Source organism: Haliotis rubra, unplaced genomic scaffold, assembly GCF_003918875.1.
Source record: "Haliotis rubra isolate DU_JTF1 unplaced genomic scaffold, ASM391887v1 Scf1224, whole genome shotgun sequence".
Lineage (NCBI taxonomy): Eukaryota > Metazoa > Mollusca > Gastropoda > Lepetellida > Haliotidae > Haliotis > Haliotis rubra.
In genome coordinates this window covers 32,993-105,081 of record NW_025765142.1, presented here as the reverse complement: position 1 = coordinate 105,081, position 72,089 = coordinate 32,993, and the positions used below count along the sequence as shown (strand labels likewise).

General features: G+C 39.8%; 2 protein-coding genes and 1 long non-coding RNA gene across 3 annotated transcripts; all 3 read left to right on the top strand.

Annotated features, from left to right (window-relative positions):
* The first annotated feature begins 12,028 nt into the window (after positions 1 to 12,028).
* Positions 12,029 to 38,432, top strand: LOC124265983. The gene is made up of 8 exons (XM_046700804.1): positions 12,029 to 12,126; positions 16,366 to 16,449; positions 34,370 to 34,467; positions 34,858 to 35,194; positions 35,435 to 35,541; positions 35,836 to 36,172; positions 36,537 to 36,980; positions 37,969 to 38,432. Coding segments are annotated over exons 1-8 (1,485 nt in total). The 5' UTR covers positions 12,029 to 12,050; the 3' UTR covers positions 37,971 to 38,432.
* LOC124265985 lies at positions 22,361 to 26,003 on the top strand. Its single transcript, XR_006895604.1, has 2 exons — positions 22,361 to 22,474; positions 25,332 to 26,003. It is a non-coding gene; the product is annotated as an uncharacterized LOC124265985 (long non-coding RNA).
* Positions 38,433 to 48,775: 10,343 nt separating the features above from the next.
* Positions 48,776 to 53,678, top strand: LOC124265984. The gene is made up of 6 exons (XM_046700805.1): positions 48,776 to 48,793; positions 49,415 to 49,498; positions 50,345 to 50,442; positions 50,890 to 51,226; positions 51,629 to 52,072; positions 53,097 to 53,678. Coding segments are annotated over exons 2-6 (954 nt in total). The 5' UTR covers positions 48,776 to 48,793; positions 49,415 to 49,425; the 3' UTR covers positions 53,099 to 53,678.
* Positions 53,679 to 72,089: the final 18,411 nt, after the last annotated feature.

Sequence of the window (72,089 nt, the reverse complement as noted above, 5' to 3'; positions counted from 1 at the left end):
TATCAATAAAATGTGAATTCAGACCCACAATATTACATTCCACAAAGGGTCAGTTGTTATTATTTACAATTAAGCAGCTTCTGGGATTGATGTACAGCCTTTATTTCATGTCTGGGAAGCTGAAATACTACACACTGAGGCATTAAGGGACACTGTCAGAAATTTCTAATGTATGAAGATGACCGAGTGATGGAATTTGGTAGTGAGACATTGTGGTGTCTTAACTGGACTGGGACACTTAAATGTACTATATGTACCTAGATGTCCAAGAAGTGCAACTTCTACAAGGCGGTGAAGCATATCGAAGCAAAGGGTATGCTTGATTAGACACTGCCAACAACAGACTTTGGCCGGCTTGTCGAAATACCACACATGGATGTGAAGGCTTCTTTTCTGCTGTATTTGTGAAGATACACCTCCCCATTCACCAACAGGCATCTCTACAAGCTGAAAAATAGTGTTGAGATTACATTAAATGTCAAATCATAAAAATCTATAACAGCAATGAGACAGTTGTTAATAAAACAGAAATTCATTTTGAAAGTCCTATGGGTGAAAAAAGGGGTATATTTTTAAAAAGGAAAAGAAAATTAGGTCGTTGCATATTCAAAAGGGGACAGGCAGAAAGAATTGATCATATGCTACACTGTTTGCATTTATAACAAGGGTTTGTGACATGTTCTGCTGTCAGCAGTGAACATATTTCATGATTTTCTTATCATTTGACTTCAAATTGACCCTCAGGAGATTAACTTAGACACTCACATTGTTGTGGCAGTGGTGATTTTAACCTTAATTTGTTGTCAAATTCATCAGTTCCAAATTTCAAATTTAGAAGCAGGGAACCCAATACTTGATGGTAAGACTCACCGTGAGGTCTTTTCCCACTGTTCGACCACAAAACGAAGCAACGTTCATATCTGGACACTAAAACAATCTATTCCACTCAAAACAGCCCTATCTTTACTCCCCAGTACCTTTAAATTTGCCTCTACATTAATGCTAACATGTTTCCATGGTGTAATAGACACAGGAAATCATGTAAAGTATGAATTACTGAAAAGTGCTCTCGAACCCTACAGGTTACACACACCTCCAAATGTTTTCCCATAGACTTCTATAGTAGCCTTATATTTTTTTAAATAATCCAGGCTATCAACAGCCATTCCATGTGCACATGGGTACACTCTGGCCTTTAAACTACCATAAAACACACACCATCTGGCCACCTTGTCCGGCTTGTTTTTATGAGCACAGGAAGCGGAACACATCAACCCCAGTTCCGCACCAAATGTCACCTACTGAAAATATATCTGTACACACAATAATCACTTACAATCCAGGCGAGGGCGCCCATACATTTAGTGGTGTTCTGAATCTGTTATAGCACAAGGGAGACAACCCATGCATGTCGCGACTGTGAGGAAGGTCCTTACAACCCAGACGCACGCACGTACTCACATATACACGCACACGCACACTCGCGCACACACACATATATATGTCAGGGTAGCGACTACGATCAGTAGAGATGCGATCGGAGTCTCTACTGGTAGAATCTCCGCTCCTACTGATAGAATAACCTATACAATCGCAATCTGTACCAGTAGAAGCTCAAATCTGATCCTTCTGGTAGAGATTGCAATCTAAGTGAATATTTAGAAAAACAAAATTTACTTTCATATATATTGTAAAATGACATCTTCCATTGAAAAGTGCAAACTGTTTGTCCAACTTAATGTTTACAAACAAAATAAGAATAAAACATTGTTACTATTTTTTTCATTTATGATTGTTATTGTAAATAAAGGTAACTCTAAAATGAAAAGAAAATTCAAAATTCAATGTTTATTTTAGAAAATCTCACACTTTATTGTGAGTGCTAATGTCAGCTATGTGCGTCAATAAATGACATTAGCAACATTTAGGTCCATCATAAATGTGACATTATTTGTTATCAACAATCACTGATGTGTGCACTTTTCAATGGAAGATATCGAATATAAACATAAAACAATATGTCACAACAGTGAGTTTTGTCGGATCCATGCATGTCTCCTTCTTAACATGTCTCAGATCTTACCTCTCTGACCAGTAACTGACTGGTGTAACTGTTCACGGTGTCCTCCCAGGCATCCAGTCATTTTCCCACCTGGTCAATTCCTCACCTACCATTTCCCCACCCGGACAATACCCCACCCAAATATATATCTGGCCAGTCATTTCCCCACCTGGTCAATTCCCCACCCGGACAATCACCTACCATTTCCACCACCTGGACAATTCCCACATACCCCACCAAATATATATATCTGGCCAGTCATTTCCCCACCTGGTCAATTCCTCATCCTACCATTTCCCCACCTGGTCAATACCCCACCCAAATATATATCTGGCCGGTAATTTTCTCACCTTCCTGTTTTTTGGTTGTTATTTCACTCAAATATAAGAATGAATGAACAAGAAAAGTGAATGAACAAGAAGTAATGTAAAATACATTGCATTCTTTAATACTATGGTCCCGTCGGGGTTTAAGGAAAGGCTTCCAAAGTACTGACAATATTTTCGTGTTGAACACTATCAATCTCTAAATATTTAGCACTTCATTATTAAGGGTGGAGTTTTCGATTGATTAAAAACATATATTTCAATGTCAAGTCTTGTGTCTCACTAAATGAAGGCTTTACTGATTTCTTTGAGTGTATGTATGGCGTTTGACAGGGCTGTCAGTTGTCATCCTAATCGAGGAAGGAGGAAAGATCGGCCTAGCACAGAGCGAAAGGTTATGCCCCTTTTGTATTGTACCCATTATTGAGTCTGAACATCACTTCTGCTTAGAATGTAAATTTTATAATAATCTTCGTCAGACCCTGCTCAATAAATATTATTACACTTCTCCATCTCTCCATAAATTTGTACAATTGTTGACATCTTATAATGCTTCTCTTCTCAATAATCTAGCTAAATATGTACTTCTAGCTTTTACGAAATGTTCACAATTTCTCAAATGAATTGATGCAGTGTGGTATTTTACCTTATTTTATCTCATCTCTTATACATCATGTTCTATGTATCTGTATAATGGGCCGGTGGCCCCTTTACTGAAATAGATACAGTTTCACTGGAAACAGTCTAGTGTTACATCTGAATATAATGCATATTATTGTTCAGCAAAGAAAGTGTCTTTGTTTTTTTGCCCACAGGTCAATCGGAGTTTCTACCATTTGAATTGGACTGACTGACTGACTGAGTTTGGTTTTACGCCGCTTTTAGCAATATTCCAGCAACATCACGGCGGGGGACACCAGAAATGGGCTTCACACATTGTACCCATGTGGGGATTCGAACCCGGGTCTTCGGCGTGACGAACCACTAGGCTACCCCACCGCCCAATTTGAATGGGAAACTGTATACGATTATAGGATTCTACCAGTAGAGACTCCGATCGCAATCTCTACTGGTAGAGACTCCAATCGCAATCTCTATACTGTCATATACTTACGTACATCGATACATACATATATATCTATGTTGGCCAAACGATGAGTGAGTGAGCGAGTATGGTTTTACGCCGCTTTTAACAATTTTCCAGCAATATCACGGCAGGGGACACCAGAAATGGGTTTCACACAGTGTACCCATGTGGGAAATCGAACACGGGTCTTCAGCGTGTCGAGTGAACGGTTTAACCACTAGGCTATCACACTGCCCCTAAAACAGTGATGGTCCTATATGTATTAAGAATTCAACCTGATATATCTAAATATGACAATGACCCGCCAATCGCTGACGCTGATAGTTAAACACCTAATTCTCGCCATAAAACAATGAGGAAGTTTTCGTTGATAACCTTGCATTAACGCAGTGGTTAAAACGTGAGCATATTCGGCTCACTATCTATAAACGCCCAGTCGTATAACATGACATGTCTAGAATGGTACAAGGGGCACTGAATGTGGAAAGGGCTATGCTGATTTTCTGTAATTAGCAAAAGTATGTCCAAACATTTCCTAGTCCCGTCCAAATATCATGTCACCCTACAGGTGTCCTAGATTTATTCACTTTTAAGGTTATCGTCACGAATTTTGTGAAATATTGCAAATGTGGAGTTAAATATGAACTCACTCACTCACTGCTGACCTCCATCCATGGCTAGCAGTCCACTGTTAAGTAATGTAAGCATTGTCACCTGAAGCCGCACTTCTATCATTTTCACTCATCAGATTCTGAAGTCCATACGTCTCAGGACAGCTGCCTGAAAAAGGTTAATGACCATGGAAACCAAGAAACGTCCGCACCTTTCATGGTTGACTTAAATTGTTTCACGTCAGGCTGCAGCGACTAACGTTGTTTCGCGTCAGGCTGCCGGTACGTAACGTTGTTTCGCGTCAGGCTGCCGGTACGTAACGTTGTTTCGCGTCAGGCTGCCGGTACGTAACGTTGTTTCACGTCAGGCTGCCGGTACGTAACGTTGTTTCACGTCAGGCTGCCGGTACGTAACGTTGTTTCGCGTCAGGCTGCCGGTACGTAACGTTGTTTCGCGTCAGGCTGCCGGTACGTAACGTTGTTTCGCGTCAGGCTGCCGGTACGTAACGTTGTTTTGCGTCAGGCTGTCGGTACGTAACGTTGTTTCACGTCAGGCTGTCGGTACGTAACGTTGTTTCGCGTCAGGCTGCCGGTACGTAACGTTGTTTCGCGTCAGGCTGTCGGTACGTAACGTTGTTTCACATCAGGCTGCCGGTACGTAACGTTGTTTCACGTCAGGCTCTTGTCTTCCTGTAAGCATGTGTTTCGTCACATACATGGTCAGAAAGGAATAAGAAATGACTGTTTGCTTAGTGTATCCAAATAGTAGTACAAATACGGTCGCAGTAATGCTATCAGCATCAGTGCGATCACTGTTATAGGTTAGCTGGTGGTAGTACACACACGCACACGGACGCACACACGCACACACACACAATGTCACAAGAAGTACAAATCAGGTAACCGTAGTTTATCAGTGGATTATTTCCGAATTAAACGATGGGCCTGGAAACAATCGATGCCCAATATCAGCTTAACAAACTGACGGCATTTACAGTTAGCGTTTAACTGTGATATGCACGTACACGTATATTATACTATCTATACGTATCGATGCGATATATCAGCTCACCAAAGTGACGGCATTTACAGTTAGCGTTTAACTGTGATATGCACGTACACGTATGTTGTACTATCTATACGTACGTTGTACTATCTATACGTATGTTATACTATCTATACGTATGTTATACTATCTATACGTATGTTATACTATCTATACGTATGTTATACTATCTATACTTATCGATGCAATAATATACTGATTTCGCCTACAGTCACATTGAAAATACTGACGTGGTAAACAAGCGTTTACAAATCACGTTGTATCAATAGGCATTTCTTCAGTTGTTGGCACCTGCTTTTACCTTGTATTGTCATCTATACTGTTAAACTGTTTTAGATTTAATTACTAGTTTTAAATTCGAATCTGTGATAATCTAGTTATTTTACTGTCCTTCGTTGACAGGTTTTTACAGTTTACCATTAACTACTATGCATAAAATATATTGTTCTCGTCACGATATGGCTGAATTATTGCCGATGTGACGATAAATTTTAACTCACTCACTCACTCACTCAATAGGCATGTCATTAATCTTTTCAATCATGATTTATACGTGTGATTTGTCATATGTGCTACGACAATGTTAAAAGTGTAATCTATCTATCCGTGTAAACATTCAGATTGTCTCAACATCCCCGGTGAGACCAGGATGCTTAAGATTTGAAATCAAGGACGTATGTCATGTACGTTTCGTAAACATACCTCCACAATTACCATCTTACTTTAAAGCCCATTATAGCATCCTTAAGTGAAAGGATATTTGGGCCCATTTCTCTGGAAAATTTGTGTATTTCGTCAACTATCAGACATACGAGTTTTTCTGTAAAATCTAGGGTAATGTTTGTGTCCCCTTTCTTTGTGTTCCTTAGACTGAACCGTAATGAACAGTTTCGACACAATAGTGTCGGTGAGATGTATAATCCAGTTTTTGACTATTTTTTCACAAACAGCCGTCACCGTGAATGAGTTTGTTGAATATTGACACTGGGACTGGGTGACCTCGACTTTCCTCAAGCACCTGTCATCACTGTTTGTTAGAGATTCATTCCTGAGAATTAGTTCATGATTTTGGAAAATGTGTACTTTTGTTAACTGCTGAACATCAGCACCTGGGGAAGTCTATCTCAACATTCCATGATATTTCTACAAAGGAAAATTAAATTATCTTTAACACAGTGTAGCATAACAAATTCCTTTAATATCACTGCCTACTGACAGCTCAACACAATGTTCTCAGTGTGTGTGTTTGGCATGGATACACATATAGGTAAATCAAATGTACTGGGATCCGGCTTCGTGTGAATCCCATCAACAAACATTGATTGGATCTTTAAACTTGCAGCACATCCGTTTTGTCTCGTATAGCTGGTCCACGTGTCAAGGTAGCCTCAGCGTGTTGTTGTTGCGGCAATGGACGTTGGTCAGTGTGTTTTCAGTCATGCCACGTTTACACTAGGCCACGATTAGGTCACGGTAGCCACGATTTGGATTTTTTTTTTTAATCGTAACTCATCTTACAAAGCGTGAGAGATCGCAGATCCAAATCGTGGTAATTGCAAGAGGGATCTCCATGATCATGAGGCATCTTTATAATCATGCCGAGTTTTAGCTATCGTTTCAGCACGCAATGCTGCGTAGTAAAGACTGGGCATCGGAACAAATCGTGTAAGAGCGTGAAAAAGCTCAATGGTGAATGAGTGAGTGAGTGAGTTAAAATTTAAAGTCACATTGACAATATTTCAGCCATATTGTGTTCTAGTTCTAAATTCATAATACATACATATAATATATAAAACCCTGTCAACGAAGGACAGTAAAACCACTAGATTATCACAGATTGAGTTAAAACTAGCTAGCATATATCTTTAAAAGTAGAAAACTATTTTTGTACAATACAATGTAAAAATGGGCTATATATCGCCAGCAACTGAAGGCTGATCACCATGCTAGGGACCATGGGGACTTACATTACTTTTGCTACCTGCATGGACCCTAGCTGGATTTACACCATCCCTTCAGCCACTGGTGATTGTAGTGAAGAAAAAGCGCAATGGGGCGTGTCGGAATGATCGTAGTACTTTGTAATAACGAGTATTAGATGTTAGTTCCCATTGTCCCACGATTCTACCAATATATGTTACAGGGAATGTGTGAAGCCAGGGATTTCACGTAATCCCTGAAAGATTCAGTGATTTCGTTAAATCATTTTGACCCCCAGGGATTTCATGTACCGGTATTCCCTAAAATTTCAAGGGATTTCATGAAATTACTGATTTTCATGGTGTTCCATTACACACATTGCCTGTAAGGATATCAGTGAATGTGTGAAGTTAATGTTTGTAGCTTAAACTTTACTGTTGAGTCTCATTTCATCCCTTAGGTCTTAGGAGTTAAAAACGGACTATTTACTGATGACACTAAGTCAAGCTAAGAGAGGGAAATCACCGATAATATTCTAGTTGATGTTTTAACAAATGACATCTGTGTAGGTTATCTTCATAAACTGTTTTCTACATGTTATGAGACTGGCCATGTACCCTCCAACTGGGCCCAGGGGATCATTACCCCTACCCTAGACTAAGGCTTACTCTCTGAATATATATAATTTTGATAATAAAAAACAAGCCCATTTATATTGAAAAGGAGCCCTAGGGGGACCAGAAATTCAGAACCTGAGGAAATCTAGACTTGCTTTATTTAGGGCTTTAGCACTGCAGATAGGGCTTGGCAGTAGGGAAATCAATGTGGTTCAGGGACTGTGAGACAGACTACCCCTACCCCTAAGTCTGGACCTGACAACCCGAGAGACCCAATGTCTTATCGCGACATTACACTAGTGTATCTAATTGTTATGATTAATAATTTGTCGTTGAGTGCTGATATAACGATTCAAACGTTGTGTATCAATATTCCTTTTGTAGTTGCAAAAGTTACAGAGGTTGTTTTTAGCGATTTCGTTTATAAATGGAAACAGCACCTTTTACAAGTTGGTAGTTTAACTGGTAGGGGAGGTAATAAGTTACACACGTACTGTACTTTAAAGTTGGATTTTGCAGTGATGTTTATGTTAATTGTAATGTCTCGCTCTATGAGAAAAGCACTAGATTTGTTTAGATGTGCGGTAGCGCCGCTTAGATTCGAAACTGTAAAGATTTTATTGAAGATGAGTGTCATGTTTTATTTCATTGTCCCTTGTATGCTGATGAGCGATTGCAACTTTTATCTAAATGCACAAGTCTTTTAGACGTTTTTTAAAAAAATCTGGGTGTGTTGAAAAAGTTAGTTTTCTTCTAGCTTGTCCAGGTGGATCGTTTTTATCTGTCAAAACCTGCCTTAATATTCTTATAACAACGTACTGCAAATGTGTATATATCTTCTTTATGTAACTTGTACCCTTATTATTGCATTTTTAATATTCATATATTATACTCTGTATATTGTGGCACAAATGTCTCTCATAATTCCTTACGGAATGGCTCAACATTTTACAGTGTTATAGCATCATTCGTTTTCTTTTTTGAAAATAGACGTTTAAGTTTAAACAGACTAGGCCATTCATAGAAATAACTTGAATATACATCATCCCGCTGTTGAAGAAGAGCTTTGGGATATGGGTTTGGGAAGGAAAAGGTATTTTTCAAAGCACATATTTCATGTATGTCCTCAGCGTCTTCTTTCTACGAATAATGTGACCATGGACTGTTTCTCCACACAGCTGTGATTTTCGAGTCGAATTGTGGTGGTCAGGGTTTCCAGAAATGCAACCGTTGTCCTAACCAGTGTAAATCGATACCTTGTAAATGTTTTAATGTGCTACTGAAGTGTAATAGCTTGTATGATAACAGGCTATCTTGTCCCAACAAATGAATTTTATCAGGATATACTCTGTACTCGCATTATAAATTTGGTGTTCTCTATTTCAATAAGGGTTTACAGGGATTTCTGAAATCCCTGAGCTAATATTTCAGTAATTTCATGAAATCCCTAGAAATTTTAGGGAATACATGAAATCTCTGGGGGTCACAGGGATTTCATGAAATCACTGACTCTTTCAGGGATTACGTGAAATCCCTGGTTTCACACATTCCCTGTAACATATATATTGCGATCCCATAAAGATCTATTACGAACTATTAAGATCATATTTAGATCTCCTGCGCTGTTTCACGTTGTACACATTATATCTCGATCTAATACCATTCAATACATTCCTGTTATCCATTCCTACTTTTTAACACGCTGTTCTACGATTAACGTTCACGATCTATCACAATCTATCACGATCTATTACGTTCCCTAGTGCTGCGACACGTTCTGGTGCCTTTGGTGTGCTTTCAAATAAATTGTGCCACGCTGCCAGACGAAATTCACTGTGATCCAACTGCAAGCCGTATCACACTATTTTATCGTCAGTTTCATTGCAGAATATAGGAGTTGATAGTTGCTGACTGAGGCAGGGTCTTCAGGTCTAAGCTCACTGTTAAGAAGTTGATGATATCGTCCAAACTCTCTCCTTCTGTCTTTAGTCATCCATGGTCTCACCCACCACTTTCTACCTCTTTTCTCTTTTCCTTTCTTCCCTGTGTCTGCTGTTGCTCCCTTTCAAGTGCCTGGATATAGACATGAAGTGAATAAGCAAATACGTTATCTTCATCTACATTACATGTATCCATGTTGTCTTGATGGAGTCACTGGACAAAGTAACGAAATATAAATATTACCTCCTTTTATACCAATCGTGTCACATTCGTGTTTAACCGCCCTTCCTTGTCTACCTAACTTCTACACAGACCACGAATCCCACGAATCACCACGAATTGATAAATGTGAGGATTCGTGGAATTGTGCATTTTTTCTGGTTCAATTCGTGACGCTCTACGATTCGATTACGATACACGTAAGATAAAGTTACGAATATTCGTGGGATCCGGCTGGATGGTCTATACAACTAATGTTTGGAGCGGTTGGTCTATACAACTAATGTTTGTAGCGGTTGGTCTATACAACTAATGTTTGGAGCGGTTGGTCTATACAACTAATGTTTGGAGCGGTTGGTTGGTCTATACAACCAATGTCTGGAGCGGTTGGTCTATACAACTAATGTCTGGAGCGGTTGGTCTATATAACTAATGTTTGGATTGTTGGTCTATAACTTTGGAGCGGTTGGTCTATACAACTGTTTGAGCGGTTGGTCTATACAACTAATGTTTGGAGCGGTTGGTCTATACAACTAATGTTTGGAGCGGTTGGTCTATACAACTAATGTTTGGAGTGGTTGGTCTACAACTAATGTTTGGAGCGGTTGGTCTATACAACTAATGTTTGGAGTGGTCTATACAACTAATGTTTGGAGTGGTTGGTCTACAACTAATGTTTGGAGCGGTTGGTCTATACAACTAATGTTTGGAGCGGTTGGTCTATACAACTAATGTTTGGAGCTATACATACTAATGTTTGGTTGGTCTATACAACTAATGTTTGGAGCGGTTGGTCTATACAACTAATGTTTGGAGCGGTTGGTCTATACAACTAATGTTTGGAGCGGTTGGTCTATACAACTAATGTTTGGAGCGGTTGGTCTATACAACTAATGTTTGGAGCGGTTGGTCTACAACTAATGTTTGGAGTGGTTGGTCTACAACTAATGTTTGGAGCGGTTGGTCTATACAACTCATGTTTGGAGTGGCTGGTCTACAACTAATGTTTGGAGCGGTTGGTCTATACAACTAATGTTTGGAGCGGTTGGTCTATACAACTAATGTTTGGAGCGGTTGGTCTATACAACTAATGTTTGGAGCGGTTGGTCTATACAACTAATGTTTGGAGCGGTTGGTCTATACAACTAATGTTTGCTAGTGGACGTGTTGTCTGTATGTCACGATGTGTCACGTTTGTAAACACATTAAACATTATGGTGACATTCTCACTTCTATTATGTCTGAGACACTTTTCCTTACGTGTGCTACATATCATTTGATCCTTTATTGATCATGCCTAGTATTACGTTAGACTTTTGAATGGACGAGCAAAGGAAAAGAAAATTCCTGTAGACATAGGAGCAGACACTCCCGGACAGTTTCTAGAAGACATTCGAGCTGGTATGTGCAGAGTAGATATAAGGGTGTTGCATGTAGACATACATACGAGAACAGACATACGAAAGGGCATACGAGTTAATATATGAGTAGATTAGATATACGTTAGATAGTTTTATAAACACATGTGTAGGTGATCGAGTTGAAAATTCCAGTAGTATTGCAAGCTGACAATCAAGTATACATGCGATTAAATAAGTATGAGAACATATTATACGTCTTCTGGTTTGGTTTTTTCCTTACTTTTGTTTGATCTATATTTCACAAAATATTTTCCTTAATATGAACATCATCACGTGTAAAATAATGTTGGTATTATACGTAGGATTTACTGCGCTAAAAACAATTTAATTATTATTTCCACAAGGTTATGTCTGGTACAAAGTAAAACAATCCATTGCTGTCAGTTTTAGGAAGAGTTCAGAGCCCATCTGGCGTTACATGTTTTCCAACAAAATCGAAATTATTGACTTGAGTGTAAAAAATACAAACAGTTCTATTACATGTAAATGTGCATACGTGACGTCCATCAATGCAAAATATATAATCGGTTACACAACAGACTGACATTAACGTGCTTGAAGTGGTTTTAAATTTCAGAGGATAGTGGCAATTTCATAGAATTTGGAACCTGAAAGCAATATATCACACGAACATTCAGATTGATTGGCACTGACAACCACGCATGTTTGATACACAGAGTGTCGTGTTTCAGGAGGTTCGTGTTCCGGCAGGTTAAAGAGCTCGTTTGTCACATCATAGATCCGGGTGGTCACTGTATATATGTCACAGCAATGTGACAGATGAAACATTCAGCTGTCGCCGTCTTCACAGCGAACACGTGGAACCACGTACAGGTATGCAGCAAACATCATATTAGTAAGTACAATCGAAATTTTAAAATATACACGAAAGCGTCTGTTAATATAACTGTAACCTTGTACAATTGTACTACATGTTTTAATGTGCTGAGAAATGATATGCTTTCGTGATGAGGCATCATGAATGCGATGTATGTATACTCAGCACAAAAAGTTAAGGACCACCCCAATATTCAATATTTAAGTATTATATGGATCATGATATGAGCTGTTAAGTACTTAAACAATCAAACTTGGGGTGACCCTTGACTTATTTTGTTGACTATATAAACAAAACATATTCTACCGAGCACTGTTTGTGTTACATACCTGTTTACAGGCGCTCTCAGCGCAACTGAAAAGTCTTTTTGTGCATACAGTTATAAGGCTGAACAATCTCTGAAAAGGGGATCTTCATATCATTATTGTGACGTTAAATATTAACTCATTCACTCACTCATATCATTATTATTGATTGATGGTGTTCACTTGTCAAAGAATGAATGTGATCCAGTTACGTTTGCACTTTAGAATATCGTTATTCGGATTATTTTAATCGTGAAAGGGTCTTTATAAAGAGCACCATTTTCTAACTTAAATATTGTAAATATGGAAAAGTGCACATTTTAGTATATGAATTATAATTTATCGAGCCACATAACGTGGTCACATCACCTGTATGACGAAATTCGACAGTCGAAATGCATATAACGAGTTGCCTTTTTATAACGAAATTAGTAATCCCTTTGAGTTCGCAACCCTTGTGTCCTGTATTGACATTATTATTTAAGCACTTGCACGTCAGCTTACGTTACAACAGATGACATGAAAGGCACAACCGGTCCCCTCGGTGTGTCACATGCGCTTTAAAGAGTTGGATGATACACTTACTGTGTGCGCGCGCACGCACGCACGCACGCACGCACGCACGCACACGCGCACACACGCACACACATACACGCACACGCGCACACACACACACACACACACACTGGTCGATCTCTGAAAACGTGTACATCATACCATTGTTGTCATTAGTAATTAGTAATTGTTTTCAGTTATCAATAAATATGTGTGACGTAGTTACGTTTGTACTTGAAAATGCCCACGCTTAAGATATCACGACCATTTTTTTACGAACATTAACGGAAAATATTGTGAATATGGAACATTGCCCAATTTTGTTTGCTATCGAGTCTTATAACGTGCTCACATTATTTGATCAAAGTGGAATTGAATATAACGAACTGAAATTAATGGTGCCGTTAGTTACCATTGGCTATTGTGTTTATTCAAGTGTTTGGGACTCGTTACACTTCATGTACTAATGAGGTCAGGAATAAACGTAGTGCGCCCTCAATACAAAACTGAATATAACCTGAATACAACCTGAATACAACCTGAATATAACCTGCATGTACAAATATGATATGAAACATCGAAATAACCTTCATTTGCGTTAACGGTTTCTATATAGTATGGGGTGTCACTGCTCCTTCAGGAGGATAGCAAATATCAGATTTCACGCGAGTGACGATATTTGACATCCCAACAAACTAGATTTGACACCAAACTCATGACCTGTTACTGAAATTAATCTGTCTGTCTGTACTTCATCATCTCAGTGATCATGACACTCAACAACATGTACTTGTTGTAGAACTAGACAACATGTACTTGTTGTAGAACTAGGGAAGATGAGTGATCGTGACACTCAACAACATGTACTTGTTGTAGAACTAGGGAAGATGAGTGATCGTGACACTCAACAACATGTACTTGTTGTAGAACTAGGGAAGATGAGTGATCGTGACACTCAACAACACGTACAGAACTAGGGAAGATGATCGTGATCATGACACTCAACAACATGTACTTGTTGTAGAACTAGGGAAGATGAGTGATCGTGTTGTAGAACTAGGGAAGATGAGTGATCGTGACACTCAACAACATGTACTTGTTGTAGAACTAGGGAAGATGAGTGATCATGACACTCAACAACATCGTGTACTTGTTGTAGAACTAGGGAAGATGAGTGATCGTGACACTCAACAACACGTACTTGTTGTAGAACTAGGGAAGATGAGTGATCGTGACACTCAACAACATGTACTTGTTGTAGAACTAGGGAAGATGAGTGATCGTGACACTCAACAACATGTACTTGTTGTAGAACTAGGGAAGATGAGTGATCATGACACTCAACAACATGGACTTGTTGTAGAACTAGGGAAGATGAGTGATCATGACACTCAACAACATGGACTTGTTGTAGAACTAGGGAAGATGAGTGATCATGACACTCAACAACATGTACTTGTTGTAGAACTAGGGAAGATGAGTGATCATGACACTCAACAACATGTACTTGTTGTAGAACTAGGGAAGATGAGTGATCGTGACACTCAACAACATGTACTTGTTGTAGAACTAGGGAAGATGAGTGATCGTGACACTCAACAACATGTACTAGGGAAGATGTTGTAGAACTAGGGAAGATGAGTGATCGTGACACTCAACAACACGTACTTGTTGTAGAACTAGGGAAGATGAGTGATCGTGACACTCAACAACATGTACTTGTTGTAGAACTAGGGAAGATGAGTGATCGTGACACTCAACAACATGTACTTGTTGTAGAACTAGGGAAGATGAGTGATCATGACACTCAACAACATGGACTTGTTGTAGAACTAGGGAAGATGAGTGATCATGACACTCAACAACATGTACTTGTTGTAGAACTAGGGAAGATGAGTGATCGTGACACTCAACAACATGTACTTGTTGTTGTAGAACTAGGTTGTAGAACTAGGGAAGATGAGTGATCATGACACTCAACAACATGTACTTGTTGTAGAACTAGGGAAGATGAGTGATCGTGACACTCAACAACATGTACTTGTTGTAGAACTAGGGAAGATGAGTGATCGTGACACTCAACAACACGTACTTGTTGTAGAACTAGGGAAGATGAGTGATCGTGACACTCAACAACATGTACTTGTTGTAGAACTAGGGAAGATGAGTGATCGTGACACTCAACAACATGTACTTGTTGTAGAACTAGGGAAGATGAGTGATCGTGAGAACTAGGGAAGATGAGTGATCGTGACACTCAACAACACATGTACTTGTTGTAGAACTAGGGAAGATGAGTGATCGTGACACTCAACAACATGTACTTGTTGTAGAACTAGGGAAGATGAGTGATCGTGACACTCAACAACATGTACTTGTTGTAGAACTAGGGAAGATGAGTGATCGTGACACTCAACAACATGGACTTGTTGTAGAACTAGGGAAGATGAGTGATCGTGACACTCAACAACATGTACTTGTTGTAGAACTAGGGAAGATGAGTGATCGTGACACTCAACAACATGTACTTGTTGTAGAACTAGGGAAGATGAGTGATCGTGACACTCAACAACATGTACTTGTTGTAGAACTAGGGAAGATGAGTGATCGTGACACTCAACAACATGTACTTGTTGTAGAACTAGGGAAGATGAGTGATCGTGACACTCAACAACATGTACTTGTTGTAGAACTAGGGAAGATGAGTGATCGTGACACTCAACAACATGTACTTGTTGTAGAACTAGGGAAGATGAGTGATCGTGACACTCAACAACATGTACTTGTTGTAGAACTAGGGAAGATGTCGTGACACTCAACAACATGGACTGAACTTGTTTGTTGAACTAGGGAAGATGAGTGACACTCAACAACATGGACTTGTTGTAGAACTAGGAAGATGAGTGATCATGACACTCAACAACATGTACTTGTTGTAGAACTAGGGAAGATGAGTGATCGTGACACTCAACAACATGTTGTTGTAGAACTAGGGAAGATGAGTGATCGTGACACTCAACAACATGTTACTTGTTGTAGAACTAGGGACTAGATGAGTGATCATGACACTCAACAACATGTACTTGTTGTTGTAGAACAGGGAAGATGAGTGATCACACTCAACAACATGTACTTGTTGTAGAACTAGGGAAGATGAGTGATCATGACACTCAACAACACGTACTTGTTGTAGAACTAGGGAAGATGAGTGATCGTGACACTCAACAACATGTACTTGTTGTAGAACTAGGGAAGATGGGTGATCGTGACACTCAACAACATGTACTTGTTGTAGAACTAGGGAAGATGGGTGATCGTGACACTCAACAACATGTACTTGTTGTAGAACTAGGGAAGATGAGTGATCATGACACTCAACAACATGTACTTGTTGTAGAACTAGGGAAGATGAGGAAGATGCAGCTGTTGACAACGCTGGTGGCTGCTGTGCTGCTGTCATCTGGGGCCGACGGGTGCCCGCGTGAGTATTTAGGGTAACCCATGTTACCCACAGGGATTCTCCTGTATTTAATATAGGCCATGGACAACCAATAATGGACAAGTTTAGTATACTATTAGGATAATTAACGTTTGTTTTCGATTTAACACATAGCCGTTGAAACTACGAGCTCTTTTGATTAATCAAATCACATTTGTCACTGATAATAATCCTTAATATTGACACAATCCCCCAATGTATAATTCAAAAAGAGATTACATTACTAATATGTGAGTACTGCTTTATGTTCGTGGTAGTATTACGAACAGTTCAGTACCACTTTCTGTCAGGGGTAATACATACCTTATGGTCGTGGTAACATTACTAAGACGTCAGTACTTCCTTCTGGCAGATGGTATTGCATACCTTGTGTTCGTGGTAATATTACTAAGATGTCAGTACCACCTTCTGTCAGAGGGTAATTCATATCTTCTGGTCGTTGTAACATTACTTAGACGTCAGTGCCACCTTCTTTTAAAGATAATACATATCTTATGGTCGTGGTAACATAACTAAGATGCCAGTCAGGGGGTAATACATACCTTATGCTTGAGGTAACAGTACTAAGACTTCAGTACCACCTTCTTTTAGAGGGTAATGCATACCTTATAGTCGTGGTGTCAGTACTAAGACGTCAGTACCACCTTATTTTAGAGGGTAATGCATACCTTATAGTCGTGGTATCAATACTAAACGTCAGTACCACCTTCTTTTAGAGGGTAATGCATACCTTATAGTCGTGGTATCAGTACTAAGACGTCAGTACCACCTTATTTTAGAGGGTAATGCATACCTTATAGTCGTGGTATCAGTACTAAGACGTCAGTACCACATTTTAGAGGGTAATGCATACCTTATAGTCGTGGTATCAATACTAAAACGTCAGTACCACCTTCTTTTAGAGGGTAATGCATACCTTATAGTCGTGGTATCAGTACTAAGACGTCAGTACCACCTTATTTTAGAGGGTAATGCATACCTTATAGTCGTGGTAACAGTACTAAGACGTAAGTCCCACCTTCTGTCAAGGGGTAACATTACTAACAGGCTAGTAAGGCATCCTTCCAAGGGATAATCTATACTCTATACGGAAAAATTAAAAGGATATTTCACTGTTCAGTTTGTCAAAATGTGCCAATTAACGAATCCTGGTATAATCCATATATTTTAGGGTTATAGTATTTAGGAGACGACATGATCTATTCACAATGTGTGCCCACATGCCAATTCCGTGAACGCGTGTTTCATGACGTTCACGTGAAACAAGAGTCAGTGTGCTGCTGTACTTTTCAGTGATAAAACATCGACTGAAATTTATTCTCATATTGTAAACTTTTTAAATTCAATGAAACGTCCACGTTGTCTTTGCTGCAAGATGCCAGTACTGTCAAAAGCAACATTTAATCATAACATACAATAAATCTTCCAGAGGAAATGATCTACCTTCAGTTGTTGGTGACCGATAGCCCGGTTCTTATAGTGCATTGTCCTGTATTGTAATAAATGGTTTAATGCTTACATGCTAGTTTTAACTTTTTATCTGTGATAACCTAATTGTTTTACTGTCCTTTGTTGACAGATTTCTCAAAAACACTATTATTATGTATATATTGTTATAGTCACGATGGCTGCAATATTGCCGATGTGACTCTAAATCTCACTCCAGAGGAAATGTGTGAAATTTACACATGGACTAAACTTGTACCTTATGCACCTGGGATTCTTTTGACTTACTGCTTGTGGTTCAGCCTACGTGGAACTTGCGACTACCACAAAGTACAGCTACCAGTCCCTTCACCAACAGGGCGTGGATGTGACTCCAAGCGCCACGTCATTCAAATTCCAGGTACATCAGGGCTGATTTCATGCGTTCTTATAAATAATCAGTAATTTGTACAAACGGAAAGTCACATTATTATTTTGTGCGCAGTAATTATTAGAAGAGTGGTGAATAAAGCTTGTTAGGTGAAGTCCGAGTTGATGTGCTGAGTTGTCTTCTCCAAGGTCCGCGCGTCAAACGATGCTCACGTGGCCCTGCTACAGGATGATGGAGTAACCAATCGGAACATATACGAGATTGTGATTGGCGGATGGAGAAACACCCGATCAGTGATCAGAACAGGCATGAAGAACGCCAATAGGGTGACAGCTCGCCACCGACCTCTGAGTGCAACTCGGTTCCGTGATTTCTGGATTTCTTGGGGTAACGGTGTGATCTCTGTTGGAACTGGCACGGCTGTTGGGGCTGGGAGGTTCATGTCGTGGAGAGACCCCTCCCCTCACCCCGTCAGGTACATCGCTGTGTCTACTGGATGGAGGGCAACGGGTTTGTGGCGGTTTGGTAAGTCGCTTCGCTTTACTGTAACTAGTAAACAGCGGCGTCTGTGTGTATGACAAGAAATACATAACTGCAGTTTCTCAAACTTCAATCTGTTTCACTCTGATATAAACCAAGCATGTGAGATTTACAACGTTCAGTTACGGAACAAATGTCCAACGGGAAACATCAGTTACAATATATGTATATGGTTTATCTTGGAGTACAAAATGTAAATTTGTCCAACATTTTCAGCTCCGCCTTTGGATGTCTCACTCACGACGAACACAGTTTACAAATATCAGTCTCTTCACAGTCTGGGTGTGGATTTGGCTCCTGAAGCCACATCCTTCACGTTTAAGGTGAACCTTTTTCTTCTTGTGTGCTGTTTTTAGCAAAGAACATGGCTACATGGCGCCTTGAAAAACGTAGAATTCTGGTCAGAAAACTCCGAAATGATGCGATGGCAGACATTACAGCCACAGGCTCCCCACTGCGGGTCAGAATATCGATAAACTAAGCCCTGGTTTACTATCCAGCCCCCCTGCTATATAACGTGTAAAGGTTCATCACAGAAATACGGTGACATGATCGAAAAACGGCCAATTATGCACACATCAACGGATGTATCGTATTTTCAAGGTCTCACAAATATCAAAAGCTTTTGCCCATATCTCTGATGTGTGTAGGGGGCATATGCACAAGCTTCCCGTGGGGATGCATTTGTTAGGTTTTATCAAATCGCCAAAGACCGAGTTGCTGTATCGGGTGGTCAGGCTCGCTGACTTGGTTGACACATGTCATCCTGTCCCAGTTACGTAGATCGATGTTCACGCTGTGCTTACACAATGACATTAAGAAAGTGGCGCTGATGTTTACTGGATTGTCTGGTCGAGACTCGACTATTTACAGACCGCCGCCATATAGCTGGAATATTGCTGAGTGCGGTGTTCAACAACAAACGAACAAACTAAACAAACCAAATGTGATTCCCAGCTAAACAGGAATAAAGTCATCATCCTGCCCAGTGGGTATATCCACATGGATGAATACAGTTTGTTTGTAAAGGGCTAGTAATTATAACCTCCTTAATGTCATTTTTTAACGGTGAGATATTGTATAGATTATAGGTAGTAACGGTCAGTTGTTTTCTCCAAGGTCCGCGCGCCACACAATGTTCACGTGGCCCTGCTACAGAAAGATGGATTAACCTATTGGAACACATACGAGATTGTGATTGGTGGATGGAGAAACACCCAATCAGTGATCAGAACAGGCAGGCAGCACGACAACAGGGTGACAACTCGCCATCGACCACTGAACGCAACCGAGTTCCGTGACTTCTGGATTTCTTGGGAGGATGGCGTGATCTCTGTTGGAACTGGGACGGCTGTTGGCGTTGGGAGGTTCATGTCATGGAGAGACCCTTCCCCTCATCCCGTCAGGTACATCGCTGTGTCTACAGGATGTGGAGCAACGGGTCTGTGGAAGTTTGGTAAATGGCTTAGCGTTGCAAAAATCAGTAACCTCGTAGGCAGTCTAAGTAAACTTAGGCTCAGTATTATTCTTTACACTGCTACACTGAATCTAACAGAACTAGTAGAAGGTCGCGTCAGCTAAGCTTTGAGCGACCTATGACCGTCCAATCAAACGCGAGACGACCGAACGGATTTAACCAACGGCTGCTTGTTAGGGTACTTACAAAATGGTTTTTGGATTTTCTCTTTCCCGGTCGATGACACTGATCTCTCAACAAACGAAAATCCGCATGAGACACTGATCTTTGACCTGCAGCATATACGCTTAGGGTTTTCTGATGACATGGTTAATGTCACTATTAGCGTATCTTTACGCAAGATGACATCCTGACATCCATTCGGAATCATTCGGGTTTTCGAGGTAAGGGTTCACACGGTATGTGCGAATGTTAACTTTCGCGATTTGGTAAGCTGTGTTCTGATTGTCAATCCAAAAAGTTAGCTGAGCGACTTTCTACTGGGGTTTGTGTGACTCAGTATAGCAGTGTACATAACGAATAATACTGAGCCTAAGTTTACTTAGATACTTAGACTGACTCGTAGGTACCGTGTGAGTAAGTTGCGTTTTTTTTATTGCTTTCTTTAGTACATTCACAGCGTGACAGTCGCTGACTTTGAACCTTACACAATACATGTCGATGAAGAGCTAGAAAGTTCGAGCACTCAACAGGACTACTCGTGCACGGCTGGGTAGTTTGGCATGTGGAGAACAGATTAAACCACAAAATGCGTTCTTATATTTGATATTTTTGAATTTGTTTTCGTCTAAACTTATATTATCTGTTCTTGCCTTGTATCAACTACCGGACATGAGACAGACATGTTTGTATTTGCAAGTACAGTCAAACCATGATCACCATTGACCAGAACTTGTTTTCTGTACAATACAAGTGCAGCATCATAACTGACCGTGTTATATTCATGTTACAGAGCGCACCCTTCCACTAGTTTGTCTGGAAACGGGCGACGACTACCGCTACCATTCCCTCGATGATCTCGGTTTTCACCTCAATGGAGAAACAGCCTTTACTTTCTGGGTAGAATCTACCAGTGAGGCTTATATCGCGTTGCTCAGCAACAGAGACAACTACGATCATAGCATGTTCGAAATCGTCATTGGAGGCTGGGGAAACACCAAGTCCGTCATCAGAGACAGGAGTCAAGGACCAAGTCGTGGAGGTGCACATTTTGGAAGGAAGCACCTGCCATCCCGGAGAAGGAAACAAGGACCAAGTCGTGGAGGTGCATTTTTTGGAAGCAAGCACCTGCCATCCCGGAGAAGGAAACAAGGACCAAGTCGTGGAGGTGCATTTTTTGGAAGCAAGCACCTGCCATCCCGGAGAAGGAAACAAGGACCAAGTCGTGGAGGTGCATTTTTGGAAGCAAGCACCTGCCATCCCGGAGAAGGAAACAAGGACCAAGTCGTGGAGGTGCATTTTTGGAAGCAAGCACCTGCCATCCCGGAGAAGGAAACAAGGACCAAGTCGTGGAGGTGCACTTTTTGGAAGCAAGCACCTGCCATCCCGGAGAAGAAAACAAGGACCAAGTCGTGGAGGTGCATTTTGGAAGCAAGCACCTGCCATCCCGGAGAAGGAAACAAGGACCAAGTCGTTGCATTTTTGGAAGCAAGCACCTGCCATCCCGGAGAAGGAAACAAGGACCAAGTCGTGGAGGTGCATTTTTTGGAAGCAAGCACCTGCCATCCCGGAGAAGGAAACAAGGACCAAGTCGTGGAGGTGCATTTTTTGGAAGCAAGCACCTGCCATCCCGGAGAAGGAAACAAGGACCAAGTCGTGGAGGTGCATTTTTGGAAGGAAGCACCTGCCATCCCGGAGAAGGAGTCAAGGACCAAGTCGTGGAGGTGCACTTTTTGGAAGCAAGCACCTGCTATTCCGGAGAAGCTTCATCGGTGATACTTTCGCCGTAGGTGCTGGCAGACACAGTGGTTCATGTGCAAGTGTGCGCCACACTCCACTTTCTGGAAGCAAGCACCTGCCATTCTGGATAAGCTTCAGCGGTGGTACCATTGCCGTAGGTGCTGGCAGAGTGGTCGGAAGACGTACCTTCCTGTCGTGCACAGACCGATCATTAACACAGATCAGATATGTCAGTGTGGCCACTGGACGGTGGTCCAAGGGGAAATGGCTTTTCTGTAAGTAAACGATCTCTCGACTTATGACGTTACATAATGTTTGTTGTTTCACCTCAGACTAAAAACATATGTCTTACACATCCATCAAAACATATACCTTTGTCTCCTGCAATCTGTCTGTTAGGTCTTTGAATAACTTTATAAGTGATCTACATGAGGAAGAGAATTCTATGGATGTCAACTTCTTCATTATAGGGAACTCAAAGTTTCGGAGTACATACTTAATCCTTTATGAAGTGAATGAATGTTGTGAGGAAGAGAGCATATATGTAAGAACAATAAAAGTAATAAGACGTGGGTGCTTGGCAAAGGACATATGGAAGCCAACACTAAACAGTAATTAGACAATGGACAGCTGCAAGCCGGGACTAAAATCATCGGTAATTGACAAATGGTAATAGAGAGTGAGTGAGTGACTGAGTGTGTGAGTGAGTGTATCACAGTTATAAGTACTAAAACTAGTATCTATCACTAAAACTGTATTTCAAATTAGGACAATAAAATATGAAAAAACGGGCTTTAGATCGCCAGCAACCGAAGGTAGGTCACCACACTAGGGACCATGGGGACTTGCAGTATCTTTGCTACCTGCATAAATGGTATTAGCACAGATTTATTAGAACTCCAGAGATGCACAAATGAAAAATATCGTTACCACAGACAATAATCAAAGTAATAATGTTCACTGGCCACGGTTCACGGCTTGCTGGTGTCTCATGACGTCAATGACTTCTTGTAGTTTCCTTTGTCGCCAGTTGTCGGTGGATAGGTGGTGGCTTCCCATGTAATGTCATGATCTGAATTCTTGAGGATGTGTTCGGGAATGACGGTTTGTAATACCCTGAAGATGTTAGTCCATCATCTGTGTTTAGGGTTAGGAAGGGAACGTGTTTATTGGTTTCGGTCTCCATGGTGAACGGGAATCTGTGGCGCTGGGCGTTGAGATGTTTTAGGAGCTCTGCAGGGTCATCCTGGTGCGCAATGGTGGTAGATACGTCCTTTACTGTTCGGTACCAGCAGAGGGGTTGGAATGGTGCGCTATGGTGGTGAATACGTCCTTTACTGTTCGGTACCAGCAGAGGGGTTGGAATGGTGCGCTATGGTGGTGAATACGTCCTTTACTGTTCGGTACCAGCAGAGGGGTTGGAATGGTGCGCTATGGTGGTGAATACGTCCTTTACTGTTCGGTACCAGCAGAGGGGTTGGAATGGTGCGCTATGGTGGTGAATACGTCCTTTACTGTTCGGTACCAGCAGAGGGGTTGGAATGGTGCGCTATGGTGGTGAATACGTCCTTTACTGTTCGGTACCAGCAGAGGGGGTTGAATGGTCCTATGGTGGTGCGCCATGGTGGTGGTGGTACGTCCTGGTGCGCCAGAGGGGTTGGAATGGTGCGCGCTATGGTGGTGAATACGTCCTTTACTGTTCGGTACCAGCAGAGGGTTGGAATGGTGCGCTATGGTGGTGAATACGTCCTTTACTGTTCGGTACCAGCAGAGGGGTTGGAATGGTGGTGAATACGCTATGGTGCAGAGTGAATACGTCCTTTACTGTTCGGTACCAGCAGAGGGGTTGGAATGGTGCGCTATGGTGGTGGATACGTCCTTTACTGTTCGGTACCAGCAGAGGGGTTGGAATGGTGCGCTATGGTGGTGGATACGTCCTTTACTGTTCGGTACCAGCAGAGGGGTTGGAATGGTGCGCTATGGTGGTGGATACGTCCTTTACTGTTCGGTACCAGCAGAGGGGTTGGAATGGTGCTGTGGGGCTGATTCTTCAAAGGATATCATGAAGATTTCTTTGAGTCTGAGGGTTTGTTTGTAGGTCTTGTCACTGAACGTATACTATGAGGTGTCAAAGCAGCTTGAGACGACCTTGATGATGCTGTCTGTGCCAGCTGGTGTGTAGGTCGTCGTAGGCAGCTGCGGAAAATGTCAAGTGCTTCATTTAGAGTTATGTTCGTGAATAGGTCGATGACGACATAGCCGACCATTTTCCTGTGAGGTTAGCTTCTTTCAGCGGGTTAACATAAGAAGAGAAGGAGTCGATGTTGGACTTGCCATATTTGCCTAAATGAGCTAGGAGACACTGGGCGGTGTTTCAGAACACTGATCCTCTAAGTCTGGAGGTGACTAGTATTCTAGCTTTAGGTGGGTTCTTGTGGATCGTATTTGTGGGTTTTACATAAGGGGTTTTGGAATAGATGGGAGACAACTGGTTGAGGATGGAATCATCATATATCGGTTGGCTCCCTTGCCCCTTCACCTTTGTTGTCTTATTACATTAGTTGTTCTGTGCCTTATATCATCCATGTACCCGATCAAATGGTACGTATATACTCCTAATCTTCTTGTTGCATGACTTTCCTATTTCAATTTGTATCCTCATTTAAGTACTAAAAGGGGTCATGACTATAAAGTAGGAAATAGAGAAATAGCTCATAGATATATGCAACACAATTAACCATGGCACAAGTCCCACAATATTTCACCAACGGCAGTATTTTCCAATCGTTCAAATGGTGGACTATCAAGCGACATCTGATCGCTTTTCAGACCATTGTGACGAAATCGGTTACGATGACATCACAATTAGATGCAGCGATCTGTACAGTTTGCATTCAAGACATTGTTCATGCACCGGTACATCGCAGGCAAGCTTTGCACGATACGATGCTGGAGTCATTTGTACCCACTTAGTATCTAATTGTAGTTTAAACTTCGAAGTGTATCGAGGTATTGTAAACGTTTATCGTCAAGTGTTTATATATTTGTACAAAAGATCATCTGGTGAAATACTCTTGCTCTACATGATGAAATAGTTGAGGGTCACTCATGTGGAACTTGTTTCTGTTTTAGAATCAGTCGATCCACAAGAGGAAATCAACAGGACTTTTTACAGGATGAAACTACAAATGTGGCTTCAGCGGTTCACAGCAACTAAAGATCAATGCTCAGATATACATTCCAATGCATAGAATACATTATTTTACTCTGCAAAATTTGAAGGGTATTTCAATTTCTACCAATTCTACCTTAGAAATTTTCCAGGACAGTTGGGGCATAAACTATGGTCCGAGTATCTTCGTTATGGTTGTATTTTACATGTTTTGTGCTCAAATATACTGACTGCAATTTGAATGAGTATGTGTATAACAAATTGAGGTATACATTATACAGTCTTGTTTAAAGTCCTGCTTCAACACGTGTATAACACCATCACAGTTGACGTTCCGTGAAGTTCATGGACAATGACTGTAGTTTATATAGATTCGCGTTCAGTGTGATAGAAAACATTCACTGTAGTGCACTATTCTTTTGTAACCCAATTTTATTTTACCTGTGTGGGGTACTCCCTTGTAGCCATACTCTCACCAAAAAGAAACGCATAAGTGTTTTGTTGTTAAATATAATATCCTAGTTTTAATGTGTAAATCTCGATAAATTGCCCCCAGATTTCACAGTATAGAAGATCAAATGACTGTTAACAGGTGTATCTTATAAAACGCTCAATAAATGAAGGCGCCCGTTCCCAGTATTGTGTTGTCTTCATTATCTGAGCATCCCCCTCCCCAACTGCTCTGCACCATCATGGCATGGATTGAATAAATCTGTGAATTCGACCTTGTGGAATTCTGGCCCATTCTTCTTGCAATGCCTGGGTCAGTTGATCTAACGTCTGGAGCGCCAGTTCACGTTCACGTACGCGTTGGCCGAGGTCATCCCACAAATGCTCGATACTGTTGAGGTCGGGCGATTCGGAAAGCCATGGAAGCACTGTAATGTTCACATTCTGATGATACTGATTAGTGGCTGTGTGAGGCCCCGCACTATCGTGCTGGAAAAACTCTCCCTGGCCGTCAATGACCGGAACTATGTGAATCCTTAAGATTTCGTCTCTGTCCCGAATAGCAGTAAAATTGTTCTGAAGGCTCCCGACGTCATGACATTGTCACTGCCATATCGGTCAACCTGGGCGACACAATTCTGGACGAAACGTTCTTTTCGACATCGATACACACGTACTCTTCCATCACGACACTGGAGCAGAAAGCGTGATTCATCACTGAACCATAAACAGTTGTATAGATTCCGGAATCGAACGTTATTGAACCACTGGAGCCGTCGACGGCGATATAGGGTCTTCTGGTCCAGTTTCTCAAAAACGATTACGAATGGTTTGCGCCGTCACAGCCCATCAACATAGATTGATCAATCAGATGTTAAAGTCACAAAGTTAGACACCACCGTCATTAAAAAAATGTTTTTCTTAACACATGATAGAGCATTATTAAATGAAAGCCAAGAAAGAAGACTTTTAATAGTTAAATTTGTTAATTTACGCTTGTCCTATACCTTCATCCCAGCACTGACACAGGCAGGAAGAAATTGAATACATGGTCCGTAGGGCGGATGTATAGGGTTTTTATCATTATCGAGTCAGAGGGAAATACAAACCTGAAGCATAGTTCTGCTCCATGGACACTAGTATCTACCTCAGATGAGAGCCAAATGGCAACAAACATGAAAATATATCATAACGGTTTTTTATTCAGATTTATGACATCAGACTGTAGAACCACAAGCTCGTGAGAAACTGAAGAGGGACCAATTACACATAGGAGAGAAGCATATTCAGTACTTCAGCATTACAAAAGGTTACGGCATTAACATGTACTATTTACAAAGCTCGAACACCACTAATTTCCACAGTCAAAGTAATGATTCGGATGCAACCTAAGAGAACAGCGTTCAAATGAGACAGTTAACCTGATTGTGACAGAAATCAAACATTTGGTCGAGTATGCTGATTTGCTGATAACAAATTGAAATCGTTTTGCCCAGAATAAACTGTGGGAAACGTGTTACAAGAGCGAGACTTTACACTCCTGAACGACAAAGTAATTGCAGGGAGTAAGCAGGTAGCTGGTAGAAGTTAAGTGAAAATGAACAATGAGCTGATCAAACAAACACATATGGGACATGTATCAACTTTCACATATACATGTAGCAGATGTTTAGAACACTTCAGGACAGCTGATCATTGGCTAACTGGTGGAAGTTGAGGATAAGAACTTCAGTAAGCACTCATTTATGCAGATGGAATCATCTAGAGAGGAAACACGACGGTTATTCTAAAATTATATTAGAAACTTTATGTTGGACAGTAATCACATTGGGCATCTTGGGAGGACATATGCTATACTGACCAATAGTTCATGGCATCAAACAAATCAATTGGATATTGTAGGACCTGACAGTCTGACTGTAATCGAAAAAGAGCCCACGCCCAAGGCTTATTCTCTCAAATTGTTGCAACAACAGTGGAGAAATTGAACTAACGGTTCAAGGTGTGAAGCCCATTTCTTGTATGCTCAGCCATGACATTGCTAGTTCCCCGACCGCGTCAAACCAAAAGACGTTAGAATATGGTACTTGTTGGTCCCTGCCTGACGCTCGGCATTTATGGGTACAACAAGGACTGGTCGGCTCGGAGTCAGTATAATGTGTCTGAGTGGGGTATTAATCCTTCACTGCGGCATGGTATCTCAGTGGGCTAGCACTATAAAACCAGCTTAAGTCTGGGCTAGTACAAGCAGCCGCACATACACGTGCACACGCATGCACGTCGTCATATGAGCGAAATATTCTCAAGCACGACGTAAAACCCAACTTCACCTCACCTCACCTGACATTGCTAGAACCACGACTCTTTTCATCGCCATATTTGTAGGAAGATGCGATGGAGTGGACTGATTACAGCCATGGATGAGTCATTGTTTCATCACTATCAATCAGAGACTAAACAACAATCCAAGCTTTGAAAATATCTAACACCTCCTATATCACTTTGTAAGCTTAGCAGTTGCTTGAACCCGACTTCCTCTCAATCGAACCAACCATACGAACTATATCGTGGGAACCTCAGCCCAGGTGTGTACCAACAGGACAACGAAAATGTTCACTAGTCTGCTGTCACAATAGTTAGCAGTAGCTGCACGACTGAGGCCTGAATTGATTAAGCATCCTCAATATTCATCAGGTTTGGCAATCAGATCTCTTCCAGAACGTGAAGAAAGAAGTGTATTGCAAGCCACAGGTTGACGTCATTCCTGTAATGGTGGACTTTTGAAGAAAAGGAGAAAGCCAGATGAATGACACCAGCGTCGTTGTGTGGACTTCTGAGGGGATTATGTTGAAACACAATTTGCAACCAATTCTATCTTAGCAACCCATCACAGTTAGGCTCAGCACGGTCAGTTACCTTTGGGCAGATAATCAGTAACTGACAAGTTGTTGAAGACCTATTCTATACTCAAATCCTTCACACAATGGCCGTGATTAAATATCAATCACTGTGGTTTTTCTGTCAATGATTGCTTCATAGTAGTATTCTTAATAAACGAAAATATTATTCTTGAATGATTTACTTGAGTGTTCATGTTCAAGTATATCTGTACCAGGGGCTGCCACAACCCCTGCCACCAACCGACGACATGATCGTCGGACATGATATTTCTATAGCGACTATGTGCAGTTTTGTCCTGCACCGGGTCTTGTCCTGTTTAGTCTGTCTTCGAAGCAAAATAGAAAAGCCAGTCGGCGGGTAACGGAGACAGAGCCGAGTAACAGAGCTACTGTTACTGTGCCTATAAGACATTTCCGTTGTGAGAACCCCCATGGAATATATGGCTCGGTCAAGGAGCTAATGAACCACATGAATTCCTGCCTTGGATCAAAGACAGCACAGAGGATTCACAGCTGCAGTCTGTGCTCCTTCCAGACATACAATGTTTTGACGTTACAGAAACACAGAAGCAAACATTCTGCGACAGTGTTTAGGTGTGAAGGCTGCAACCAACCCTTCTTAAAAGAAGGCAGTCTTATCAAACATAAACCCTTCTGCCGGAAAGCAAAGGTTGCGTCTTAAGTCGGGATAAAGTTTGTCACGTTATCATGAAAGGACCATGATGTAATCTGATGTTGTTCTTTAACGAACACATAACACAGGTACCAGATGCAAACAAAGACCCGTCCACAGTGACAGATCAACGCAAGCCAACACAAGTCAGTCTGTCTCACTCTCTATATATGGCTCATCCTCCGTTTTGCCAGACTCATTTCCGACTTCGACGACTTAACAAGGAAGCCTTTTGCCTTTTTGCTTTCTTTCAACCAGTGTTCATGTTCTTTCAAAACACGAAGACAATCACCTCACTGGCTGCACTGTAACTCCTGACTGCCAGTATCTGTTACAGGGACCAACATATGCCATACTAGCCTCGGTCCCCGCTTTAAATTCTTCCTGGAATTCGGCCATCCGGACATATCACACATATCAGGTGCTGCTGGTATTTTCCTCGGTCTGAAACATTACTCGGCATGGACGCGATAAGGTTAATAGTTTGTGGGGTCGGGTGGTCAGGCGAGCTGACTTGGTTGACATATGTCATCTGTTCCCAATTACGCAGATCGTTGCTGTCGATCACTAGATTGTCTGGTCCAAACTCGATTATTTACAGACCGTCGCCATATAGCTGGAATATTGCTGAGTGCGGCGTAAAACTAAACTCGCTCACTCACTCACTTAATATTTTATAGCAATTTATGTGATATATTTGTAAACAAAATATAGGTCAGCCGCATGTTTAATAGTGTTTGAGGTTTTCACTTGCAACAAAACCAGGCGTTCAAGAGCTTGTGTATATAGTGTACCCTTTGTATATATCCTAGGCACATAAAGAAACTGTGCATACAAAAATTTAAAATCTAAATTTATCAAACCTGTGTAGACACATAAGGATTTAAACTCTGAGATTAGTGACATGTATCCATCATGCATGCACGTGCCACGTTCCGTGACGTCAGTGGATTCGTCCTTGAGACGTGCAATATGTTGTTGCACGTGCATTCCGGGAAAGAGAAACAGAGCAAATGAATGCCACACAATACTGTCACTTTGGAAAGCTCAACCCCTGCCTTTGCGATCGTTCAAAAAATTAAACGGCTATTGAAGCGCATAGCATGCCAAGGCTCACATCTGCACAACGTCATGAGGCCATTGGGATGGTCCGTGGGGGAATGTCTCAACGACAAGTGGCTGCACATTTCCACTGTCACCGGAACACCATTTCTGCACTGGTGAGACGCTACCAGAACACAAATGACGTTATCGATCGGCCACGTTCTGGACGTCCACGTGTAACAACGCCAAGACAGGGCAGATGGATAAGAGTGACCCATCTTCGCCTCAGGTTTCAGACTGCAGTGATGACTGCCCGAACCATCCCAGGACTTCGCCGTATCCACCCCAACACAGTTCGACAACGTTTACGTCATCACGGGATCAGACCACGACGTCCCGCCATACGGCCTATCCTGACACAACGACAAGCTAGCCGAATGTAGAGCCGAAATAATGTCCGCAGACCCTTGTTTTGGTGGAGCAATGTTGTTTTTACAGATGAGTCCAGGTTTAACATTTCCCATAGTGATGGACGTCAACGTGCCTATAGACGCGTGGGAGAACGTTATGCACAGGCCTGTGTCTTGGAGAGGAATCGCTTTGGTGGTGGTTGCGTGATGATTTGGGGTGGAATAACAGCACGCCAATTAACTCCTTTGGTGATTGTTCCGGGCAACTTAACTGGTGTGGGCTACAGGGATCAGATTCTTCGACCTGTGGCAATTCCTTTTCTGCAACATCATGGCCCTGGGTTAACATTCCAACAGGACAATGCCCGCCCTCATACGGCAAGGGTTGCTATGGATTTCTTGCAACACCACAACGTTGACTTACTGCCTTGGCCTGCAAATTCACCGGTTCTCTCCCCGATAGAGCATGTTTGGGACGAGATGGATCGACGTCTACGCCGTCTTCTTCATCCGCCAGATAACGTCCTTGACCTTGCAACAGAACTTGAGAGAATCAAGCGTGACATGCCACATGCCTTCCTTGCACGTTTGATAGGCTCTATGCGTCGTCGATGCACTGCTCTCCTCAATGCCGATGGTGGACATACCCTTTATTGAGCTGGTCGTTTGACCCCTGTCCCGCTTGTGGACTCGTGACGTCATTGTGAATGACTTTTCATTTGAAATTCTCCCGACTTGTTATGGTCTCATGATCCCTCCATTACAGTGTATATGTACCTTTGACATTGTTATCGTACTTATCAACTGGGATAATATTTTGACAATGCACAGTTTCTGTATGTCGCTAGTATACATTTAGTGGAGCAGAAACTGCAAACATTTTCGTACAAATCTGGCATTATGACAATTACAAAGCAAACAGCAGGTGGACATATTTATGGAAAGGATTGTGTGAACAAAGGTATGACTGTCAAAACAACATTTGTACCTCCTGCCGGTGCCGAAGTTACCCAATACCGGCTATCAGCAGGTCCCTCTATACACACATTCGGCAGTAAGTTATGAGCATCACCACATTTTCAGAAATAATGTCTTGTTTCTCAATATAGGGCTGTTTTGTTGTTTTTTATTGAACCCGGATACGTTGAACACTGTCATGTAGAGCGCCATTGGCAATACAGATATCCTGGTATATATTCTCAAGGAATATTGGATGTTTAACAGTAATAATAACCTTTCAAAATCTAGAGTAAACACTCCTAAATGTGAAGGTGGGATTTGTACACGTGCCTGCCTCGAAAGTTGTTGTTTTTTTTATATTCGAGTAGGCATACACGTAGAGCGTTACTCCATACGAGTAGGCATATACGTAGAGGGTTACTGTATACGAGAAGGCATACACACGTAGAGGGTTACTTTATTCGAGTATGCATACACGTAGAGGTTACTACAAACGAGTAGGCATACACGTAGAGGGTTACTTTATATGAGTATGCATACAAGTTGAGGGTAAATTTATTCCATGCAGGCATACACGTAGAGGGTTACTTTATTTGAGTATGCATACACGTTGATGGTTACTTTATTCGATGTAGACATACACGTAGAGGCTTACTTTATTCTAGTAGGCATTCGATTAGGCATACGACTAGGAGATAGCTTACTATATACAAGTAGCAATTATGCTAATGATATACGAGGAGACATACAAGTAGAAATTAGTTACTATCTACGAGTAGGTATAAAATGGACATTGGGTTTACTATATAATAGTTTTTTGTTCCAGTTCAAAGGGTGACAGTTAGACGAATTATAAGCTATGGCTCAGAGACCTGCTAACGACATATGTGTTCCGGCAGTCCAATCCCTGTACATAGATGTCCATCAGTCCTGTCAAAATAGTGGAAATGCTAAAGGGTTTCGTGTTCCTGTTTTAAAAGTTGGAAATGTCACACTTAACTTTCCTGATAACGCTATTTATCAAGGACTCATACTTGGACAAAAAGATGTATTTGAAGGTAACACATTTTACCGAGCTGTTATTCACGTGTTTACCTGCGCTTTCAACACAGCTGAACGATATGGAGAGTCATAATTGTGCTCCAGTTATAGGACTGATCACTCTCTACAACCGAGTTATTCATATAATTATTACTAACTGATAGGGTTAACTTGTCAAAGAATGTATGTCGCCCGGTTAAGATTGCACTTTCGAACATCGTTGTACGGATTATTTTACACATGAATCCGTCTTCATCTTTGTACATTGTAAATGAACAAATTGCATATTTTTGTGATTTTTGTAGCCACATAACCTGCTCACATGACTTGTTCAGGATATGTGCAGTCGAAATGCATATAACAAACTGCTTTTATAGCGAGTTTATATTGGTGGTCCCTGTGAGTTCGAAAATTCGTCATAACTTCAGTTTCTTTGTAATTAATGGTATTGTGCTAGCATTTGCAAGTCAGCTTACGTTACCGGGGTCTGGGAGAGAGTAGGCGACGGAGGATATCAGATAACAGAATTTACTCGTGTGGCGAAATTTGATATCAGCATTCCTTAGACACAATATGAAACGTTATTGTACCTCATTGTCTCAGTGATCATGACACTCAACAACATGTACTGGTTACTGGTTGTAGAACTAGGGAAGATGGGGAAGATGCAGTTGTTGACAACACTTGTGACTGCTGTCATTTGGGGCCGACGGGTGCCCGCGTGAGTATTTAAGATAACCCTTCTTACCCACAGAGATTCTCCTGTAATCTTGACAGGCGACCTTTAGAATTCACCACCAGAACTCAACTGAACTATATTTTCAACTCAGGCCGTAGGCAGCGGCATATGAGGTTACGTATGTGTTACAATATATAATACATATGGAAATATTTAGATGGAGTATTCTGTCCGACGTTTCTTAAAAAACATTTATAATGATATTACAGAATAGAGCGAGTTTTCTAAGAATACCTATCTTATTCTTATTGAATAATGTATACATTTTATGAAAACTTGGTCTGGTAGAAAAAAATGTTTTTAAATATGAAATTTTAACTCTTGCATTTATAAGTGAGAACAAACAAATATATAATGAAGTTCATCACCATAATACGTTTTGACGTAGTTTGTAAAAATTAGTTTATAAAAGCACTGGCAAAACAACGCCCTGTGCCGCCTGACTGTTGCTGGGTTATAGAATGTCTAATCTCCCCTCGGAACAGGACAAAGTCAAAGGGACTGTATGAGACATTGTACTTTATTGCACCCGTTTTTATGCGACATGGGTATTGTGATGCCTCAGGATATGTCAACGCTTGTAGGTTCCAGTCAACCTTCCCAGTGTGACGGAACTGCTCATGGTTATTTCATTAACTCATGACATGCAACACAGTTTATCAAGTGAAAAGCTTAACATATGAGATAGCCATGTATCACATACTGCTGCAGTTCCTTTAACTAAAATATTCAAGGATATTACGTTTATGATCGTTTTTTTTCTACACTGAATGTGGTTCAGCCTACGTGGAACTTGAGACGACCACAACCTACAACTACCAGTCCCTTCACCAACAGGGTGTGGAGTTAACGCCTGGAGCCACGTCGTTCAAGTTCAAGGTAAATCAGGAACTGACGTCATGCTTGCTTATACGTATTCTTTTGGTTTCCTGTATAAAAGGAAAGTCTAACTAGTTCATTCATTGTGATTATGAGAAGACAATATATTGGGAAAAAAATAACTTGTTCTGTGAATTCGGAGTTGTAAGCCGGAATCGTTTTCTCCGAGATCCGCCTTTGAGTGTTATTTACGGGCGATGGGGGTTGTTCTCCACATGTGTACAATATGTGAAACCCATTTCTGGTGTCCCCCGTACTGATATTGCTGGAATATAGCTAAAAGTGGCGTAAAACCATACTCACTCACTCAATGTTATTTACAGGTGAGAAAATGATGATTACAAATATTGTACATAGTAATGGTGTTGAAGGTCAGTTGTTTTCTCCAAGGTCCGTGCATCAAACGATGCTCACGTGGCCCTGCTACAGGAAGATGGAGTAACCAATCGGAACATATACGAGATTGTGATTGGTGGATGGGGTAACACCCAATCAGTGGTCAGAACAGGCATGCAACACGCCAACAGGGTGACAGCTCAACACCGACCACTGAGTGCAACTCAGTTCCGTGATTTCTGGATTTCTTGGGATAGCGGTGTGATCTCTGTTGGAACTGGGACGGCTGTTGGCGCTGGGGGGTTCATGTCGTGGACAGACCCCTCCCCTCACCCCGTCAGGTACATCGCTGTGTCTACTGGATGGGGGTCAACGGGTCTGTGGCGGTTTGGTTAGTAGCTTCGCTTTACTGTAACTAGTAAACAGCAGCGTCTGTGTGTATGACAAGCAATACATAATTGTTTGACTGCAGTTTCTCAAACTTCAATCTGTTTCACTCTGATATAAACCAAGCATGTCAGATTTACAACGTTCAGTTACAGAACAAAAGTCCAACGGAAAACTTTAGTTACAATATATGTATATGGTTTATCTTGGAGTACAAAATGCATTTTTTTTCCAACATTTTCAGCTCCACCTTTGGATGTCTCACTCACGACGGATACAGTTTACCAATATCAGTCTCTTCACAGTCTGGGTGTGGATTTGGCTCCTGAAGCCACATCCTTTACGTTCAAGGTGAGTCTTATTTGTTTGATCACTTGTTTGTCTTGTCCAGACTCGATTATTTACAGACCGCCATCAAATAGCTGGAATACTACAAGAAACGAACCAACCAAACAAACCACATTAGATTCCCAGCTTAACAGGAATAAAGTCATCATCCTTGGTATATCCACATGGGTTAACACAGTTTGTTTGTAAATGGCTAGTAATTACATCGTCAACGGAAACCAACCTCCTTAATATCATTATTTAACAGTGAGATATTGAATAGATCATAGGGAGTAAAGGTCAATTGTTTTCTCCAAGGTCCGTGCATCAAACGATGCTCACGTGGCCCTGCTACAGGATGATGGAGTAACCAATCGGAACATATACGAGATTGTGATTGGCGGATGGAGAAACACCCAATCAGTGATCAGAACAGGCATGGGGCATGACATCAGGGTGACAGCTCGCCACCAACCTCTGAGTGCAACTCGGTTCCGTGATTTCTGGATTTCTTGGGATAGCGGTGAGATCTCTGTTGGAACTGGCACGGCTGTTGGAGCTGGGAGGTTCATGTCGTGGACAGACCCCTCCCCTCACCCCGTCAGGTACATCGCTGTGTCGACTGGATGGGGGTCAACGGGTGTGTGGAGGTTTGGTAAGTAGTTTGGTGTGACCGTCATTAGTAAACTAGCAGTCTCTGGGTGACTGAGCGAGTTATGCGTGAAAGCTTACAGTACTTCACGAAGTGGTAGACGCTGATTGTAGGCGCTTACACAAGTTTACGAAGAACTAGCGAAAGTATCCAATGCTACTCCAAGAAGACAAGTGAACTACTCGTAAACTACAAGCAATTAAAACTCACTCACTCAACGTGTTTTTGAATAAGGGTTGAATTTGTGTTTGACTAAAATCATTTAAAAAGTTCTATTGCACATAACAGCCCTACACCTGTCCTGACCCTACTTTCCCTGCTGCATGGTGCTGCCAATAGATTTTGTGTTGCTATGTTCATGTTACAGAGCCCAACGTTCCATCAGCTTGTCTGGAAACGGGTGACGACTACCACTACCATTCCCTCGAGAATCTCGGTTTTCAACTCAACGGACAAACATCCTTCACCTTCTGGGTAAAGACCACTAATGACGCTCACATCGCGTTGCTTAGCAACAGAGACAACTACGATCACAGCATGATCGAAATCGTCATAGGAGGCTGGCGAAACACCATGTCCGTCATCAGAAACAGGAAGCAAGGACCACATCTTGCTTCTGTGGACCACACGCCACTTTCTGGAAGCAAGTACCAGCCATTCTGGATAAGCTTCAGTGGTAGAAGGATCGCCGTAGGTTCTGGCAGCGTGGTCGGGAGACGTACCTTCCTGTCGTGGACAGACCAATCAATAACACAGATCAGATACGTGAGCGTCGCCACTGGATGGGGGGCCACAGGAAAATGGATTTTCTGTAAGTAAACCTCATGACGTTACTGACAAATTGTTTGTTGTTTCACCTCAGGCTTTAATACAAGCCGTGCGGTCGTCTGGTATTCCACTATTAACTTCTTTGAGTAGCATTTCAAAATATCTGTGATGAACAACTTCTTTATTATAAATATAAGTGACGTTTCTCTGTAGCTACAAACACCGTTAAACATCCAAATGGTATGAGATCAAGATTTATCACCAAGATGATATTGCTACAATGAAATGACATCCAATTGCTTCATTACGGTTTTTGTAGTTACGGTGAAAGCTCACTCACATCAAGAATAAAACAGCTGTATATCCACAAAACTCTCCCCATTGTATTTATTGCATTATTGTTGCTTGCATTCAGTAGACGTGTGGCTTACACTACAAAGCAAATACCTTTGGGTACATCTATCTGTCAGTTGCAAGTCTCACGCATTGTACAGCTGGAATAGCCACAAGTGACCACATGGTTTTGATATTTCTGTCGGTGTCTCCTCTACATATATATATATATAATGAAACTAGAAACATAAAGTTTATAGAAACGTGCTACAAAATTATACATCGTGCAAGTTCTAACATATTTCATTCCTGGCAGTGTTGTTTTCAATCACCAAATAGTGTGAGATCAAGATATATATCCAATGAGGTATTGCTACAATGGAATGACAGATTGCTTGTTGACCATTGTGACGTTATCGGTTACTATGAGATCACAATCAATCCGTCTGGAACTCGTCAGCTGTACGTCTTACACACAAGTCATTGCACATTACCTGTTTGGAAACGGATGACATTTGTCATAAAATATCATTACGAGTTTGAAAGAATTTGAGTTGAGCTTCTCGATAATAGTTTAATATTTTGATGTTGTAACCTTTCGTCGTGTCGATTGCGTGATGAATAATATACTCTGGTTACTTGGTCTGCATTAATACAATATGCAAGGGTCGCTCATGGCAACATTGTGTTTGTTTCAGAGCCAGTCGATCCACAGAAGACAATATGACTTTTCACTATTGTCAGCACCTGAGCACCTGGCCCCAGCTGTAGGCAAATGCATAAACATGCACTCCAATTCATAGACACATAATACAGTCTTCACAACATGGTGGATAATGATGTTTCTGCTAATTCTGTTTTGAACAGATTTATTCTTTATCTGAAATAGAAATCCAATAATTCCTAATATTCTTCACAATTATTGTATTCCATGTAGTTACATTATCCTCGTTCGTGTTGTTATTACAGTATATAAGTTGTTTTGTACTGAAATAAACTGACTGCAATGTAGAAAAGCTTGTGTTATACCAAATAACATTGGTGTGAGGTATACTTTATACCGTAGTCAACATGGCTGCTTTTGTCGGAGTATGACCTTGACTTTTTATATCTACCACGGAGTCATGTTAGTTAAACTACATTATCTTACCTCACACATAAATGTTGTTTTTTGTTATTTTCATTGTACCCTGCTTACAAGCGAGTAACATTTGCCATTTACCCTCTGGGAATGTCGAACTGTGGGAATTCATTTGGTACTTCGTGTTAGTAATTTTTTATCTTGAATAATTAAGTCACGTATAATGTACGGAAATTACCGATGTTTTGCGAATGCAAATCGACAGAAAGGAGATAACTTTAAATTTGATTATCTTGTCGTCTTACGGCAATATTAGCTAATTGCTTAACTCTTGTATTCCTTATTATGATCCGATACCCGTGCTTCAAACAGTTCAAAATTAACATTGAGGTGTTCGGTAAGATCAATACATTGTTCACTGGTCCCTCGGGGCCCGTGGGGTGATGTAAACTCTATGTTTGTTTATGTTCCTCTCATAGAGGGTACATCAACCCATGTCCCCCTCGTGACCAGTGAACAACTTATAATATCCGCCACGCTCTGAGAAGTTCATCGACAAGTATGTTCTCATCTGCGTTTCATTTGATAGAAACAAATTCAACTTATAGATATGCGCTGGAAGAGCGAAATATTCATTTAAGATTTTAGTCCTTCCAAACATGTGGTTCCATGACTTTTGTTAACATGCTTACCGATTTTTGTACAAGGACGAACAAAGCTGACTGACCTTTTCACATACACCGATGAAGAATCAACTCAGCGTTTGTGAAGCACATTTCCATACAGAAACATTCATGAAATCTTCAAATATGAGACATGCAGATTTTGCACACACAAATTTTCATCGGTAAAAAAAATTATCCGCATGCTTTTCACATATCATCCAATTATGTACTTATGAATTTTGAGAAAAATAAATAAAACTAGATGTTTTTGTATTTATAAACACATAACTCAACATAAACTCAACATAAACTGGACGGAGACCCAGTGAGCTCAGAGATTCAGAGACTGAAGTCAGCATTGGGACAACACTTGTGGGATCATTTACAATTATATATCGCATTCTACAATCATGAGATTCTACTCTACAAACCATTCCCCACTATTTTTCTTGCAAGCAAATTTTGAAATTCAATCCTCGCAAAATGCTTAGATGCTTTATATATGCTTCAGATAACTTTTAATATTGCGAGAATTGAGTTTCAAAACATGTTTGTTAGAGAATACTGTAAAGGAATAGCGTTGTACATAATGGTTGGTGTCGGTAGTCCGTACGTTTCAGTAGTCCGTACGTTTCACTACCGAACGCTTTGATGAAAAACGGATGTGTTCGGATTAACGTGGCCTGACTGTAGTTTGTACTGGAGGTACTGCCAGGCCCACGATCGGGTTCTCGACTTTAGCCCTTTCTCGCAAGTCGTCCTGGCGCACATTTTAACCTTGCCAATTTCAAATCTGGAGGACATATCTTTAACATTCATTCCCACGATTGCCATGAATGTGCCTTCTTATTGATCTTGAGCATGTAACCTCGATGCACTAATATTCTTCCTCTACGGTGGGGCGGGATGAAATTAAGATCAATCTGTGCGTGAGCCATGATTGCGAATACATGGTTTAGTAAATGTGTCAGTCCTTGTTCACTACCAAAATGTTTACTACTTTCCAGAGTACATTCACTAAATGGTGAACATGTTTATTTAAACTAAAGTGGTGAACTCAAACACAATGTATCCTGTAAGTGGTGAGGTAAATTCACGGAAATGGTGAGACGACCCCATACTGTCAAAACAATGCTAAGTGGCGTTAATTAGTCCGTGGACACCGGCAAGTCGGCCTGGCACACCTCTGCGTGTCCATTTTGGTCTCGCAGGAAGCCCCAGTGAGAGTAAACCATCTGCATGGTATCTTCCCATTATGACTACTCCCAGTTTGACTACTCATGCACATACACATATAATGGAGCACCCCTACACTTAATCATGTACTGTACCTGTATAGCTGATTACTCCCAGTTTGGCTACTTTTGAATTAACCTATAAGGGAGCCTCTCAGGACCTAACTATAGTGATTAGAGGCCAAGTGAATCGGGGATCTTGTGATTATACATTGTTTGTTTTGATATTTGGAGATAACTCCTCCACTTGGATTGAAACTTATAGTAGAGGTTGTTTGTTTTGAAAATTGGACATAATCATTTCAACTTCCATTCAAAATATTAACTGCAGAACCCTAATGGGTAGAACGCAAAGATATTCTCAATCATTTATATATGTCATGGAATTTATTGCCCGATGGAGCTGTTAACGCTATTTCCCTGAATCAACTAAAACCATGATAAACCCAAAAGAATCTCTCAATTACTTTGATTTAAACTTAATAATTTAATAATTCTAAGATTTAAATCACAATTAAATACCGCTCGACTGAAACAAGTTGTTCACTGCCTACCGGCTCGGGTAACACTGCTACAAAGAGCCTACCGGCTCGGGTAACACTGCCACAAATAGGCGTACTTCAGACCGTATTACCTCGCCTAGCAGCTCGGGTGACACTGCTACAAAGAGGCGTACATCAGACCGTATTACCTCGCCTACCGGTTATGGTGACACTGCTACAAAGAGGCGTACATCAGACCGTATTACCTCGCCTGCCGGTTCTGGTAACACTGCCACAAATAGGCGTACTTCAGACCGTATAACCTCGCCTGCCGGCTCGGGTGACACTGCTACATACCTTCATGTATGTGTAAGCACTTGGAGATCAGGTCTATGGTGACTGTGTTGGACTCAAGAAAGTCAATGCCTAAGATGAGAGAGTGGTATAGGTTATGGGAGACATGAAAGATTTGAGGGAGATAGATGTGACCTATGAGAATTAGGCGTGCATAGCTTTTGTGATTACCTATCTTGAGCATAATATGCACGAATGCAAACTTTAGTATGGTGACCAGTTATACCGCAGTAGCTGCATATTGTGTTTCTATGAGGGCAATTGTGAGGGAACAAAAAACATTTCCTTCAGTAACTACGGTACTGATAAATAACATGATCTCACGCATAAATTAACCATCAACAACAACCATAGCGTTGCAGCGCCGTCCAAGTAGAATGGCAGAATTCTACAGGAAATGTAGTTTGAATGTCCATGGAGGATGTTAAAATTGGCAAAATCTGCCCACCAACTTTAAGCATCCTGTTGTCCATTGTATTTCAAAAGGTGTACTTGGGCCTTTGTTGTTTGATGTTGCTGGGTGCATTGAGACGAATTGGCACGGGACTGTGATGTGGTGTCTGACCTTCTCTCGTACGTTGATAAAGGGGGTGATGGTGTAGTGTTGTGTTGAACTGTGGAGGTGGTGTTGCTAGGACTCCTCCCAGTCTCTTCTTGTAGTTTTCAGGGTTGGCTCCAGGCATCGAGGATCGAACGCCTCCACCAATTAAGACAGCTTGGCTTGTGTCTGTTACGACGACCTTTAGCGTTTGATGTGCTAAAGGTGCTGTCAGGCCTTGATTTGGGGAATTAGGTACAGGAAGCGAGCCTTGAAACAAGAAAGGAGAGAGCTGTGAGTTCCTTGGGTTTATTCAAGCAAGTGTCTCTTGCATGACATTCAAAATATATCAATTTATACATAATAATGACATACAATAATAGAAATAATAATCAATGACATCCTCATACAGTTTAAGTCCAAGTCAGGTAGTAAAGGCAATGTGTGGTGTAACAGGGTATGTAAGGTAACTGCTTACAGAAACATAATACAAATAATACAACATTTCCTTGAGTAACTACGGTACTGATAATAACATGATCTCACGCATAAATTAACCATCAACAACAATTGCAGAGGACAAGTACGGAGTGCAGCAATTCACTTACAGCATGTAGTGCCTAGTTCACTGCTGTACGGATTAATGACTATTACGGTATGTCGCGCCTAATGTGTTAACTACGGTAAGGGTTTATGACAATCACGGTATGTAGTGCCTATTGCATTAAAGAATTATTTGGGAAACTACGGTAAATGTATTTCGACGGTGATGTTGCTATAGGCAACGTGCAATTTCGACATATACGGAATTAAGCCATGACCTAGAATATATGTAATGCTGTAGTGCTACACTTAAACAAGGGATGTCGGAAGGTACAATTTTGTGCTTTACAAAACAAGAAAACAGTAACTTAGTTAAATGAATATGTAATAATGTACTAGGACGGCGCTGTTGTCATTGGCTACGCGTATTTCTTAAATTACGGAGCTAAACAAATACGGAACGAAAACTGTAATTGCAAACTTCACGGATTTGAATGTATATTTTCTGATAATATGAAGAGTAGACAATACCATTTTCTACTGATTACGGTAATGTGATTCGTGTATAAACTGTTCTGTACGGTATACAACTGCACGCGGAACGGAACGTTTAATATCATTATTCAAATACTTATCATGTTGGTGAAATATCAAAATACAAATGCTGGCTGTTATACCTATTATATGAGCGCGTATCTGAGGTAAATCAACACCCATAGCATTTGATCGGCGGACTATCGTAAAATACGGAATAACTGACCTACATACAACTTCGTCCTTGCTGGATATGATTGTATAAACTCTCGCAACTGCTTTTGTAACTAGGCTACTGGAATCTAGGCTAATGAACGAGAATCTAACCTGCATATACAGATCTAACATGCAAATGAATAAAACTAGACAAACACTGGGGATATACACATGAGTGTAGAAACATTGAACAGAAGCATTCGTTTGTACATGAAAGACATAAAACTTGAGGAGCCCACGACGCAATGTGCATAAATAAATATCCCTGGATATGTCTAGAACCAGCATTTACAATGGAAGGTATTTCAAAAAGTGCTTCAATATCGTAGGAATGTTTCAAACTTAACTCTAACATTTTCTAGACAATAATTACAAGGAAATGCAAGCTGGACATCAACAAGAATAAAGTATAAATGTTTCTTACCTTGAAACAAGAAAGGAGAGAGCTGTGAGTTCCTTCGGTTTATTCAAGCATTGTGCCTGAGATGGTAGAACCCAGGATTTTATAACCCACAGCTCTACTCGTTTGTCATTTTCAAGTTTCTCTAAAGTTGAAGTTTCCATATGCGTTATCTACACTATACTGACAAGGTTTACTACAGGACGTAGGTGGTAAGAAGATGATTACCTAACAAGGTTGATTTTCTTTATGGTGTAGCCAATGTAAGCTTGCGCCAGCTGCTTAACAAAATATATGTCAGCGCTTGACTATGGTATTAACGACAGGACAAAGAGGATGGCATGATGGTAATCTCGATCTTGTTCAACAAAAGTTGATTTTCGATTACGACTTAGTTGGTGGTAAAACATTCTCCTGCTGGGATGGGACTACTTATCTGCACTTGACCAAGGGATGTACCCGAGAAGAAAGGCCGGTGCCGACACAGCTCACTAACTTCATATTTGATTAATTAGTTTAAGGTTGACGTTGACGCGTTTGCTAATTGCCTACTACTGCGCTTGACATGCGGGGCTATTTATGTATTTAACAAAGGTATGACTGTCAAAACACTATTTGTCCCTCCTGGCAGTGCCGAGGTTACCCAATACCGGCTATCACCAGGTTCCTCTACACACACATCCGGGAATAAGTTATGAGTATCAAAACATTTTCAGAAATAATTACTTGTTTCTCAATATAGGGTTGGTTGTTTTTTTCATTTATCCCGGATACGTTGAACACTGTCATGTAGAGCGCCATTGGCAATACAGATATCCTGGTATATATTCTCAACGAATATGGGATGTTTAACAGTAAGAATAACCTTTCAAAATCAAGAGTAAACACTCCCAAATGTGAAGGTGGGATTTGTACACGTGCCTGCCTCAAACGTTGTTGCTTTTTAGTTGTGTTGTTGTTGTGTTTATGCTATTATGTTTAGGACACATGAAAAAATAGTGGAATACATCCTCATAATCATGTGAGCAGGAACAAGAAGCATTACTAGAAATGAAATGATTATATTTATCACTGTTTTAGTCACTGCATCCCAGTGTAAGACGACAGTGTATTATTTGACAGAAACAACTACCAAATTCAAGATCGAACATTGTGTTGGAACTTGTGGTGTGAATACATGTATTACACTATTTATTCATGTGTCCTAAATATAATAGCATACGATATGAATCATATTTTTATGCGAAAGATTTCTCCCTGCTGGACGTGCTGAATGGTAATAACTCAGTATCAAATCCGACGAATATGGATAGTCTACAGTCAGTGCATCAATGCATTATTACATCAAACGATCTGATTCACAAAAGTCTTGTAGTTTATGTTATTTTCTTATCTGTATGACCTGGCCACGAAATAAAACAAAGATAATTTATGAAAATCCAAGATTGCTGTCATTCAGAGATAATTTGTTCTTATTTTCACTTTTTTTCAACTTGTTATAATTATAACCTATAACATTATGTATATATGTGAACCGATGCGTGTATTATGGAGCGGCATTAACATCAGCGATTTATGATTTGTTTGCCAATCCTTTTCGTTTCCGAATAAAATATGTTTAAATCATTACAATGCAACATTACCCAGAAGGCATAGCTGTCTAGTCAGACTTTGTGATTGATTCATGAAAGGTCCAGTGTTGGACGATGACGGGTCATGTCTCCGGGGTTGAGAAAATTTCTTTCTCTCTGGGAGTGGCATGCATGTCACAAGAACATATTCAAAACGCCTGTCTCACCTGTTTACAGTCAAAGACTAAAAATATCACATTTGATCATTTTAAAAGTTACATTTGTATAAGATATTCTGCCACATATTCGATTAAACACTCAAGTCGACATATCGGATGTTCGAGTAACCTCTGGAGTGCACTCACATGTGCACTCACTGTGAACGATGATATTACACGTAGACATAAGGGTTACTATATATGAGGAGGCATACGCGTAGACATAAGGGTTACTATATATGAGGAGGCATACGCGTAGACATATGGGTTACTATATATGAGGAGGCATACAAGTAGACATAAGGGTTACTATATACGAGGAGGCATACAAGTAGACATACAAGGGTTACTATATACAAGGAGGCATACAACTATATATGAGGGAGGCATACACGTAGGGTTACATAAGGGCTACACGTAGACATATATATATGAGTATAAGAGGGTTACTATATACGCATACAAGTAGACATAAGGGTTACTATATACGAGGAGGCATACATAAGGGTTAGTAGACATAATACAAGGGTTACTATGTATAGGGAGGATGAAGGCATACAAGTAGACATAAGGGTTACTATATACGAGGAGGCATACAAGTAGACATAAGGGTTACTATATACGAGGAGGCATACATATATGAGGGAGTGAACATAAGGGTTACTATATACGAGGAGGCATACACGTAGACATAAGGGTTACTATATACGAGGAGGCATACAAGTAGACATAAGGGTTACTATATACGAGAAGGCATACAAGTAGACATAAGGGTTACTATATACGAGGAGGCATACAAGTAGACAGGTTTAGGGTTACTATATACGAGGAGGCATACACGTAGACATATGGGTTACTATATACGAGGAGGCATACAAGTAGATATAAGGGTTACTATATACGAGGAGGCATACACGTAGACATATGGGTTACTATATACGAGGAGGCATACAAGTAGACATAAGGGTTACTATATGTAAAAAGCAGAACAGAGCCGTTCTCTGGGTCCGTGTATTGTATTTATACTGAAGACGGTAGACCTAAACAATAAAACAAAAACATTCAACATACATGGTAACATCATGGATGGCCTGTCATAGATGAAACTTGTACATAGTAATCCCATATTATTTTAGATTAGCACAGTGCATAAAAGTACAATATAAACATTCACATGGAAGAATGCATCTTTTACACAAAAAGTCAACTCTACCAATAGCACTTGCATAACTTCCAGCAAAGATGCACGACCCAGTGGGTATGTCACCTCTTATTTAATAGTTTAACACAAGTTAATCTAACTAATAAAATACAATAACTAACATGAAAAATAAATGAAACTTTACACCGTTTTCCAGTTGAGGTATATAAACTCACCCCCAACTACCTTGGATACATCTGTCCACAACCGGACGGGGCTTCCTTGCCTAGTAGGATGCGACTACAATACAATGAGTAAACTGACAGTTTCATGCAAACACATCGTGGCGATAATAATGATGAATTGCATACTTTCTACAAACATTATCACACTTGAGGCTAATCTAAGTGCTCCCGCTAACACGCGGTTCTGAGTGAATAATTACGGTTCACGGAAACTGTAGAATGGCAGTGAGCAAGGGAGATAACTGCTTACGGGGAGTAACAGTACAGCCTAAAATTGTTACTAATTAGTGGATCACTTAATACAAACAACATTTTATACACTATTCGTTCTCACACAACCATTGAGCAAAAACATGCTTTCAAGTTACAATTCTACTCTATAAACATTGATGACAGTACTTTTAAAAATGAAACATTTTCCCCATAACGAGTTATACATGGATGGCTACGAGATAATCACAATTACTCAAACAATCAACTTTCTGATCAATTAAACTTTGCCAGTGGCGGTATCACAGACAAATACACTGTTATAGTGAGTGAGTTTAGATTTACGCCGCACTCAGCACTATTCCAGCTATATGGCGGACACTGTTATAGCATAACAACACAATTGATAAGCGAAGGGAGTGAACTTACTCGTACATAAGTCGGCTCATTAGAGCTGGACAAAAACAATGCGCTCTGTGGTCAAACAACGTGCTGCTCGGCTGGCTGGCTAAAACAAAGGGCCTGCCCTGGGCGCGAGATGAAGCGATAAGAGGAGCGTTTCGGGTAACCTCAAAGTAATTACTTACGGCCTGTTATTATTCTTTTGTGAATGTGTAGAAATTAAAAGGGATCTTAAGCAAAGACCTCAAGTAAAGATGTGAAAATATAGGAAAGGTGACATAAGAAATAACCCCTTAGTCAGGAATGTTTACAAAGTTTTCCGAGCCCTGACGGAGTTTGTCGAAGATAATGTGAGTAAAGACGTATGACTGATGGCACTTTACATATATACGAGGAGGCATACAAGTAGACAGGTTTAGGGTTACTATATACGAGGATGCATACAAGTAGACATACGGGTTACTATATACGAGGATGCATACAAGTAGACAGGTTTAGGGTTACTATATACGAGGAGGCATACACGTAGACATAAGGGTTACTATATACGAGGAGGCATACAAGTAGACAGGTTTAGGGTTACTATATACGAGGAGGCATACACGTAGACATAAGGGTTACTATATACGAGGAGGCATACAAGTAGACAGGTTTAGGGTTACTATATACGAGGAGGCTTACAAGTAGACAGGTTTAGGGTTACTAAATACGTGTAGGCATGCGATTAGACATTAGGGTTACTAAATACGAGTTTTCGTGGAAGTAGACATAATGGCTGCTATATAGAATTAGGCATACCAGGTGTGCTTACTAGTAGGTGAGCTTACGAGTAGGCATTCAAGAAGGCGATAAGGCTACTATATGCGAGAAGGCATGCAAATAGACATAAGGGCTACTACATATGATATTAAAGCATACATTAGAGTATATATATATACGAGTAGGCATACACGTAGCAATTAGGCTAATCATTTAGGAGGAGACATGAAGTAGAAATTATTTACTTAGATTATTAGGCATAGAATGGACATAACATTTGCTATATAATAGTTTCCCTCCCGGTTCGAAAGGTTGACAGTTAGATGAATTGCAAGATGTGGCTCCTAGATCCACTTATGTTATGTATTTGGGTGTCAAAATACAAACAGTTCAATCCCTTGTACATAGATGTCGTCCAGCAGTCCAGTGCAAATAATGGATCGTGTACCACGTTTCATGTGGTTTCAAATTTCAGTAAACAATGTCAATTCCTGGAACTTGGTTGGAAGTGTCAACACTGATAACAATATATCACGTGAAAATTCAGACTGACGTTAACAACCACTCTTACGGGGATATAGAAAGTGTTTTCCTTGAAATGCTAAATGGTTTCATGTTCCTGCGGGTTATAGCGTTCATTCGTCTCATCTCAGATCCGGGATGTCACTGTATATAAGACGCAGCGATGTAACAAGCAAGTCAGCTGTCTCTGGCTTCACTGCGATCTAAAGGAACGACTGACAGGTATGTTCACAGAATCTTGTGTTAAAGTGAAAGTATTATGTTTTAATGAAACTCCGAAAGGTGTGTTAGTCTAGTTTTAACCTTTGGAACTCTGGCATGTTTTAAAAGTTGGAAATGTCACACTTAACTTTCCTGATAACGCTAATTATTAAGGACTCATACTTAGACAAAAGATGTATTTGAAGGTAACGAATTTTGCCGAGCTGTTATTCACGTGTTTACATGCGCTTTCAACACAGCTGAACGATATGGACAGTCATAATTGTGCTCCAGTTATAGGACTGATCACTCTCTACAAACGTATTATTCATATAATTATTATTAACTAATAGGGTTAACTTGTCAAAGAATGTATGTGGCCCGGTTAAGATTGCACTTTCGAACATCGTTGTACGGATTATTTTAAACGTGAATCCGTCTTCATCTTTGTACATTGTAAATGAGCAAATTGCATATTTTTCTGATTTTTGTAGCCACATAACTGCTCACATGACTTGTTCAGGATATGTGCAGTCGAAATGCATATAACAAACTGCTTTTATAGCGAGTTTATATTGGTGGTTCCTGTGAGTTCGTCATAACTTCAGTTTCTTTGTAATTAATGGTATTGTGCTAGCATTTGCAAGTCAGCTTACGTTACTGGGGCCTGGGAGAGAGCGTAGACGACGGAGGATATCAGATAACAGAACTTACTCGTGTGGCGAAATTTGATATCAGCGTTCCTTAGACACAGTATGAAACGTTATTGTACCTCATTGTCTCAGTGATCATGACACTCAACAACATGTACTGGTTACTGGTTGTAGAACTAGGGAAGATGGGGAAGATGCAGTTGTTGACAACACTTGTGGCTGCTGTACTGCTGTCATTTGGGGCCGACGGGTGCCCGCGTGAGTATTTAAGATAACCCTTCTTTACCCACAGTGATTCTCGTGTAATTTTGAGAGGCGGCCTTTAGAATTCACCACCAGAACTGAACTGAACTATATTTTCAACTCAGGCCGCAGACAGCGGCATATGAGGTTACATGTGTGTTACAATGTATAATACATATGGAAATATTTAGATGGAGTATTCTTCCCGACGATTTTTAAAACCATTTATAAATGATATTACAGAATAGAGCGAGTTTTCTAAGAATACCTATCTTGTTCTTATTGAATAGTGTATACATTTTATGAAAATTTGGTCTGGTAGAAAGCTATGGCTTTAAATATGAAATTTTAACTCTTGCATTTATAAAGTGAGAACAAACAACTACATAATGAAATTCATCGCCAATGTTGTTACCATTACAACGTTTACATACTTTGCAAATACGTCATAATACCTTTTGACGTAATTTGTAAAAATTAGTTTTTAAAAGCACTGGCAAAACAACGCCCTGTGACGCCTGACTGTTGCTGGATTATAGATTGTCTAATCTCCCCTCGGAACAGGAGAAAGTCAAAGGGACTGTATGAGACATTGTACTTTATTGCACCCGTTGTTATGCTACATGAGTATTGTGATGCATCAGGATATGTCAGCGCTTTTAGGTTCCAGTCAACCTTCCCAGTGTGACGGAACTGCTCATGGTTATTTCATTAACTCATGACATGCAACACAGTTTATCAAGTGAAAAGCTTAACATATGAGATAGATATGTATCACATACAGCTGCTATTCCTTTAACTACAATATAAAAGGATTTTACGTTTCTTATCGATATTTTTCCTGCACTGCTTGTGGTTCAGCCTACGTGGAACTTGAGACGACCACAACGTACAACTACCAGTCCCTTCTCCAACAGGGTGTGGTGTTAACGCCTGGAGCCACGTCGTTCAAGTTCAAGGTAAATCAGGAACTGACGTCATGCGGGCTTATAAGTATTATTTTGGATTCCTGTATAAAAGGAAAGTCTAACTATTTCATTCATTGTGATCATAAGACGATAATATATTGGAAAACATAAACTTGTTCTGTAAATTCGGAGTTGTAACCTTGAATCGTTTTCTCCGAGATCAGCGCGTCAGTGTTATTTAAGGGCGATGGGGTAGCCTAGTGGTTAAAGATTCCGCCTCTCGAACAGACGACGCAGATGACGCGGGTTTGATTCCCCACATGAGTAGAATGTGTGAAGCCCATTTCTGGTTCCCCCGCACCGATATTGCTGGAATATTGCTAAAGGCGGCGTAAACCCATACTCACTCACTCACTCAATGTTATTTACAGGTGAGAAAAAGATGATTACAAATATTGTACATAGTAATGGTGTTAAAGGTCAGTTGTCTTCTCCAAGGTCCGCGCGTCAAGCGATGCTCACGTGGCCCTGCTACAGGATGATGGAGTAACCGATCGGTATATATACGAGATTGTGATTGGCGGATGGAGAAACACCCAATCAGTGATCAGAACAGGCATGCAGCATGACAACAGGGTGACAGCTCGCCACCGACCTCTGAGTGCAACTCGGTTCCGTGATTTCTGGATTTCTTGGGATAGCGGTGTGATCTCTGTTGGAACTGGCACGGCTGTTGGAGCTGGGAGGTTCATGTCGTGGAGAGACCCCTCCCCTCACCCCGTCAGGTACATCGCTGTGTCGACTGGATGGGGGTCAACGGGTGTGTGGAGGTTTGGTAAGTAGTTTGGCGTGACCGTTATTAGTAAACTAGTAGCCTCTAGGTGGCTGAGCGAGTTATGCGTAAAAGCTTACAGTACTTCACCAATTGGTAGACGCTGATTGTAGACGCTCACACAATTTTACGAAGAGCTAGCAATTGTATCTAATGCAACTCCACGAATACAAGTGAACTACTCGTAAACTACAAGCAATTTATGTGTGAAGCCCATATCTGGTGTCCCCCGCCGTGATTTTGCTGGAATATTGCTAAAAACAACGTAAACGTAAACTCACTCAGTACATCCTAAATCATTTAAAAAGTTCCATTGCACAACACAGCACTACAACTGTCCTGACCCTATTTTCCCTGCTGCATGTTGCTGCCAATAGATTTTGTGTTGCTATGTTCATGTTACAGAGCCCAACGTTCCATCAGCTTGTCTGGAAACGGGTAACGACTACCACTACCATTCCCTCGAGGATCTCGGTTTTCACCTCAACGGACAAACATCCTTCACCTTCTGGGTAAAGACCACTAATGACGCTCACATCGCGTTGCTTAGCAACAGGGACAACTACGATCACAGCATGTTCGAAATCGTCATAGGAGGCTGGCGAAACACCCAGTCCGTCATCAGAAACAGGAAGCAAGGACCAAATCTTGCTTCTGTGCACCACATGCCGCTTTCTGGAAGCAAGCATCAGCCATTCTGGATAAGCCTCAGTGGTAGTAGGATCTCCGTAGGTTCTGGCAGAGTGGTCGGGAGACGTACCTTCCTGTCGTGGATAGACCAATCAGTAACACAGATCAGATATGTGAGCGTGGCAACTGGATGGGGCTCCACAGGAAAATGGATTTTCTGTAAGTAAACCTCATGACGTTACTGACAAATTGTTTGTTGTTTCACCTCAGGTTTTAATACAAGCCGTGCAGTCGTCTGGTATTCCACTATTAACTTCTTTGAGTAGCATTTCAAAATGTCTGTGATGAACAACGAGGAGAGTTCTATGGATATACAACTTCTTTAGTATAAATATGAGTGACGTTTCTGTGTAGCTACTAACACCGTTAAGCATCCAAATGGTGTGAGATCAAGATATATCACCAAGGTGATATTGCTACTATGAAATGACATCCAATTGCTTGATTACGGTTTTGTAGCTACACTGAAATGTCACTCACATCAAGAATAAAACAGCTGTATATCCACAGATCTCTGCCCATTGTATTTATTCCATTATTGTTGCTTGCATTCAGTAGACATGTGGCTTACACTACAAAGCAAATACTTCTGGTTACCGCTATCTGTCAGTTGCATCTCTCACGCATTGTACAGCTGGAATAGTCACAAGTGACCACATGGTTTTGATATTTCTGTCGGTGTCTCCTTTACGTATTTATACAGATAAAGAAACTAGAAATATAAAGTTTATAGAAATGTGCTACAAAATTATACATGGTGCAAGTTCTAACATATTTCATTCCTGGCAGTATTGTTTTCAATCATCCAAATAGTGTGAGATCAAGATATTTCCAAGGAAGTATTGCTACAATGGAATGACAGATTGCTTGTTGACCATTGTGATGTTATCGGTTACTATGATATCACAATCAATCAGTCTGAAACTCGTCAGCAGTACGTTTTACACACAAGTCATTGCACGTGACCTATTTTGAAACGATTGATGTTTTTCATTACGAGTTTAAGATTTTAAACCCCAAGGTTTACGTTCTCAATAATAGTTTAAGATTTTAAGGTGTACATAGATGTTGTAAGCTTTCGTCGTGTCGATTATTTGATGAAAATATACTCTGGTGACTTTTGCTTGGTTTGCATTAATGAAATATGCAAGGGTCGCTCATGGCAAAATGTTGTCCGTTTCAGAGTCAGTCGATCCACAAAGAAGACAACAGGACTTTTCACTATTGTGAGCATGGGGCAGCGGATACCTGGCCCCACCTGTAGACATATGCATATGCATAAACATACATTCTAATTCATAGGCAAAATAATACAGCCTTCCAAATATGAAGGATAATACTTTTTTCTGCTTATTCTGTTTTAAACAGATTTATTCTTGTATTTACTAAGAAAGTGTAATTCCAAATACAACTTATGTTAACTTATGTTAGATTTCTTTTTATCTGATATAGTGGATTAATATTTGTTCTGCTAATTCTGTTTTTAACAGATTTATTCTTTATCTGATATAGTGGATTAATACCTTTTCTGCTAATTCTGTTTTAAACAGATCTATTCTTATCTGATATAGTGGATTGATACTTTTTCTGCTTTTAATTCTGTTTAAACAGATTTATTCTTTATCTGATATAGAAATCCAGTAAGTCCTAACATTCATCACAATTATTGTATTCAATTTATTTACAGTATTCTTGTCCGTGCTGTTATGTACAAAATACAACGTGCATAAATTGTTTCGTACTGAAATAAAATTACTGAAATGTGGATGGGTTTGTGTTATACCAAATAACGTTGGTGTAATGTATACTTTATACCGCACTCAACATGGCTGCATTGTTCGGGGTATGACCTTGACATTTGTATATCTACCACCGATTCATGGTAGTTAAATTAGAATATCTTACCTCAAACAGAAAGGTTGTTTTCTGATTAACTAAGCGCTCTTCTATTATTTTCAATGTGCCCCGCTTACAAGCCAGTAACATTTTCTGTTACCCTTTGGGAATGTCGAATTGTGGGGATTAATTTGGTACTTCGTGTTAGTAATTCTTTATCTCGAATAATTGAGTGACGTATGATATACGGAAATAACCGATGTTTTGGAAATGCAAATCGATGGAAAGGAGATAACTCTAAATTTGTTTGACGTCGGTATTGGCTAATTGCCTAACTCTGGTACTCCTTGTTATGATTCGATACCCGTGCTTCAAACAGTTCAAAATTAAAATTGAGGTGTTCGGTAAAGATAAATACGTTGTTCATTCGTCCCTCAGGGCGCGTGGGTTGATGTACCCTCTATGTTTGTTTGTGTTCCCGTCATAGAGGGTACATCAACCCACGTGCCCCGAGGCAAACACTTTTCATACTATTCAACTGCCAGGAATATCTCTTCTTAATGCTCTTAACTCATTAAGGCCGAGAGACGCATATATGGGGCAAATTAATCAGCTCCTCACAGCGAGTGACGTGTTTATGGGGCAGGTAATAAGCAGTTTCTCACAGCGAGAGCCACATACAGTCGTCAACAGAAAGCACCTCTTATTCAGCGAGAGACGCACATGTGTGTTGTACTTTTTAAAAATCGCACTGTACCTATTATTTCAACCAATTTAGCAGTACTGAGCAAATGTTAGCTTTTCTTACGGGAGATCCCACCTTTAGTATCAATCAGAAGAAGTATTTAAAGTGATTTGATAACAATTGCTAATCATTATCATAGGCTTGTACAGCGTTTAGCAAATGGACGCATGTCGGCGAGAAAGGGGATTATGATGTTTTACAGAGGTAAGCGTCTGGTACTCTTCCTTGGGAATGGATACTAAAATACTTCGTATGCACCTTGATTGAATTAGATGTAATGGTTTAGAGGTTACTAAAATTATATTTCCTTCAACTACCTAATAAATAGGAAACAATATACGAAATTTCAAGGACATACAAAGAATTCAAACACAATAGAATAGTTTGAATTTACTTTTTAGGCATCATTACGTTGTCATGTTTCATATACTGAAACATAATGTATAAACACAAGTAATTATACATCCAAGCTCGAATAGATTAAACATAATTGAACTTACTAATTTGAAGTTTACTGAATTGTAACTAGTTGTTTCCCATAATCTAAAGTTCGTAATGTTACCTAAGCGAATATAAAGTGATAAGTCGCGCCTTTGCATCGAATACATATATACATGTCAGTGTTATTACAACAATGAAATGTTTTACTACGTTTGTTACAAAAGACAGTAAGTTGGTAATTCAAAACATTGTCACACATGGACAGAAGTAATATCGTAAGTTATTACAAGACAAGACAAAGATTTTTCAAGCATTAGGTCAAAGATCCATGCCAATACAATATATATATATATATTGAATATTTGCCTGTGCACATGGCGATGTACGCATATAAAGAGAGCAATCACATTGTTATTATCATTATAGCCCAAGAGTGAGGATATGTATGGACGATTTACAAAAATTCAACTTTGTTTCTTTCATTTAAAGATATGATAAATACACTTTGCAACTTTGCAATTGTGGTGGCATTTCTTCAAAACTGTTTTCACCTTTTAACAGATTTGATAAACTATAGAATTTAACAGACTTATAATTTTCCAATAAAGGTGTTTGTACTGATAAATGCTGTTTAACGTATTTCACACATATATAATACATGATTTTTCAATAAATCAAGAGAGGACATGGTACTCATCTTCTATTTCGTTTGTACAAAGGGACATAATCCAGAGTCCCTCTTCGCTCCTCTTCTCCTCTGTCTTTGTGCTTACTGTACAAAACTTCGTACTCTAGCAATATCGACATTACTGTTCTTATTAGTCCAGGTTTCTGAAGAGACAAGATAAAAACATATCATGCTCTGTAATGTCCTCTCACAAAGGTGAAAATCATCAAGTTTACTCACCAAGTTGCCATTCACATTCCAGGATATAAACTTGACACGTCCGTGGTACACTTATATGTAAGCCATACAAAGGTATTTCAAGCATTTTTGTTCAAGCTGTTGAAAGTTTCATGTTGATTTGAATTGTCAGTTTTCTATGCAATTTACATGAGCATTCTGTAAAACGTTTGTATTTGATCTGTGTAATTATAAAATCCGGTGCAATTATCACGTGTATCAATCAACTCAGTCTCTATTGATCCATCGTCAATAAAAGCTGGATAGTATATCAGTTACGGTATCGATACACATGCGTATAATCATTCAAGCAGATTACAGTAATGAGATAATTGAACGCCTCTTTCGACCTTGAAATAACAGCCTCCGGTAGAATGCATATGTAGTTACGTCCTTGTTGAAAGGTTTGTCCCGTGACAAGTGTCCCGTGACAGATGCGCTGTTATATCATTGGACATCTTGCTTTATGGAGTCACGCCCCTCTGTGATGTTTATACATGCATGCACATCTGTAATCTTATGAACCTCGTTTGCATTCAGTAAAGATATAGGCACGCCAACCTTCATAAATATTGGGGTGGGGGTGTCAACTGCAAGTTTATACACTATAATAATTCAGTATAGTGTCACCTCGTGAATTCTGTAATGCGTGTACTCTAGTTTGGATAGCCATTCGTATCAAGGTGAAGATTATATTTACATGTACAGCAAACCATTATGTTTTATGTACTAGTTGTGTGCATAAAATGTATATGAAAATAAATACTACCTCTACTCAGTGGTTGGATTTCAATCGCTTTGTTTTACTTATCGAAAAACACTAAAATGAGGACAAATAAACTCGCCAAAGTGACTATCTACTCCTATTTGTCTTATGTGTATATTTCATACATCGTTACCAGTGTGTATGTTTACAATACACAAACTGTTACATGATAGCTTGAGTTGATAAAGCCGAAACCCAGCATATCGACTGGTCAAGGATATAGCCAATAACTAATCTCTATCCAAGCTGCTGAGTGACCAAACGTGCTCTTCAGAAATTTCGCCCACGCCCCATCACCTGTCCTTTCCTCTGTGACAGGTATCTCATGATACGTTTGGTCGCAGACAACATATGACCAGCCACTGCATTGAACAGTTGAGATACCGAACGTTCTATTCGGGAAATGTGATGACGCCCTATCACGTGACTCCTTGTTTTATGTCTATGCAAGGAATATGTAGTATACATTTTGTATATGTATGTTTGTATGTTCACGTATGTTTTCTGCATTAAATCTGTATGAAATAAAGTGCAATGCTATGAATGTGCTTTGTGCTAGTCACAGACTAGCGTTATAGTACTTTCATTAAAATAATTCGTAAACACTAGAAATGTATCGGCAAAACCGCTATTTTCGTCGAAGATTATAAAGTATGAAAGTAAATTCTTCTTTACAGTATGTCATTGTCATAGATGTTTTGTAAATTTAAACCTCACACAATGATATAAGAGAGAGAATTTGTTAACGTGTGTCTCATCTGTTACATACAAAGAATACATGTGTATGCATATTGACAGACAGACAGACAGATAAGTATTTGTTAACATCTGTATGAAAAATAAATATACTCTCAGCTGTTTGGAAACCATGTCTAAAACCTGCTTGCTCTGGGGTGAAAAAACTCTTCTTGCTCAGCCCATGCATACAATCTGCTGTTAATGACTTTACCAAATATCTTTCCTGAGACTTCCAAAAGTGTATTCCTTTTTATGTAGAGGAATAACAACACCTAGAGTCTAGGCTGACGGGTATGAAGATGGTATGGCATTGAATAAAAAATGCAACATTTGGAAGCAACTGATTGGAGCATTTTTTAAGAACTCTATGCTAATACCACTAAACCCCGGCGGCGCTTTACCAGACTGCATACCATCTACGGCATCGACAACTTCCTGCATGGATATTTCCCTATCAGTGTATTCCTGATCTACAGTAGGGGTAATGAAATCAACATCGATAGAGTCTACAAACGTTTGAACTAGTTCATAAAACTCTGCCTCAACATTTGACGTGCAAACACCTCTAAACAACGTTTTAAAGTAGTCAACCCACACAGAAGCATTAATCTTGTTCAGTTTAAAAGAACGTTTCTGATTAATGATTGCCCAGAATTATTTATTATCCCTCGTACTCAAGGCTTTATTAGGTGTTTCAACATACTCTTGAAACTGGCAAGACATTTTTGATGAACAAAGCTGCTTATAAGACTTCCACGCATCGATATACCGTTGTCTATCACTGAAACTGTTACTTGTATGAAATGCACGAAGAAAACGACGAGCCTCACAACGAGCTCCAATGCATTCTCCATCAAACCAGTTAGCTCCCCTGGCACCTGAAGAAACAACTTTTTTACAATGCATAGGCGGATCGAGAGGGGGGTGGGTGGGGTACAGGGGTGCGCACCCTCACTTTTGTCCTAGAAGTTTATTAAATTACTATTGAAACTCTCGTAAAAACGAAGTGTGCAACCCAACACCCCTTTCTCAAGAGTGGGCGACTCCACCACCCCCCCACCCCTTTCTAAAAAAGCTGTATCCGCCCCTGCAATGCTCAGCACACGACTGTATCAAAGTAAGAAACAAATTCAAAGCTTGGGATATTTCACCATTATCCACCAACGAGGAGAATACATTGATATCTTCAAGACTAACTTTGTCCCAATTTCCATCAGACAGGGCTGGAATGCTCAGTGTTAACAGAGAGAGTAAACTGTAGGAGGATGTGAAGATTCCACTTCATCATCAGTATCAAAACTGTTAAACAGTTCAAAGGCATTTTCTTTACAGAGATCATAGTCTACAATACTTTGTCCATTATTTGTAAAGCACGTAATTTTGCCAATACCCTTATCGTTAAACAAACGACCATTACAAATTACGTCCTGTAGTATTACAAAAAGTCAACAGCTGATGTGCACGTTTGTTGGTTACACAGTCCTGGGATACACGTGGCTCAATCCCTTCATCAGATTGGTAGCTTATGTCCTCGTCAATTGGTAGATAGGAGGGGTCATCGTTAATTATAATAATATGAAACGTGCAATGAGCAGTGGATGTGTATCTTTAACCACATTATTTATGTACAACAACTGTTCAATAGAGTTACACATTTTGATATCTCTATACTGATATATGTTAAAATTCCACCTGAATTCCGAATAGCACGATCAGATTTAGTGCTAACTTGGCTATATTGGACATAGCCAGAAAGGGTGATAGTATCTTCCTTACTAACCCATGTTTCAACCAATGAAATGATATAAAAGTCTTCAGAAATTAATATACGTTAGTTGGAACTTTCGTCTTAGGCCTTCGATTTTCCAATATGACTCATTGAAACATGTTTTTTGAGTAACATGGGCCTTGGTCACGCCCCTATTTCTTACTGGATTGTCGTGTTGTATATCATCCACGTTTCCAGTGTTTTCACATGTTGAATATCATTACCTGAACTATTGAGATTGTATAGCTGGTCATCAACTTCAATATGGCAAATTTATTTTCTGATCTGGCCTTGTCCATAAATGGTTTCAGTTTTTTACGGGTAAGCCGAACTTTCTCACTGTACTTGTGATGTGCGAATAGGATGATCCTTTAAACACTTTGATGCAGCACGTGCGCTATTCAGAGCGAAACTACACACAGTTTGTGTATGTGTATGAACACATTCAACATTTGTGTTTATTTAATGCAAACATAAAAAACACCATATGTTTAACAAACGGGGATATATTTACTGTTTGTGTCTATTCATTCTGTGGTACCCTAATTTGCTTTTAGTTTATTACATCGTTGACAACTATTGTCATGACTTGTTTCTTAACACAAAGGAACTCCATTGTTTTCAGGAATTACAATGTTTTTGTATTATGTGTATCAACATTTTACCTAATGCCAAATAACTTGACATCATACGTGTATTTTCTATACACAACGCTTAGTTTAATTCGTTACTGTATATCTTTGTATGAGCACACCCATCATAACACTTGTCTTTCGGTTTTGAAAATGATTGATATTATGCAATATAGACAAGCGGTGGGCTCATTTGTTTCTCATATTCATAGCAAATCTGCCTGTAAATTTAGAAAACAGTGTTATCATTACTCGATATTATGTCTTTATACAAAACAATTTTCTCTGATTATCATTTTCTTCTTTTCACCTGTGGTGATGTTCACCCCAAATCCGGACCATTGCGAAACTCTGATCTTAAGATAATACATTTTAAACATACGGAGTCTTAGAGATAAGCTAGATATACTTCAGGCTGAACTGGAATCATACGATGTCATTTTGTTTTACAGAATCGTGGCTACACCATGGTATAGACAGCAATGATACATATAAAAGAAAAATCTATGATTATACTTCAACCGACATCAGAAACCCTTACTGATGAACTTAGTTCTCTTGATTGGAATACAATACTTCCTTCTCGTGACATGAATCAAGTGGCAGATCAAGTAACCAATACCATGATTAATCTATATAACAAACACGTGCCTAACAAAATTGTTAATTATCAGGCCAAAAGATGTTACCATGTCTGAACAACGAAACTCGGAGTTTGATCTGAAAGACATAATCTATACACAAGATTGCTAAACGGCGCGAGCTTACCTTCCGATTGGGCAAAGTCAGGCTATACCGAAATGGAGCTACATCAATACCCGTCGAACAGCAAAACAACTATATATGCAGACAAAATTGATAAATTAATTAATGATGAAGCATGGAATCAAAGTCTGGTGGTGTCTGATTAAAAATTATTACACAAAGGCAAAATTCAATTCTTAGCTCCTTTCCTCCAGTATTAAATAATGATCAACTTTATCATAATGGCACTGGAATTGCAAATAGAATGAATCAATATTTCACAAACCAAGCAAAAGTTAGGCATCATATCAGACAGGAATATTGAAGAGGTTATTTTGTATACTGATAATTCTTGATGTGACGTTTATCTGAACCAAAACGAAGTTTTATGATATTCTTTCTTCTGTAGATACAACAAAAGCAATAGGTCCAGACGGAATTAGCAATAAGTTTCTGAAAATGAACGCCTCGATTGTTGGCTGCCCCTCTATCAGGGATGTTCTTTAACCAAATGCTTTCTCGAAAATACTTTTCCTCAAGTTTGGAAAGGAAGCCTCTGTGTCTCAATTCATAAAAAAGGTAGAGTAAATGACTGTTCCAATTATAGACCCTTTGCACTCACAAGTTGTCTGCCTAAAGTTTTAAAGTTCGTTTTCAAACATCGTCTTCAATTATTTCAGAGATTAACGATATAGTTTCTAATCTCCAATCAGGAGTTAAACCAGGCGATTCTACTGTTAATCAACTAACGTATTTATATGATTTCATTGCCGGTGAAGTAGATAAAGAAAAGAAATAAGAGCAGTATTTTGTGATGTAAGCAAAACATTTCGACAGGGGTTTAGCGCCTTATTATCATTTATAAATTAAAAAGATATGAGTATAAAGATATGGTAATTTGTTAAAATGGTTTGAGAGTTATCTTGAAAATATAGAACAACTTGTCATAATTAGTGGATTTAGACCTGATACAAAAGCTTGTATTTGCTGGAGTACCCAAGGGTTCAGTATTGGGGCCGCTCTTGTTTATTGGTGTTTATATAAATGATATAGTTGAATGTATAAATAGTAATATACGCCTTCTTGCGGATGATGCTTCTTTATAATGCGATCGTTGATGATCCTGGGCGTAGCTGCTATTGTAATGAACGATGATTTACAGCGAATTGTCGAATGGGCAAAATGGCAAGGTATCTTTTTAATCCCAATAAGACAGAGTCAATATGTTTTACTCCGTAACTGCAGCCAAACTCCAATGCCGAACCTATCCATGAATGGTAATGTAATTAATTCCGTACAAAGTCATAAATATTTAGGTCTTATACTTCAGCATGATTGCTTGCTCATGGAACGAACACGATTAACGACTGTGCTGAAAAAGTTGCACCAATGGTGAGATTGTCAAAGAGAGTCTCAAATATCGTTTAAACCGAAAAACATTAGAAACCATGTACAAAATGCACTTCATATTACCAGTTTTTGATTACTGCAGTCACATGTGGGATAATTGTACTAAACAGCAAGCAGATATACTTCAAAAGCTCAATCTTGATGCTCTAAGAACCGTGTGTGGTCCTGGAAATTCGCCATTGATATCAGCCATCATAAAATATACAAAGAAACTAATTGTCACCCGTTGTGTGTATCGTAGACGGTACCTTCATAAAATGACCATGTTTTACAAAATGGTTAATAACACTACGCGAAGTTACCTTAGTAACCGTGTTTCCGCCTAGAGTGTCAGATATCGTTAGTTATGATCTGCGCAGTGATTCAAATCTTCGAAGACTATAAACTGTAAAATCTGTAAATTATGCGAGGTCCTTTCCTCCCAGATACTGTTAAATTATGGAATTCATTACCGGCTGAACATAGAGAATCACCGTGCTTATCGGAGATTCAAAAATGTACTTTTAAAATAATACTAATATCTACAGTCATTTTTGACTTAAATTTCGGTAGCAGATTTTGTCAAATCATACATTCTCGTCTCCGACTTGAATGTAGTGACCTAAATGCGCACAAATATGAAAAGATTTATCTGTCAACATCATCTTGCTCTTGTGGCCACAACTATGAAGACTCTGCTCATTTTTTCTTCTTCGCATGTACCTTTTACAACGATATACGTGTACGTCAAATCATGTATTTTTACATACTAGAAAAGATTTAATTCAAATCAATTTTGATTGGAAACCAAAGCTGTTCCTCGATAGGAAACAAAGAACTTTTAATTTCAGTGCACTCGTTTATAAATTTATTAGGCAGATTTGATCCAAATAATTTCTTCATATGACATATACTGTTTAACAATGATTGGCGTTATTTCTCGTTTTGCAACATTTATATAATCATTCACATTGTACATTCATTATGACGTATTTTAGCTCTTCCTACTCCCCGGAGTGGTATTCTCATAAGCTTATGCTTGTTTACCAATCGAGGTTCCTTCCTTTGGAAATAAATATGTTTAAATCACTTTGATGCTTGCAGGATAGTCATTTTCTCTGTCTGAAATCTTCAACGTTACAAGGATAAGCCGGGATCCATGGGATTCAGACGGAACACGTTTTACACGTTCCATGTCAACAAAGTCAGTAATATGCATGGTATTTTCAAGATCATCGATTACCTTTCTTGTCGTTTACAGTAGGACTCCTTGGCTGATTCGTCGTTGTTAAAGAATATAAGGTTGTTCTGTCGTGAAGTATTTTCCAACATGTCCAAATTCGTGAGTAGACTATCAACTGTATTTACGTAGTTCCAACATTCTCTGTGGTAAGGATCCGTTCATGGTATGTTCAATGGCGTTGATTCGGTTCGTAAGTTTTAGTGAAGTTTTCGTTTAACTCGGTCCGCATCTCTCTTATTTATTTTATTACCTCTGAAACGCAGAAATCTCCCTCTAATGTGGTTTGTTTCTTCGGTGGGCCAGGATTATGCCTCAACGTCATTAGAAAGTGGTGAGAACAACTTAACAAAGGAACGAACAGCTTTTCAAGAAAGCACTCGCACATCTTAGCCCTTACAGCGCGGGCGCATGTTTGACTTGAGTTGTGCCTTCTTTATCTGGAACAGGATAACAGCTGATTGGAAGCAACCATTTTCGGCATCCAATAGTCTCAAAATCGCAGCCCATATTGTTGACAATAATAATACCTTGAGGTGAGGTAAAGTAGTGGAATTGGGTTTAACGTCGTCATCGAGAATATTTCGCTCATATGACGACGATGCATGCGTAATATGTGCGGCTTGTACTATCCCAAACTTAAGCTGGTTTCTCAGTGCTAGCCCACTGAGATATCCATGCCGCAGTGTAGCATGAAGACTAATTCCAGACTGCATTATACTGACTCCGAGCCGACCAGTCCTTGTTGTACCCATTAATGCCGAGCGCCAGGCAGAGACCCCAACAAGTACCACCATATTTTAACGTCTTTTGGTGCGGGGACGCGGTCGGGGATCGAACCTGCGACCTTCCGCTCTTCCGCGACACCACGGAGGCGAGTCCACAATACCTTGAGTTAATTGCTTGACCTTCAGGTTTTGAAAAGTTATTTATCAACTTCATGAATTTTCGACATTTCGTCAGAGCCCTGGGCCACGTCCTGACTCAACAACAGCTACGCTAAACTGCTGGATTTCACCAAGCAGAAAACCTGTACAAACGATGTTTTCGCTGGTATGTATTTTGTATATCTGCTGATCAATAAAGCGTGATGGGGAATAGAGAGTTGTACCCAACGTAAAGTTATCATAATCGCTTCAGGTTAAAATTAATGAACGAAGGCATTCTTCTTACGTATTTCACTATCATCGCATTGTTTTTACGAAATCGCCAGTTTCTGTAATGTGTTATTACATTGCATATATATACTCATGGAACACGACTAAGGGAACACAAAGAACAAGTGTTCCTTTATTCTCGTCTAGGTTTCTTCACATTGGTATGTATTGCACTTGCGTGAAATCTTAGGAAATAAATACAGGAACACTTGTTCTATCATGTGTTCCCTTTTCGTTTCTATGAGTATATATCTTGACACATATTTATATATTTCACACATTAAATTAGCTGCTCAGCTTGTATGTCACTGTTGTACACGTGGTGCATGTGATAAGAGTGGTGATCAAAATAGCTTCGTAAATACAGATAAAGGCGGTATTGTACCTTGGATCTGTAAGCTTAACTCTATCTGACTGGCATATTACGAGATACTTTGGTCTCTGATTATGTTCGATGCTGATTATCACTTATGACCCTTTGGCAGGTTTAAGATAGTGGAACGTGGTCTGTTTGTTTGCAATCTATTTCTAAACTTACAATAACATCTTACGGTTCCTATATTTGGGGCACAAGAGTGTCCATGGAGCAAGCCAGGTAAAGATTTATCGCGAAACTTCCTTCACCTCGTTGAGTGAAAGGCGGAAATACTTTAAATTGCTAACACTTTATAAAATGTATCATCGTTTATTAGCGGACTATCTGTGTAATCTGTTACCCCAGTTAGTCGGGGAAAATAGTAGTTATCCCTTACGTGATGGCACTAATTTGAGAAGCATTTACTGCCGAACAACAAGATGTGCAAAATCATTCATTCCAGCATAATCAAACCCTGGAATTCACTGCCTCTCGAGGTTAGAAATTGTATGGGACTATCAGATTTTATAAACCCTTATCCAAGAGCAAATAAATGTAATGTTTACTTTGATGTATATTATGGTAGTAGAAACAGTCAAATAAGTCACAGTCGACTGAAACTAGGATGCAGTGATCTTAACTGGGACAATTTCAAAGATATATATCAGAAAACCCGGTCTGCTCTTGTGGGCACCAAATTGAGAATCCTTATCATTATTTCTTTACTTGTACTAAATATACTGAAATCAGAAAGTAAAATGCTTTCTAAAAGGCTAAACTCTTGTATGCCTGTATGTTCGTTTCATTTCTCATTGCAGCGGTATTTATATAAGTGCTAGAATGCTTGTTTACTTTCAACCTAGGCTTCAGAAATAAATATGTTTAAAACCACTTCCATTTCGCTAGAACCATACGTTTCTATGTAACTGCAATGCTGCTCTCGCCGTAGTATTATGAAGAAGAGTTCCGCTCTGGCACTTTAGCCTTAGAAATAGAGCATGGCAGATTGATTGCTAGGAAAATAAGTCCTCGGAATAAAGTCCGTGGTAAAAAGTACCGGAAAAACAGGGTCTGAAACTTTAGTGTTGACATCAAAGTTATTATGTAAAAAGAAAACATAAGGCGTTTGTGTATAATGACTATAACCAAGAACAATGATATTTTAACTGAGCATATCTAATACAGGATTTAACTTGAGTACTGTTTGGCCAAATAAAATGCCATATTTCTTTAGCTGAATGAATCAAACAATAATTGAAGGTGTTCACAAATGGGGATTGTTTTAAAACCAACAAAGAGAGATCAATCCCTCGAGTTTCTCCATGGTGTGGCCAACAATATTACACTTAATAAAAATCTGGCAAATGTCAGCAAATTCTTGCAAAATGTATCAGTGCAGATACAAATTTACATTGTTGTATATCTTGAATAAAAGCATTAAAACCCCACCGAGGTCTAAGATTTTTCTTTAACATTTGTTATAACAAAATAAAAGTGAGGACTTTTAGGGGAGGACTTTTTTCAAGGCAAAAATTAGTACTTCTTTTAAGCTCTCTTTTTTCCAATGACTTTTGACTGAACACCGGGCAGATTTGCATTTCGTCCGAAAACGCCTTCTTCGTGTGCCTGCATTTGGTAAAATGTGGTTGAGAGATGAAATTACACTTTCTCGTTAATTACAGTTTTATTCGATTTTGCCATCTGATATATGGCAAGAAATAGGACTAGATTCATCCAGGTTCTTACGCAGGTTTCAGCACTTGAGCAAACTGCAAGTTCATCATGCCTGGAATCGCGTGTTAGCCAAGCCTCTAGCTGCATTTAACTGCTTCCGAAATGTGCAGGAAGCCGGCCAGTTCGTGCGGCAGTAATCAGCTATAGCTTCTACATCGCTCTCGCTTAACTTTCGTACTTTCAGCCGGCGGTTTTATTGCGGCAGTAATCAGCTGTAGCTGCCACATTACTCTCTCGTTTGAGATTTGGTTTAAAACATATTTTATTCGCTGAGCGTGAATTTGAGATTTCAAGTGAACAAGCATTACTGCCTATGCTAACGCCGCCCCATGCAACATAAATGAAAAATAGAAATGGAGGGATGGGATATGGATCAATCATCGACCATTGCATAAATGCTCATATATAGCACCGTCACGCGGCATCAAAGCAAAACTATTCCGGCAAATTATAGAGTTGTTGGATTATTATTAATCAAACGAGCTTATTGTAGAAACATAGAAATTTTGGGAATGCTTATATCTTCAACTTGCCCATCTGCGTAGCAGCGCTTCATTTTAGGCGCAGCCAATGAAAATATAGAAACAATGGCGCACTTTGGGTGTAGTCTCAGGAACGTTTAGTCGGTAGAATGTGATAAGATAGAGTCGCGTAGGATTACCAGCAATCATCGGCACAGATCTGTATCTTTACAGATTTGCCGCCCCACGCGCAATATAGTCAATTCCCTTAACTTTGACCATTGCATATTAATAAATTAAAGATGTTTACACGTATCAATAAGGACTTGGCTCCCAAAATTATTTGTCCTATCTATATCCTTTGTTGATCTCTCGGCGGGGTAGGTTTAGTTCTGTCTAGAACCAATTCTTTGGTTTAACACAATATTCAGTGCATTTAAGTTTAGTTCCGGAATTTATTTATAATGTGTTCATCAAATGCACAAAAATCACCCATATTTCAAATCTGTCTATGCTCCAGCTAATTCCAAGACAAATCTGTATTTCATCTTCCATGATCAATGCATGTTGTAGATTATCCCTCATCAAGTAATAAAACTACCTTTATACTACCAATTGCGCTTAAGGTGGAGCAGAGATCATGCAACCTAGTCAAGAATTCTGGGATGTTGTCCGAGCATCAGCAGGGACAAAAAGAACAATAACAAAAGCAACAACCACTCTCTGATAAATGCTCTAGACTCGTGCGTCTCTTTGTAGCAAAGTAAATCCGTATATGTGCAAGTTGTTGTCCATAGTGCAATTATCGTGTTATAGGCCTTTACTTGTCCAAGCTGTATCAGGAGACCAATTAGCAAATAGCTTAGTCCAAGCCAACCGAAAAGGAAATTAATCAAAGATGAAGGTTAGAGAGCTGTAGATCGGCACTGCGGCCTTTCTTGTCTTGTACATCCCATCCCTTGTTCAAGACCACATAAGTATTTCCATCCAAGAATATGTATATTATACAATAATTGAGATTAAAATCTTTACCAAATTCCTTCCCTCCTGTCGTAAATGCCTTGGTCAATCGCTGATAGTTTTGTTAGCAGGTTGGTCCGCAGACATACCCATCTCAGGATGTAGAGGTAATATTGCGATTATCTTCTTACCACCTACATCGCGTGGTAAACTTTGACAGCATAGGGTAGATAACGCATCTAGGAATTATTACACCAGAGTAATCTGCGTAAATGATAAACGGGTAGAGCCGTGAGGTATAAAATCATGAGGGGTTGCCATCCAGGGGCGCCAATTAACTTAGAATGAACCTAAAAGGAGATCACACACATCGATCTCCCTCTTGCTTAAAGGTAAGAAACATTTAAACTTTTATTCGTTTTAGGTCTAACTTCTTATTTCGTGTTGTAATTATTGGTTCTGAAATGTTAGAGTCGAGTTTGAAACATGGCTACGATATTGGAAGCTATAACTTTTGAAATCCCACTCTAAATGCTAGTTCCAAATGACCCACTTCTTCTTAAGCACGATCTATGGTATGTTCCGTGCAGACTACGTCGGGGGTTCCTGGTCGTAATATGTCTGTACCTCGTACAAACGAATATGTCTCATGTCAGTGCATCCACGTGTTTTCCCCGTCTACGCGTGTATACCTTCAGCGTCAGAGATCATCATGTCCACAACAGCTTTTAAGCGAATTCACCTCCACCGTAGTTATTTTTGTATATGATTATTTTTCTTTACCCTGACTATAGCCAAATGCCTTTCAAACCTACATGCCTTTAAAACATGCACTATAGTTTCCATACCGTTTCTATTTATAAGAAATACGCGTAGTCAATGACAAACACCGCCGTCCTAATACATTATCATAGTCATTTAATCCAAGTTATTGTCTTGTTTCATAAAATGCAACTTCCGACCTTGTTTCAATATATTTTAAGAACAGAATTATTTGTTTCGTCTCCAATCTAAGATATTGCCTAACCATAAAATATGTACGTGTGCATCGAAATTGCACTTTGCCAACATGGACTTATTTAGCCAACCAAAGGGTGTCTTTATATCAAATTTCAGAACCTTTTATTAGAACGAGATGAGTGATCGACATTATTTGATATCAACACTCCCTGGATATTACAGGAAACAATGTGTTGTGAACTAGGGAGAGATGAGTGATGTGACCTCAACAACATCATTATCCTCAGTGTATACTTGATCGTGACACTCCAACAATGGACTTGGTAGACTTGAGTGATGGTGACCTCATTGTAGAACTAGGGGAAGATGAGGAAGATGCAGCTGTTGACAACGCTGGTGGCTGCTGTACTTGCTGTCATGACGCTCAACAACACGTACTGACGGGTGCCCGCGCACGAGTATTTACGATAACCCTTCTTACCCATTGTAGAACTAAAGGGAAGATGATTCTCCATGCACTGAACTAGGAAGATGAGGAACAGCAGCTGGCTATTGCTGGTGGCTGCTGTGCTGCTGTATCTACAGATAACTAATGAAGGACAGGTTTAGCATAGGATCACTTAGGATCACTTACGCTTGTGTTCGATTAAACAACCACAGTCGTTGCAACTACGAGCTCTTGTCTCAAATCACTTTATCGCGGGCGATAATTCACAGCAATTTACATTCTCGACAAATGGACAGGACACTCAGAGCTGATATTGAAATGTTATTATATTGGCACGATCTGTCGCAATCCTGTGGATGTATAATTCCACTCCAGAGATAACATTACTTATATCTCAGTGGCACCTTCTGCCAGAAGGTACTATATACCTATGTACGTGCAAGCATCATACAATTATAGACTTTGTCGGATGTTAATGCAATGACTCGGATCAACCGCAGAATGAAAGCAACAACTAGTATATTTTTCCATGAAACTTAGCTGAAATCTTTGTTTCATCAATCAACGCCTTCTCGTCGGCTATTATTTATAAAGGGAAGTAACTCTGAATCAGGATCGTCAGCACATTGACGTAGCGACGTCTACCTTGTGCAGGTACAACAGACACGCAGGAGCAATGTTCAACCTTATAGCTTTTGTCTTTCTATGTTAGTTGTTAGTCTATTAAGCTGGCGTGAGGTTAACATAACGTCCGACAAGTCGTCAAATGAACATCCAACTCGACCAGATGATGGAAGTTTAGGAGTCATATAATAATGCTACAACATCAGATCCACCTCCTGCCTGAGGGTAATACCTCATGTCTCTGGTAGCATTACTACGAAGTCAGTAAAGCATATCTTCATATCTGATAGTTTCAATGAATAATTCATGGGAAGAGCAACGAAAAACGAGAGAGAGATATAAGAAACTTACTTTGCTAAATAGTCGTCGAAACATATATCAGATTTACCCATTGATTATAATATAAAGAGTTGTTGGATAGGATGCAATGATTCATGTACCATATTGGAAATACATATCTTCATTCTTTGTGCAAATGCTATGATAAAAATTTGGATTGGGACTGAACACTTCGATCACACCACACATAACCCATAACCTGTTTTTGTACGAAATAACAGTTGTACAACAGATCTCTAACATCAGTTATGCAATTTCTTTTCCCCATTTTCGTCGCACAAATTTCATCATACCATATCATTTTCGGAAACCTATGGCATGGCATATACAGTAGGTCTTGCTCCAATACTTTATGGCTTTAAAGGAGGAATCTTATGCAAACAATTGAATCTCACCTAATTCTCCGTAAACCATAATATTACATGTGTTCGGTTTTACACCAAGAAAGCTTTGCATGTATGTAAATGAATTCTTTCAATAATATCATATTGTAGTAATCCCCATATGTCACAGCCATGTAGACATATTGGGTTTATCTTCATATTCAATATTTTAAGGAATGTGTTAAAGGACACTTCACCTAATGATCTCATATTTTTTACAAACACCGACTAAACTTTCAGAGGCGCGGTACTGAATGCTTGTTTTGTGTGTTTGGACCAGGAAAGGTTATTAGAGAAAGATACGCAAAGGTACTCTTAAACACAGGAAGTTTGGAATAGATTTCCCTTATATAATTACCAGTTTCCTAGTTTAGAAAAGTGTTCCACATTTCTTAAATACGATAATTTTGGTTTTGTCTCTGTTAACACACGAATATATTCTGGTCAGAAAATGTGTCTAATTCATCTATTTGTTTCTGTAAACCGCTAACAGTACTAAAAAATAATACAATATCATCGGAGGTGGCAGAATAGTTGTATTGTATCTTGGTGTAGTTGGATCCGATTCGTAAATGTAATGCTATATTTGCATTGCCAATTCATTAATGAAATACGCATAAAGGAAAGGGCCTAAAATACAGCCTTGTCTAACACCGAGTTACTAATAAAAGATACATATAATTTATGTTTATTCCTTACACACACACATTTTCGTGTGCATAATCTTCAACATTGTATTCATTTTAACTACTAAGACCATGTGCTTGATTGCAGAAGTTCCCCATAGTCTATTCCGCTGCACAGAATCAAAAGTCTTTGCAAAATCCACGGATAAATGCGTAGAACTTTCCACCTTCTGGGCTGACATATCTTCAAATTAGTATTAGGTATGCAGTATAAAGATATTATCCTAAAGCCCGCTTGACCCTCTTATATCTTATTCATGACATCAAGCCCATTTAACTAATCTTTTTTGTTGATAATATACTGTATGTATATAATATCTCTAACTGCTACTAAATATACTAAGTACAGTTATTCCACGGTATCTTCGGATCACCTTCTTATAGATTTGAACAAGAATGCCACCCTGACCAAGATTCCCAGGATAGTTCCCAGTGTCGAGAATAATGTTGGATCATAAACTGCAGATATGGGAAGTAAAAGATCAGATGAATGTTTAGAAAAATTCCGGGAGGTTGTTTAATGTCTATACCTGGTGATTTAATATACTTTGGATGATGCCGTACCGCTGTTAATAGTGATGCAAGTTATTGTTGCGAGCGCTCGTAGGTTCCAATCAGCCTTCTCTCAGTGTGAGCGGACTGCTCATGTTTATTTCGCACATTAACACATTTTCTCCAGTGAAAGCTTAACATATGAAACAAACATGTATCACAGAGAGCTAACTAAAGTTTGTTACTGGAAACATTCAATATACAAAGGAGTTTACGTTTCTAATCCCTATTTTCGTCTGTTACTGCATATGGTTTAGCTTACGTGGAACTTGCGACTACCTCTAACGCGTATACAGCTACTCAGTCCGCTTCAC

Bases quoted from the DNA above. Each gene is read 5' to 3' on its own strand.
- LOC124265983 (XM_046700804.1), top strand. From the start codon at position 12,051: ATGAAACATTCAGCTGTCGCCGTCTTCACAGCGAACACGTGGAACCAC. The intron at 35,195-35,434 runs GTTAGTAGCTTC...CAACATTTTCAG, and splicing joins AACGGGTCTGTGGCGGTTTG to CTCCACCTTTGGATGTCTCA. The intron at 35,542-35,835 runs GTGAGTCTTATT...GTTTTCTCCAAG, and splicing joins CCACATCCTTTACGTTCAAG to GTCCGTGCATCAAACGATGC.
- LOC124265984 (XM_046700805.1), top strand. From the start codon at position 49,426: ATGGGGAAGATGCAGTTGTTGACAACACTTGTGGCTGCTGTACTGCTG. The intron at 50,443-50,889 runs GTAAATCAGGAA...GTCTTCTCCAAG, and splicing joins CCACGTCGTTCAAGTTCAAG to GTCCGCGCGTCAAGCGATGC. The intron at 51,227-51,628 runs GTAAGTAGTTTG...TTCATGTTACAG, and splicing joins AACGGGTGTGTGGAGGTTTG to AGCCCAACGTTCCATCAGCT.